General features: G+C 43.0%; 2 protein-coding genes across 2 annotated transcripts; both read left to right on the forward strand.

The window, feature by feature from the left end:
- The first annotated feature begins 25,972 nt into the window (after nt 1–25,972).
- LOC146208710 (uncharacterized) lies at nt 25,973–48,322 on the forward strand. The gene is made up of 5 exons (XM_084595932.1): nt 25,973–26,129; nt 39,063–39,164; nt 39,406–39,503; nt 40,171–40,248; nt 47,735–48,322. Exons 1-5 carry the CDS (start codon nt 26,065–26,067, stop codon nt 47,875–47,877), a joined length of 486 nt encoding a protein of 161 aa, XP_084452058.1. The 5' UTR covers nt 25,973–26,064; the 3' UTR covers nt 47,878–48,322.
- Nucleotides 48,323–60,305: 11,983 nt separating this feature from the next.
- On the forward strand, nt 60,306–63,223 carry LOC146208711 (uncharacterized). Its single transcript, XM_084595931.1, has 2 exons — nt 60,306–61,804; nt 62,627–63,223. The coding sequence occupies exons 1-2, from the start codon at nt 60,425–60,427 to the stop codon at nt 62,975–62,977; spliced, it is 1,731 nt and encodes a 576-aa protein (XP_084452057.1). The 5' UTR covers nt 60,306–60,424; the 3' UTR covers nt 62,978–63,223.
- Nucleotides 63,224–72,089: the final 8,866 nt, after the last annotated feature.

The raw sequence follows: 72,089 nt of genomic DNA on the forward strand, positions 1-72,089 counted from the left end.
TTTTCTGTGAAATTCTGTCCATGATAGTAAGTAGTCTGCTGTGTTTGGGCGTCAATAATCTGGCCGAAAGGAGATGGTAGTCATAAAAAACAATCCATCAGATATTACACGTTCATATTACATCCATTGCAATGCTGATAAGAGTAAAAAGCGCGGTATGGATCTTGCAGAGAACTGTGTATGGCCATGCTTTCATAGGTGACGTATTAACTGGTGCTGGCTTAAGAACGCTAGTCCTATCCTTCATTTAGTTAAAGGCTGATGAATACAGCAATAAACTGTATTTCATGATGGCAAGCGTGAAGCCAAAAAGAAAGCATAGAAATGTGACGTTTCTAGAGGTGGCCATAAGGGCACGAGCAGACCAGAAAAACCTCAGTGTGATTCCGACCTGTTGTTCAGATTACTGTGGAATGAAATGAAGCTCGTTGCTATTTTTTCTTTTGTGAAAAAGGTTTATTCATTTCAATAGCAGATGTCGTTGCTCTGTGATAAGTTGCTCTGTGCTCTGTGATTACTTTGAGAACCTACGGACTGTTCAAGAAAAAAAGACTAAACATCTAACGAAGCGAATTGAAGGACTGGAATCCACTAATGTAGACGTGATGTAGCTGAACTAAGTCAGGACGTAGATGATGAGTCGCCATCTAAGCCTACAGTTTCATGAATAAGCTGGAACCAAGGATGAAGACTAGCTAACCAAAGTAAATGAGATCACAGAAAGTCTGCAAGTGATGGCTGTTACAAAGGATGTCGACATTTCCATTGTGTAGAGATTGCCTGCCAAGCGAGGAATGTTATGTCCAGTGATCATACGCTTTTCGCAGCTGTCTGTCCGTGACACGTGGCTATTAAAGAGGAAGGTACTGAATGAAAATAAACCAAACCAGTTCATGTGCGAGAACATAAGCTTGCGTGCAGCCTGATAACAGTAGTGAAAATCTGAGCCCAGAAATCGCACTATGAATACTTGTGGCAGGCCAATGGAAACGTGTTTGTTCGCAAACAACAGCCGGTCCGGCTATTGCCATCCAACGTGTACACTCTTAATTTGGTTGCACATAGGTTCCAGTTACATGAGGGACTTTTAAAGCGTTTCGCTTATATATGAAAATATTTGTACTTTCTATTATCACAGGAACTTAAGTGGAACCAGATTAACAGTATAGATAACCTCCTTTAACTAAATTAAGCGATTGGGCATATATCTACTCTCTAAACCAGAATGACTCCAGATATTTTTTTAATAACCTGGCCAAAACCAGCAGTTCTCTGTATTTCATCTCTATTCAAAAAGTCTACCAAATACCTTAGATTTGTTTCTATCTGACCTGAAGGATGATTTTGTTTATCCCTTTTAGTTAGACATGGCTCACATCACATTAGGAATGTTACATTTTCGCGAATATGAGAGTTTGCCTGTTTTTCGAACACGGAAATGGGCCGGCGGCATCCTTATGTAGCTACGTTCCACACATGCGTATAAGCTTATGTATTTATGTTCCACACGTCAGTATAAAACTATATCTGAATACAGTGTTGTAACTGAAAACATTTACTGTTTAACTTTGTAATCCTATCACACATTGTTTGCTGTCCTGTAACCCCGTTCTGAATTGATGCCTTTTTTTTTTCATTTCAAAAAAAAAATATTCTTGAACATAGTGTTCTTAAAATAGAAATCGTTCCCATTAAAAGATATAAATATAAATGAATCTCCAGAAAATGTGAAATGCCTGCTGTTCCAAAAAACAGGCAGTTTTAGGCATACGGAAACTCTATATATTCACCCACGAGAAAAACTGATGAAACTGAAACTACTATCCACCTTTCCGTAACAAATTTTGTTCCAGAAGAAATTCAGCCCAGTACAATAATGTGTGCTATAAGAGGTCCCCTCTCAATGTTTTGCATGCTCTCCTGAAAAAGATCACATACTCCGCGTCATATTTCCAATAAATGTAGATATTCAAAAGATAATGTCCGCGACTTCTTTGAACAGCTTTCTTGTTATGACTGTCAAATCGTGACAAAAAGCTGGACCAAATTGTCGCGCACAATTTTTTTCTCTCCGTTTTTGTAACGGCATATAACAACAGCTGTTCAATTCTGTTCGAAAACAAAATTAGTAACAAGAAAGCCACGGAGAATGGATTTATAAAAAAGGATAAAGAAAAACAAATTCTTTCAGGTATTTCTAACCACTGAGAATGGAAATATTTTAGAATTTTTCAGAAATGCGAAGTAAATTAAATAGAGATATCATAGAAGTTAGACACGGTTACCATGAAAAACTTTTCACCTATAGTAGAAAATACGCACTTGATGTCAGAGCTTTTGGATCATATCAGTTGCGAAACTACGCTTCAAAAAGTGACTGAATTTTGTACGCATTTTTCGGGTGTCTCTGAATTGTCGCGCCATTTGGAAGCGCTCAATTCAAGCTCTTTGCAATTGCCGCCATTGCCTTCTGGAAATTAATTTTTCTCTCCTCTTTTTCAGCTTAACGAATTCTATGGCTGTCATCGTAATACTTTTCGCTGCTGCGAGTATTCAACTAATTTTATTTTCAATTATGGTTGTGCATGTATCAACAATCAGACAGTTTGGAATTTAGACTCAGTTTCCTTTAATGGCCGTGGGTGCCGCCACCTTTTGTAAACACCCACTTTGTGACCAATTAAAGCCGCCGTTTTTTGAAACTGGGCACTATGGGAAGTTTCGCAACTGGTAGTATTGAGGAGCTCTGGTTAATGCATAGAATGTACAAAAGAAATAATCACAAACGCCCAACTTGAAGAAAAACCCTGTTTTCTAAGCAGGGCTCAACTGGCGGAAACATTGCAAACGTTCTACACGCACATTCTACAAATTGGTACCTTAAATGATATTTATAGTAGCATCGTGCGAACCATATATGACGTTCCAATCTCATCCAAATATATTTTTGATTCCAACACCTGCTGACAAATTACTCAATATAATCATAATCATGAAGAACAACGGTACCTGGCTTCGCTGATGTTAAAGGTTCTCCTGTTAAAGCTTTACGAAACTGATAACTCTAGTCCATAGGCACATATGCAATTGAATACTTCAAACAGCGATATTTTGAAACGAAATCAAACTTGGGTATATTTCAGCTATTAATAAAGGTGGCTCTTTTCATGATTTTAATAACTATAAACCAGTTTCGGTGCTTTAAGTATTTCTAAAAGACTGAAAAATACGAAGCAAAATAAATGTCCGCGGTAGCGAACGTATGCGCATGGAATTCTTCTTTGTTAACATTGTCCGGTATCTGATAGAGGGGCTCCACTGCTTGGGGATTATTATTCAAATGCTATGCAGGATATATCTAGTATTTCCTGGCATTCGATGTTACAAGAAAACAAGTCTGATTAAGTTTTTCCCGGTATGGGGAGGGGGAGGGGGGTAGCATATTTATATTGTCGTTATGAAAATTACGTTATTAATGCCAATTTGTTTTAACCATTTCTGATTCTTAAGAGAGGAAAAGGACCCCTTTTTAAGTACCGTTTCTCAATTTCGATTGGTAACACCTTTGTAAGCGTTCTTTTCATAAGCTGCTCGTCACATCATCATAGAAACGTGTGGTTATTTTTCTGAAACAGTCCGACCAACACGGGTTTTATGCACCCGAGTCTCAAAGAAGTATTTAACCATTGCCCCCGGAAAAAAGGGTCGGCCACACCCTTATTTGAAAAAACAATAAAATGGGTCTTATTACATACGAAAACGCGAAAATGCGAAAATGTTGATAGTTCAGTTCCTATAGTTCCGCTATGAGGTTTTCTTTTTTTCCAGAGTGCACAATTTATCTAGAGTATACGCCTCTTTCGGCCGTCTAAACTTACTCAGCCTCATGATATTCAAGTTCATAATATCGGTTTTCTCTAACATCACTGCAAAATTAGCCTTACCAGGTGGGGGTCTAGCAATAAAAGTTGCCAGGGTGGGTTTCTAATGGCGAACTGTCCGGCGCCTGAATTTCTTAGAACTCTCCGTTGCGTCACAGGTCTGACCGCCGCCGTGGTCAGTTTATGCAGTCGCTGGGGGGCTGGGGGCCAGTTGTGCATTTGAGTATTCATACTAGGTTTCACAAACACTGCACCAGGTGGCCAAATTTTGTTCTGCCGAGGGAGTTCATTTCCGGAGGTGTTCACCAGCATCATTCACATCGCAAGCCCATTTATGCAATTCTGTCGACACGGAGAAATTTTGTTATTATATTTAATCCGGTCGAGAATTTCGCAGCACCAGTATTCCAGCCATGGTCCTCTTGCAAGCTTGGCGGATGTTCTACTTTTACGACCTCACTGCGTTAAAGCATATACTTTACTCGTCGTTAACACGCTGTATCATCCACGCATATAGGTTTAGTGTGTGTATCGCTACACATGTGTTCCTGCTCGAGCGCTACAGCAATTTTAAGCCAGCACTGTTCCCCTATTAAAGGGACAGAAAACTGGCCAAAATATGTCATGAGATTATGGTGGAGATGAAAACATCTTGCCTCGTATAGTACAGATCGAGCACTACAGTATCAAAGAAAAGAGGCTTTACAATTTTAATTGGCCATTGAAAATTGCATAAAAACAACCGAGACTCTATCTAGCGAAGAAACCCTAGTACTTTAAGTGTAGCCCCCCACGTGACTACATGCTAGCAAAATATCATTGATCTTCGCAGCTGCACATTGTTCTTTTTTATTCAAGGAGTGATTGCCATAATTTATTATATTTTGCGCTCTCTCCAGTGCGTCCTTAAATAAAAACCAACCCTGCTTTCGTACCGCAAAATGTATGCTTTGAGGTTTTGCCATTAGATGGCGCCACTGTGTTTACAATTTCGTGAATGAAGCAATGACAGTGTCCACTAAAACTTTCATCGACGAGGGCGTGCGTCATTGTGTCGTTACAGCATTGAGTGTGAAACTGAAAAGGACGTTACTCTACGCAAAAAATGTCGAATTAATGCTTGGAGAGTGAAATTTATATTTGTTTTCGGTACGTCTTTTTTGTCGACCACCAGTCGTCATCGCGGTCGCTGCTCATGGTTTCCAGCATCGGACTACATAAAAACGAGTGCACGCATTGATCGAATATTTCCGGGTGAAATTTTTCTACACCGTTTCTAACAAAACCTTCATGGAATCGAATATTTTAGAGATCAATCTTTTCACTGCGGAGAAAAAAAATCGAGACCTAAATTCCAGTGTTCTGTCCCTTTAACACGGTATCTGAGGGTAGTCTGCCATGTTGGGTAGGAACTTAATATCGCCCTTTATACACAGAAATGTGTTGGTGTTTTTGTTCCTGTGGCTCCCTTTTACGTGTGATTAACTGTCATATGTTTATATTTTAGGGTTTGATTTATGAATGAGAATGTAGGTTTTTGATCTTACTCCATGGTGTAAGAAGTAGGCGGATCGACAAGCATCGTTATGAGGTATCTTTAGGAAAAAACGCTTATTTTCAGTCACCACTGGTAATTATTTCTCGTTATTTTAATATTCGGCCTTTTGGAAAATCCAGCGCCCCAGTGTCATATTTGATTATATGGGCCCAGTATGACGCTGGATACTGGGCGCGAGGGGACATGGTCTACTGACACGCTTCGCATGGTAGCACTAGTCGCTCGGAGAAAAAAAGACCCGGAAAAAAAGTAAAAGCTAAAAAGTAACTAAGCACCTCATGTACTATAAAAAAAGCTATAAACGTGAAAAAAGCAATCTGGGAGAAACAAAAGGCAGAACTAGCGCGCTTTGATCTCAATACTTCTTACTCCGTAGCTATCTGCCCTAACCACTTGGTCACGCCAAGAACTTGGAACCTTCGAAACATTTTGCTTGCTATGTCATGACCGCCTTTATAAGGTTGGGACAATGCGTCCTGAATAAAATGCTTGCAGTGTCATGGTTTTTTCTGTCCGCCGGAAAGCGCGCTTCCGCCGTGTGGCGGCGCTGTGAGATGGCCCTGTAGCAGACGACACGCTAGTGGCGACAAGCTGGTGACTGTCGTTGCAGCGAAAAGTAAGCCTTGCGGTACGCTGTTTCTGGTATTGTTTGTGTGGTATGTTTAGCATATACATTTAACTATTTGCGGACTGAATTACTGTACTTACTCGAACGAATGCCAAGCGAATAAAAAGCGTGACTGTTGCGCTTCGTTTAGGATGTCCGGCGGTGCTTCGTTTTATGAAGTTCCTGCCAGCTTAGACCTCCGGAAAAGGTTGCTGAAGGTAGTCCGAAGAAACTGGCAGTCAAACAGTGCATCAGTTTTTCCTATAGTTTGCAGCTTCCATTCCTGTTGAAATGACTGGTAAGGCCGATGTCTAAAAGGATCATGTGCTAATAATTTTTAATCAGTGCCCGTCATACCGAAGGCCGACACCACCAAAATCTTTTTGCGGCAGCCAGCACAAGAAAGTGAAAACGTGAAGATGATTCACTGGTGGGCACCGTCTATATATTTCTCAACCTGGGCCATCGAGAGCGAACTAGAGGCCCTGGACCTTTGTGTGGGTAGCTCTCATCAAGAGGCAGCCGATCATCTAAATCATGTTTCTGTCCATCAAACTACCCCTGCCTTACTCTCGTATGGCAGATAAAATTAAGATCGTCAGTAGCTTGCCTTGGAAAAAAATGTGGTATACGATGAGGTATTACGCGCTTTTAATTCAGGCACATTAATCAAGACTGAAGCGCATCTACGCGTACAAAAAAAAAAAGCACAGAATACAGGGATAGAGTTGAAACCTACACATCCAATTCTGAGCCACTCCGAGGAAAATCCGAGGAACGTCTTCACAAGTTCACAACTTGTCCTATTTGTTTCTTATGGGAGCGCTTGCTTGATTGCAAGCTTAAAATTAAGATAAATGCCTGGTGTGTCCTAGCGTCGTTGTACTACTGTGCCTCTCGAACGGACCTAGATTGTGAGCTGATGTGTATCACTAAAATTATAGATAACAGACAAATGGCTTTATTTTAATTATTTAAACGTTCTACTTATTGAGGAGGTTCTGTCCGGCGAAATGTCGCCAGAAAAAGAACCTCTAATGTACGCCACAGGCTAGCTTCTCTCCAAGATCTATTTTCCCCGATAGAAACTCTCTCACAACGCTCTGCCATGCGGTTGTAATACACGTACACCAGTTTCACAAACTTCATGATGAAGAACATGATGTGCACCCTGAGGGCCCACCTAGCACTCTCAAAGCAGTCAGAATATTGTTCGCGGCGTCCCAGGTCTCCATCGATTGCGCGCTGTGCAGCCCTTCTTTTCCACGGGTCACCTAGCTGAACTTGAGAGCTCAGGAAATTACGGATTATATCATAGGTTTTTCGAATTTTATACTATGTCATGAAATATTTTCCTTCAATTCCTTGTCCATATTAACTGGCTTCAGGTAATAGGCAAAATTACAACATATCCATGCACCACTCGTGTAGTTTACATACCTATTTTGAGGCATTTCTAGCATTTTAAAGCACTTCCTACAGTATCAGATATTTCTAACGGGTCCCCTTCGTAAACTGCCCATACGGTTCTGTTCAGTTCGCAGGAAAAAGGTGCCCGCGACATGATTCAACCAGTCAAAGATCGCACACTACACGTTTGTAAACCCCGAAACCGAAACTGATGGCCATTTTAGCGCCGTGTGAAGGCACTTGTTGCACGCGGAGATATTCAAAACACGTTTGTCTTCATCAAAAACCTTGCATTTGCGCCACAAAAGCCTCAGCAACAAATAAAACTGTAGGACTGAGCGCCACGCACCATAGTCTTCTAGCCATTAAAACTGAAACTGCATGTATGGATGGAATATAGTAACGTCCCATTTGAAACGGGGTAGTAGCAGTTGTTATGATCGTTGTTTCCCTATATCTGAATTATTGTTTTAGAGCAGTTAATTATACCATCATTACATTTATTGAATTTCTGTTTTTACCTTACTAACATTATGTTTCTTTTCTGCTTTTAAGCCACCAATCTTCCAATCGTTTTTTGCTAGCTTCCGCCGCACGTTCATTCACCCGGCAACTGGTATATCTATACCCCAACGCCTCAGGAAAAGTGACTGTGCCTGCATCCACTTCCGGGTGGATACCATCACATTCGAGTATAAGATGATAAATTGTTTCTGTGGATTTACCACATACTGCACATGTGTCATCTTTATGGTTAAATTTCTTTTTGTAGCTGCGTGTTTTAAGACACCCCGATCTAGCTTCAAAAAGTAGGGCGCTGCCTCTTGAGTTATCAAAGAAAGCTTCCTTCCTTCAGCCTTTTCCACTTTCGGTACAGTTCCACACTCTTTTTCTTTTCTATGTAATTTATCCAATTTTTATTTTTACCTTTTGTGTTTTTCACTTGTTGCTTAACGCTCATTATTTCTTTGTCCTTGTGAACAGCACACTTACTGGTTAGTTTCCTAGTCCTTTTCGTCCATTGGGAGTCAATGCTTTTTAGGTAACGTATTAAAATACTTTAGATGCCCACCTGTTACTGTTCAATTTCCTCAGGCGTTCTGAGGGTCATCTTTTAGCGCCGTGTAGCGGACAACGCGTGCAACGTCGCAGCTATCGGTGAGCCTACAATATCGAGGGGACGCTTTATTCAGGTTCTTCAGGAGGCATGGGGTGGAACTTCATGGTTTGAGGTGTACAGGTCATACATGGTGCAATAGCAGTGACAACTTCTTGACGATTGGAGCTTGCTGCTTGGACTCACGATTTGCAACTAATGTTCCGGATGCCTATGTTCTCTATTTTGTGCTATGGAATGATTTTAGCATGTGGAGTTTGACATCGCTAACATTTTTACGAGCACCGGCTCTTAGGTGGTGCTCTGCTACCGTGGGCGTAATTTTCGCTCAACACGGAGGTGTAGCACAAACCTTCAAGAAAATAGGGAGACCAAGCTTCAATACCGGCAAGCGCAGCAGCGACGGCACTATTTTTCTGTTAACTAAACCTTATTTGTATGTAAACATTTCGAGAAGCGCTGCGATGACCGAGGGCTTGGCTAATTTTTTCGCAGAGCAAGGAGGAGCGCAAAAGCTTGAGAAAACGCAAAATATTATGCTGTTCTTCTTTTTTCTTATGGGCCCATTGCTCGATAAACTACTATCTTTTTCGTTTTATTTTTATTTCTGCTGATTACACTGGGCCTCGCTGCAGGCTACGCTCACTAATGCGGAGGCCTTGTTTCGAGCCTGCGATTGAGCCCCCAATGAAAATTTTGGCAGTAATCATTGTGTTAGAGTGCCCTCAAGATAAGCTCTGAAGTTTGTTATGCATGGTAGCTCACATTATTCAATTCCAGTTTTAGTTGCATGTTAATCGTCACTGTGTGATGAAATATCAGAGGCGCACCGATTGTGGTTTGACTCGAAACGCTCGAAACAACCAATCAAACCATGGAAACATTGGAAAAAGATACTGCCTTTGTTTTCATACAGGTGCGCAACAACTTCGTATCAGAAAGCCTTATTAGAACCTTATTGTTCATATACGCATTAATTTTCACTTCCAAGTTTCGAGACTTACAACTATTTCTAAAGCGATACTGAGACTGATGGGGCCCCAGTGCACATACAGCGCTTCCCCCAGTGCATCGCGGATGCCAGCGACACGCCCAGCATCAAAAAGCCAATCCCAGCGTTTTTCTCCCATCGCACCAGTGAAACCCGTGTCTTCCCATCCCTGCTCCAGTGAATATCGCAGACCTCCAGAGTCTCCACCAAACCTAGTGCGAAACCATTGCGAAAATCTTGCTGGTTTCGGACTGGGAGACGCTATGAGGCGCTGGTTTTTGCATAGGGCATTTACGAGAATATACGCGCAATCACCAGCAATCCAAGTTGTATTTCTGTATTTCAGACAAACGACCGTGTGGAACAGGCCTGAACATAGTATCCTTCTGGTGTCCACCTGAGACGTAACAAATAAACACGATTCAGCTACACGTTATACTGCTAGCTTAAATGGGTACGCAGCGCTTTTAAATACACTGTAGAGCGCCGTGAGCTAACAACACCGGGAATAGTCAAATGCTGACTTAACCAAAGGTTTTATTTTTCTGCCTCCCAGTACCAAGGCCGAAGCATGAGCATTCGAGTCACACTGCACATGTTCCTTTTCCTTTTTTCGCCAATATCATTGTCCAGAGAGAGCGCTACTACGAACACCAAAGCTTTGAAATAAAATATTCTTGTCTTCTGGCTGGTGCAATCGCAAGAGCTAGATACACAACTTTAATATTTTACTTAACACTAATAGCGAAACGTTGCTATGCCCCAAGGCTGTGGCTCGGTGGTTAGGGCGCTCGACTTCTGAACCCGGAGACGCGAGTTCAATCATGTGAGCGAAGGCCGCGCTTCAATGAAGGCAAAGCAGAAGACGCCCCAAACAGTGTGCGACGTGTGCGCAAGCGAATTAGCACAGCTGGTCTAAACATCCGGAGCACTCCACTACGGTGTACTTTACAGCCGAAACTGCATTTTGGAAGCAAACTTCATATATTATACCAAAACGTACTTCTTATGCTGCATCTAGTATTCAGGTGTTGCTGTTTCTTTCTTTTAAATGTATGACAATGTATATCAAGGCTTCAAAAAGATATATTATGCTCGACGTGCAGACGCAACAAATTGATAGGGGCTTCAAAGAATACAAAAGAAACGACCATAATGCGGCGGTATCGATAAATAAGGCGCAAAAGCATTTGCCGGCTGTTATCTTCGCAATTAGGATTTTCACACAGCGATGAGATGTTGATGTGACTGGCGCACCACCACGCAGGCGACAACATAACCTAATTGGTGATGTTCGCTCTGGCAGGCGCGGAGGATGAAGAGCGAAAAGGAAGTGAAATTATATGCGAGTCGAACACAAGAGTTACGTCCTGAAAAACGTTTTTTTGCCTGTATGGTACCGAGACAGCATCGAGACTGCGTGCTGAACACCAACACTATTACCGTGAATTGAAATGTAAATTCCGTAAACAACCAGTCGATTTTACCTCTTCAACACAAATCAACTTTCTCCAAAACAATTGTGGGGTGAAATGTATGTTTGGAAATATTCTACAGCGCCCATAAGCTCACTAATCGTGGCCACGAGAGATACCGCAGCCCCGCAATCTGCAAGAAAACGGCCCCGCGGCGGCTCTCCGGTGGGCAGAAAATGGCCGCGCCCGAGAACGGCTAAAAATGCGTGCTCGGCAGGATAGTCCTATTTCGTGTTCGGCGTCGACATGCGCGGTAAGTACGTCTCTGATAGTCTTCTACTGCCGCTCTTTTAGTCCGTTTGTCTTCTGATGGTATGCAGTTGTCTTAGAATGGTCGGTCTACCAGCAGTAAAAAAGGATGAATTGCATAACCGCCGCTGTAAAAGCGGTACTTCTTCCCACCATGAGAACATCAAAAGCGGCGTGTCGCAGAAGAGTGCATTCGACGAAAACCTCTGGCGTTCGCTGCCGTACTATTGGGGAGGGCTTTTGCTTTGGCGTAATGGGTCATGTATTCTGATGACACAAAGGCCCACTTATTACCGTTGTTGAAACTGGGAAAGACTTGAAGAGGTCCATTCCTTGAAGAGGTCCTGTTCCTTGAAAGCGCTTATTCAGGGATAGTATGGGGCACTCCTGAAGAGCCTAGACGGACGTATGTGGGCCGTTTTACGCCGATGCCATTCAAGGGAGGCTTTTACTTAAGAGTGACGTCAGCAGCTAACCATGGACCATAATACTTCTCTTGGATTAAGTGCAAAGTGCGCGCGACACCGAGACGCCTTGCTGTTGACTTATCGTTGAAAGCCTGAACAATTTTCTTTCGAAGTATGTGTAGGCACAACAAGGAGGTATACGGTCCTTTTGGGTGCGAAGTTTTTCAAGAGGACGAGGACTGACAAAATGCATGCATGATGCACGTGACCAATTCAGTCGACCCATGTTCGACGTCGACCAACTCTATCCACGTGCTAGCCGCTGCTGAAAGTAACAACAAAAAGCTTTCCATACGTCGCGGCAATATACCTGCAGGAGTCGAACATAATATTTCGTTCAGAGCACGCCATACTGACACAAAGGTGATAGCAACTGCAAATTGAGATTTGACGCTGCCCCAGTGTCTACAAAATGACGGAAGTTATATTCCTCTTCTTGGAGACAATATATTTGTTTATGAAAATATTTAGTATAAAGGTCATTATTCATTATAAATTAAACCATTTAAGACCGCGCGAAAAAAATGACGTATGCAAGCAACTTCATATTCATTAATCTTTACATAGACGGGCTGGTTACTATATTCCAATTCAAGGATTTATTATTCATGGCTCCAAACGTGTTGCTGAAATAATTAGAACCCTACCTCGTCCAATTGTAGATTGAAATGCACAGCTGTTCTCGATGTCACCTTCAGGCCTAGTTCCACCGTTCCAAGAGAACTTGGCTAAAATTTTATGTCACAGCAGTTTGAATTTCTTATATTTGGAAAAATTACCATCTAAAAGTCGGGGAGTAATCGAAAGAGGTTTTCGAGATGGACACTGCTAGCCTTTATGGCGTTATTTTGATGATGCATTTCAGGTTTCACACTAATGTTGGATATATTTCAAAGTAATAGATATCTTACTACGCCAGAGAATATCAGAAGCAGTACGTGCAGTATACCCCACGAAACTAAAACTCCACATAAAGTTTCGTAATTCACAACCTACATTATTGAATACTTTCACTCAAGAACAGAAGGCAAGTTACCTCCCATGAGAAAGATATATACATGTGCGCTTGGTCGATATAGCGCACCTATAGGTTAGTCGTATAATCAATTCAAACCTTCGAATGAAATGGGAGAAGTGTCGTGAAAGAAACTAAAACCGATAATGCAGATTACCCAAATTCAAAAGATTAGCACAAACCTCAATGTGCGCCGAAAACAATGGGCAAGGAAATTAGACACACACAAGCTTCGTATGCAAGGTATGCTCCTCCCATCAACTCGGCAGCAGTGACAGCTTTTCGTGCAGTGGCTAACCAATTCTGTGCTTTGCAGTCCTACCACCGCTGTATCAGTGCTCCCGGACCGAGAGCGCGGTCATTCTATCGCCCCGTGCATTATTCGCATGGTCGTCATGCTGACGTCAGAAGACAGCGGCAATAGCACACATTGTCTTCAAAACACGTGACCTTCTCGTGGCTATATAAAAGTAAGCACGGACCACATACTCGGTGCTTGGCAGCAGTGACAGCTTTTCGCGCTGTGGCTAACCTATTCTTTTGCAGCTTGCAGGTTAGTGCAATTCCTTGCCAGTAGCTAAGACTCATTCGCTCTTTGTTGTCACTGCTGCCCTAGAGTGTGTTTCAGGGACAGCGAATTGTGTGTGAAATATCGAAGGAACTTAAACAGTCTATCAAAGAGCTGAAGGAGGAACTAAAATCAGAAATCAAGTCATTTAAGGAAGCATTAGAACGAAACCTTCGAATAGAAGAGTGCGAGTTTCGTACAGAACTGGATGACCTGAAACAAGGCGTAAGAAAGGAAAGGCTTAGATGAGGCAAATAAGCTCCTTGAAGGCATGCTCAATCAGAAAGAAGTCACTGCAAAAAGAAATCGAAGGACTGCGACAGCAGGCTCACGCGCTCGAAAAAGATCTGGTAGATGCCAAAACGTGTTCGTCAATTCTGAGCAATACACTAAGAACAGAAATCTAGAAACCAACGCTATCAGTGAAGAAGCAAATAAAAACCATTTGTTGTATTGACGCTAACCGGTACACGGTTCACTGATGAATGTGATTACTTAGTATTTAATGGATATAGTCATCACTTCTTAAATCGAAAGCAAACTAGAAGCAAAAGCCTGTCTATTAAAACTATATTATCTGGTTCGAAGTTGTATATTATTTCAGTACCAGTACCACCGACTTCGAAACCCTGTGTACTAAAAAGGGCATAAGCATTCTCTCTGCTACCTGTAGACCCCGAATGGAAATATTGCTGCGTTCCTGATTTTCTTTAGCTTTTTACTCTTCTATGCAAACTGTAGTGGATTCTCTACTTACAGCAGGAGGGGATCTCGCAATTGATATTTAAAAAAACATGGATCCTATCACAGTCTTCTTAATTCTTTTAGAGTCCAATGGCTTTCAGAATGTTATTACTACCGCAATACGTGTAACACGTGTAGCATTGTCATCATAAGACTTGATCATTACAAATTCATGCGGTGACAATTTCAAATCAAGTGTCATATGTTTGGATATCAGTGACCAGATGGCCATTTTCTGATGATGGTACGATGAAACGACATAGTGAGTTAAAACACACCGTGAAAAATGTTAGGCACCATCAAATACCCTCGCACACCTTAAAATATTTCCGACAGAAAATTATTCATACGAACTGGAGCGAAAGTTTTACAATTTCATTATCCAATACATCGTAAAACAAGTTTTTGGAGATATTTAAGGAACGTTATTTTGAATGTTTTCCACTAAAAACACATAACAGATCTAGGCGGTTGCGTAAACCACAGAACCCTCACACCACACCTAGATTTATAAAAAAAAAACACAATATCTGTATCAATCCTGCGTAGATTCTCTGACTTCGAAAGAGTAAACCATTTCAAGGCATTTAGAAAAAAAAATAACAAAGCTATCCAAAAAATTGAAACGTGAGTATTTGTGCACGTATTTGATAGTCACTGCCTTAACAATCCAGACTTGGTTTGGAAAAATCTAAATAAGTTATTAAATAGTTATACACAGGGAAGCGTAATTCAGAGCCTGGTTATCGACGACGCAGAAATATGTTGAACATAGCTCACCGACCATTTTAACAATTTTTGTAGACATACGAAAACCTACTTGTCATCTAGAGTAGCATGTTTAGTGCAATCGTTACCGTACAACTTTGTGGAGGTAAACCAAAGACACTCGTCATCGGGTCTCCACAAATATATTTTGGCAGGACCCCCTGTGCCAGGCGGCAACGGGACAGCGAACCGCCGGCATTCAGCCCTGTAGCCACGTAGAACAAACTGCGCGTGTTAGGCAGGCGAACTGAGGCTGTCGTCTTCTTCTTCGCCACGACGCCGATGGCATGCCACAGCCTCTGTTTTACTCTCACAAATGTGTCAGATGTTATGCTCATCTTTCAAGCGCTAAAAAGCAGTCGTGGTCATGATCCAAATGGCATTGAAATAAGGCCCATAGAATACGTCCTCGATATTATTGCGCCTGCATAACGCATATGTTTAACTTGGCCCTATCAACTGCCGTTTTCTCGACTAATAAAAAAGTTACTCGAGTCACAGTTATACACAAAGGAATGGGAAAAGAGCAACTTAAGCAATTAATGACTACATCCAATCCCTCGCTTTTCCTCGAGAGGGCTCGAAAAGATTATCATCACTCGTATTGAAAGCTTCTCATGAAAGCACAATCTGATAACAAATCACAAGTTTGGTTTCCGCAAGTACCGTTCGACAAAAAATGTGCTTTTAGCACAAAGGGAGAGAATATTAAACAATTTTGAGAACAACTTTATAACTTTTGGAATATACAGATATCATCAAGGCATTTTACCGTGTTAATCATTTATTATTGTTAGAAAAACTGGAGTACTGCTGTTTTCGCGGTGTTACACACCAACGTATTTGGTCCTTTCTAGGGGGTCGGAATAAGTATATTGAGATACACCAAAACAAGTTATTTTCAAAGAACACATAAATCCCGGTTTTCACGGGGGGGGGGGGGGGGGGCATTTTAGGCCCCATTTGTTTCCGTTTTCATCAGTGACATTAAACAAAATTACCAAGGTGGTCCATTTTCAAATAATGTCGATGACTGTAGTCTAATTAGCAACGAAAATGTTGGAAGAAATAAAAGCAGATATAGGTTTATTTTGTCAGCGTCGGAATGATTGGTGTCGGAAAAACACTCTGACACTAAACGTATGCAAAACTAAATGTATTCTTTTTCGTGCTCCTGGAATCTTGCCTTTGATACCACCTAACACAACTTTCGGCCAGTAGATATTTGAACAGATATTTGAACTAGAAAAAGACGTGAAAATGTTCGGTGCTTTTGTTCTCTGAGTACATGTCCTGGAAATACCATGTTAATTTTTTGTCGGGAAAAGTAAACAAGATCGTAGGCATGCTGAATAGAAGCCGTCACAACCTTCCAGGAATGATGATGAAACTTTTATATGATGCCCTTTTCAACTACCAGCTAAGGTACTGCCTATTAGTGTGGAGCGACTACAACTGAGTGGAACATAAACAGACAACTATGATCCAAAGAGGGCTATCCACATTGTGAAAAATACTTCCTTTCTCGAACATGCAGGGCCCTGTTCAATAAACATAAGATACTAAATATAGAGAAACATGTACAATTATATCCCTTTAAGGACTTCCATGAGTGCAGTAGAAGAAAAATCACATTTGTAAACTGGTCAGATATCAAGAAAGATAGGAATAGATGTCCGGAAACATGGCTTATTCCCTTCTCCCGTACCATGTATGGAAATAAAAAAATAAAGCGAGTGCTACCATACAAACTCAATTCTTTAAATATAAATGAAATAGACATCTTGACGACGCCATACAAGAGTGTTTTAGAGATGTTCTTTTGATACTGCGTATGCCACGTAAGATAGCGATACAAAACTCTATTTTATTTGTTCACGCTGAAATAGCATTGTATAGTGAAAAAAATATTTCGAACACTGTTCACCTCTTATCATGCAACTGTCTACGCTATTCAAGTGTATGCTGTATTGGTGGTTGTAGCTTCGTCAAGCTCCAAAGAATGCAGATTTTTCTCCCGCCTCCTTTTGTGTTATTACAAAATAAACCTGATTGATTGATGTGTGGCTTTGCTGGATCACTTTTTCACACTTTGTCCTTAAGAGCAGGCACGAACTTTCAGAGTGATTTGTACAACGTAATGAAATATGCTTGAGCCGTTTCTTTTCTTATGCAGAAAATGTGCACCTTGATATCACATTTACGCCATTTAATACACGGATCACCGGTGAATAGATGTGAGCATTGGTTTTAAGGTGCGCATGCGCGTTGCACTCTGACCCCAGATGCAGCTTGGCAGATAAACTGCTCATGAAATCAGATGGCAGCGCATATGGGAGAGTCTGCTCTCGACATCCCATTGATTGCACGAGCAAAAAATAACATCCCTATGCACTGTGGAGAGAGAGAGAGAGAAACAACTTTATTGTCGGTGGTAATCTTACTGGGTCTTAGTGGAAGAGCCAAGTGGCCGTTAGCTGGTGGTTTGCGGCGACTTCTTCAGCACGGTTTACGGCGCCCGAACTTCTCTCACTTGGGATACAGTGTGGAAATACTCCGCTTGCTGCGGACGGCCACATTGCTCCGGTAGCACGATAAAAGAGATGTCAACTCGGTACTTTTTTGTATATCTTAATTGCGTGATAATTTGGTGCATTTAGATGTGCAGAATTTGCAAAGTGATAAAAAAAAAACAAAATTAAAGAACCATGCGCTTTATTAGCGGGAACGGTAAACAGGGTACTAAAGTGGTATACAAGATATAAAGCCAAAGCAGCAAAATAGTTATTTTGGCAAAAAAGTATTTGCATTTCCAAAAGTTCAACTTTCTTCCGAAGAATTTAAGAACACATTCACGAATCAAATTATTAGCGTAGTCAGTCTGATAAAAGTTTCCTTTTTTCCAGAAGGCAGTGGTTTATTTCATGCCATGATGAAAGTGGACAAATTAGAGTAGATGACTTGCAATTGTTTTTGTTTGTCGTTATATATTACCGAAGCGCATTTTCCTTTTCTGTTTCAGAGTAATTAGGCATTTCAAAACTATTGGGTACATATAGCGTCCAAGCACGCCTAATAAGTATATGCGGCCATATTATGTGAATATCAAGCTTAAGTGTGAGTATAGAGTAAAAAACAGTGAGCTTCCTTCACGGCACTTGCTTGCTCTTGGCGTGACCACAGTGGAAGTAAGGTAGGCTTTCAATTGAAGTAAAATAAGGAAGTTTGCCTTTTTGAGATACCCCATTTGGTAGCATAAAAAAGGCTGAATACAAGCTTACTGATATCGCATATCAGGTGGTTTTTGCCTAATATAACTCTTAATTGTACATTTTGAGACCAAATACACGCCTTTTTCTTGTTACCACCTCATTCTATGGGTAGCTATTCCATCCCTTTTTATCAGAAATATTGGCGAAAGCTTAATGGAAAAATATGGGTGGGACCATAGCAGGAAGTTGAGATTACAATAAAGGAATCAAGCTCATTTTATTTTCGCCTTGTGTTATCTTTCTTGCGAAATATTGTTACCATGCATCTGGCTTTTCCCGACAAGCCTCGACATAGCTGTCGGCCACATGTGCAGCCACAAGAGCTTCAAATGTCACATCAAATATTTTTTCTTCTGTATGAATGCGTGTTAAACATATAGAGAACTGGATACCATCTGCACGCACTGAAATTTTTATAATCTAAGCTACAGAAATGCCGCGCGGTTGATAAATACCCGCTCACCGCAGTCATGGATATTTCGTATTTTTGGAAGCCGATTATCGATTCTGTTGTCTTCATCGTTCCCAGAGATAGCATTAAAGTTTAAATGTGAGTAGCTATGAAAGGATTGCTTGTCTGCGATACTAACTGCCAGTATACCTAAGTTCTCTTGATTAGAAAGTTGGGGGCGCAGTCGATTTTACCTACTGGCAGCAAAATAGCAGACAGATACCGCGCCGACGGGCTGCCAGAGTAGGATCAGTTCGACTGTGAGCAGTTAGACTACGTATTTTGTACTAGTGACAGAGACATGCGTCTTGCTAATGTTTTTAGAACTAGCAGTGTACTTCGTGTTTGAATTGAAAACAAAAATGCTTGTATAAAATTCGAATTCTCCGTAAGCATAACAACCGTGACCGTTTTCCCACTCTTATATAAGCCGTAGCCCTTTGTTTATTCTAATTCTTTCCTTCAAGAATACGTTGTCCCCGGCTCTAACGCCCTATCGCAAAAATGAACAAAAATATCCATTGGGTATTGAGTAAAAAAAAAAGCTATCTTTAACACGCCTACTCTATAGCAACAGAACCCAACCCCGTGGTAAATGACGGCTTTTTTGCGAGTATTTTTTACATGCTCACATTAGAGCTGTCAATAAGCACATTTTTATTCAGTCGTTTCCTACCACGACTTTTAGGCCATAAATTGTTTACTAGCAAAAAAATAGCTTGGACTGACTGTAGCCGTGCAGCTGAAAAAAACCAAAGACTGATTTTATTGACTTTTATATGTGAGCAGCTTCTAAGATTGGGCCAGCCAGTCAGGATTCACTAAATGACATAGCCATCGGCGAAAAAAAGCGAACTTGTATGTATAAGTAGTTTAGTGTTATTGGAAGCAGTTCTGACCCGTCCGCTCTATTTGCAAAAGAATGCGGAAAAGAATGTCCTTCTGCATGGTGATTTAAAAGACAATTTAAGAAACTTTGAAAGGAAAGTGAAAGCGGGCAGAAACGGTCTCCATTTATGGCATTGCACATTGGTGTACTCATGAAATATATAATGAGCCATACACCTACACGAATATTTTAGCAGCTGCCTAACATGGATAATAAATCGCTTTGCGAAAATGTCATGGTCCTCGCATAGTGTAGCCGCAGCCCTTAAACTTGCATCTCAATTAATGACGTCAGCTGTGCTAAGGCAACAAGATATGTCTTCAGATTTAAGTGAACTTGCGCTTTCGAAGCGGTGTCTTATTTGAATAGGCGGTTATTTCTTTCTGCCCCGGAGCTGCAGAAGACATTTTTCCATATTCTAGCAGACACTCCTGAGGCATCATCTGTAGCGCTTGCTAGGTAAAGGAATTTTGTGCGTGAAAATCAGTCATGCCGCTCCTGAAAACCTTTTGTTGGCTACTGGTGTTGCGTAGTACCATCACAAAGTGTTCCGAAGATGGGCGTGATAAGAACGCGACAAGGGTATGCCATCTTTTTTTTAACCGAGTGTTGAATAATTTTGGAACGCACAGACAGAACAGATGAAATGTTGACATTTATTGTCCAGGCATCTGACTGTAACCCAGGCTAAAATCTGCTCAAATTGCTTGATGATGTACAAAGAAACCATTCATCGTGCAGCACGCTTCATAACTTCCAAGTATTCTGCTCGACACAGCGTTACTGACTTGAAATCATCTCTCGGCCTCCAGCCTTAGCGCTTCGTCGGAAACTTGCGATCATTTGTCTTCTACATAAATTATATTTCAAACTTCCTGCACTCCGAGAAAACTTATTACGCCCTCCTTTCCACTCATCTCGCCGCTTATTTAATTCCCGTAGCATACAACGTTTGCAGGGTTCCACAAACGCCTTCAACCAATCCTTCCTCCCCATCGCTATAGCGGAATGGAACATACTTCCCGAAAGCATTGTTACCGAGTCTAATCCCTCCAAATTTCGGCAGTTATTACTGATCATTTCGACCGGCCATAGACAGTTTTTCTTGCGGTTCATTATTAGCAATCCGATTTGCGTGCACTGTTGTGTCAACGTCTAATTTTCTGTAATTCATCTTTTCGCCCCTTTTGTTTACTATAGTTGATTTTATTACATATCGTTATTTTGGTATGCCTTGCTACATGGTTATCTGTATTTTGTGTACACTGTATCGGTTGCCTTACTTTTCTTCTTCCCTTAACGTTTTTTTTTGTTAGTTTTTTCTTTTGTTTTTTTTTTATTTGTCAATGTTGTTCATTTTTGTATTCTTTTTCATTGCTTTTGTGCCAATGTATGACACTTTCTCACCGTTGTTCCCCCCCCCCCTTATGTAATGTCCCTGAAGGGATCTTTAAGGAAATAACAAACGATGATAATGATGATAAATGGATGACTCCATGCAACTAATAATGGAATCGGTAAAAATGACTACATCGAAAAACAAATTTTGAATATACATGGCCCTGTAGATGAAAATAGAGGATGAAAAGAAATAGTTTGTCAATATAAAATCAATACAGCGATAAGGAAAGAAATATATATTTAGCTTAGAAACAGGATTTAGTTTAATGGTTTATTAAGCGCAATGTTTACTGCGAAACAAAATCAGCGAAGCAATAATGGCAGTGGAATCTATGTATTTTACTAATTCATGAAGCGAATTCTCAGCTGTTATAGACCAAACATCGCAATTATTTTTGAAAACGTAATTTTAAGCATGAATTTCTGCCATTTTAAACCTTCTTAACAGCTTATTGACCAAATATCAACGACCATGCGTGCGTGTGTTATTATAATGAAATTACAAGAGATAAGCTTAACTCCCGCCAGCGGAAGAAAGCCACTTAATTTCAAAACAACCGAATTGTAGCTGCATCCTTTGTTCACCATATCATGCCTTGCATCGCATTTCTACACACTTCACGATACCAAACTAAATTCACACTGCGAATTCCAATTCATTACTAAAGCTCATGTTACTAGCACAACTCGACGCCGAATCGGTCTGCCATCGTTGTGTCTTCGTAATGTTTCCATCTATGTCACACTGCGCCGAAGGGGAAAATTGTATTGCTCACAAGACGACAGTCGGACGTCCTCCAATTCGTGTGTCACACTAACGAGACAACCTACGAAACCTCCTGCCGACTTGGTCATCCTATTTTCACTTCCTTGCTTACTATTCCATTTGGTGTTAACTTCATTTATTTCACCATGCTAAATGCTTATGTGGTTTCAACTTTTCTTTATGTGTTTTTCTGGTTTAACCACATTATTTTTAGTAGCATGAGTAGGGTCATTTTATTTTTAAATATGTATATTAAATCCGACGTACCAAAACAATCGCCTCGCCAGTTGCGGTTATGGGCCGAGACTGCACACCGGCCAGTATATCACAGTAGCGATTTCTAGATCAGAAAAGCAGGACTCGAAGAATAAGGAGCGATGCGAGCGAGGAGCCAAATAAGGAGCGATGCGACAATTAAATGTAGAAAAACCTAAACCACAATATATCCTTTTTATAGGGACTGGAAGCCCGATTATATGATCTGTACCGTTTCGTGGTCTATTACAGTAACCACTGCACCACAAATGCTTACCCTGCTTCTCAGTGCGACATTCGCGAAGGCAGTGAGAGGAATAGTTCGCTGTTAACAGTATAAGCTTTCTTATCTAGCTGGCTGATGTTTTAAATCTTGATGTGCAGTGCAGTAGCTGTTAAAACGTTCGGAATATTTCACAGCACAGACCGCGAGACCGCGTGGATTCAGTTGGTTCTGTAAGTTCCGCTTCCTTCGCGCGAAGAATCCTTGATGCACCTTAAATTAATCCGCAAATATTTTATGCGTAGTCCGTAACATAGCGCTGAATTTGACTAGCGAAGTAGCGATGCACGTCATTCCGCAGAGAATAGATACTCTGAAGCGTGGTGTGCTCTTAGGTGCAGCAGAATTGATATCTCTTGTCTGGCTGCAGAAAAATGTACGCTTCGTCCTTTTTTACAACCTACTTTGTTCATTTTGCTCATTTCTTGGCACGGCTTCTATCGGCAGAGCATGTCTGCTCTATTATTTCCCCCGGCTGAAAGGTGCTAGTATTGACATTTCGCACGCATATATTTTGCTGCTCTGGTTCACATTAACTGCTCTGGTTATGCAGGAATTACGCTTTTGACACGTACATTAGTGCTTGAAACTGCTCGCTGTCGACATTGTGGACAGAATCGGCTTCGAGTTTCAAGAATCTTTTGCTCGAAGGCCGATCTCACGAATACACAGCAACTGACAGTTGGCGGGCGTTTTTGTCCACATCTCCGACCTCAAAAACCATGTCACGCAAGAGAGAGATATCTCGATTTCGGTAGTGTTGGTGTCATTCTCAGCCCAGTCTGACAACTAACACTGTACTTCTGGAGGCACAATCCGCCACCGGCTTGGCTGACCGCCAGTGTCGTCATCGGCGTGTGCGTCTGCATCGTGCCGTGGTAATTTGAACGGCCCTTTACACATTAAACAATCCGATTGTGTATCTCCGATTGAGCCTTTTTTTATATACCAACACAACCGTCAGCAGTATGTAAACTATATGCGATAATTGTAATTGTACTGAAATAAAGGCCAGAACAATATTGCAATGATTGGAGCAGCAATGCTTTATCGAATTGGCAGTATTAGTCGTAGGGCAGTGAAAAAGTACACAATTTGAAACATCTACTATTATTTTACATGCACGTCTACCTGGAGGACGACAAATTTCCGAGAGCACTGTAGAAATCCGAAACCCTTAGAAGTGTCATCATAAATAAAAAGACTAGCGCAAATAACATAGACACAGACATAGGAGTAGACAGGATTAGCGCTCGTCCTGTCCACTCCTATGTCTGTGTCTATGTTAGTTGCGCTAGTCTTTTTATTTATGATGACACACCAACTAGCCCAGCTTTCTGCTTTGACCTCAGAAGTGCTGCTGCACACAGCGCATCACACGTCGCTATAATCACGATAAGCTTCTAACAGTCCTGGGTATGAGGCAGTTGGTTAAAGCAATCGGTTGGTAGCCGAGGAATGAAGGCTCGATTCGCGATGCAGAGAGGATCGTAACGTTCCTGATGATTGACAAGGGATACTTACAATTACTGTCAACAGCTGTGAGCTAATAAATGCTTTGGGAATAATATTTCTTGTTACTCCATATAGGGAAAAGCTCAATTCTGTGGCATAATATCGGCATCTTAGCGCAAGGGCCACCGAAACAAACAGTTCAGTTCAGGCGTTCAGTCGTGTCCCACTCTCCGTGACCCTATGGTCCATGTCACGCCACGCTTATGGTATTGTGACTGACCATAGGGTTTTCTTGGCAGGAAATACTGGAGTGGGTTGCCATTACCTTCTCCAGTGAATCACATTTTGTCAGAACTCTCTGCCGTGACCTGTCTATCTTGGGTGGCCCTACACAGCAGAGCTCACGACTTCATCGAGTTTCGCAAACCCCTCCGCCACGACAAGGCAGTGATCCATGAAGGGGACTGAAACAATACGGAAAGGTAAAACAAAACGACATTTCGGCCAGGAGAAGACGAAAGTCGAGAGAGCTGCGCGTACCCCGAACAGTTGTAGAGAGTAGGTGTAAGAATTATGTGGGGTTATTACCGTTCTGGCACATTTGGCAGTGCTAGCCCGCATCTTTCGCCGCGTTTTCTTGTCGCGCCATCGAGCGGTGAAAGAGAGAACAGCTTAGAGTTCATTACTGTTCATTTTTATATGTGGCGCCACGGAGGAGCTGGTGCCTAGTTTTGCTTGGCTTTCTGTTGCCCAGGAATGCTCGTGCGGCCCTGTCTAATGGACAGAGCGCGCATTACTCACCCAGTAAACAGGGGGACACGTGTTGACGCTTACTGTGCACAAGCTGTAAAATCAACAAATATGTAGCGGAGGGCCACCCACGAAACAACGCTTATATTCGCCCTCTTAGTCCTCTTGCAATTCACCTTCATGTACTCCATCCTGGTGCCAAGATCCCCTTCGCTAGAATGACAACAGAAGGTAAAATGATTTCGATTGGTAAGAGCATTATATTTAGTCTGCACTTTCATTTGAGCAAAGCAACGTTCGTTTATTTTTGGTAAAATGGCATGTCGGCTGTCACAACTAGGATAAAAGCAGGCTTCAATAATACAACTCGAGTTTCCATGATGTACTTCTCTGCCCAAAAACATTGATGTATAGGTGCAGACGCCTATACATTTCTACTGATGAAAGTGCATAGGCATTGCTCTTGGGGCCACTAGGGGATTCCGCCCACGGCGGCGTCAAAACGAGCAGGAGAAAGGCGCACTTGTTCAGACATGAATGGAACCTTTCTTGGAACTAGCCTCCTCAAACTGTATTTCAACAAGCATTGCGAACTCGCTTATTGAGGTCCCCTTTTTTTTCAGTCCACGCATCCTACTTTGCTCAGTAAAGCCCTTGAAGAGAATGGATGGCGGTTCAAACGACATGCTTTCGTGTGGGCCAGCTTGTGAGCATAGTCGCTACGATGATACATAAATCTTGTGCATCACATCATATTACTGAATTAGCGACTCCAGGCTTTGCCTGATTTAAATGCATCTCCCATATAGTATTCTTCTCCCTACCTGAATCGCCTATCCAGATATTCACCCACTGAGATGTGCTCACCAACTACGACCAAACGACTTGACTTCTCCTTTAAGAAGACTGCTGCACAGTCTCTGAGGCTCACTCGACGGAGGATCGAAAAGCTGACTCCGAAATCAATATCGGAGCAGACGCAATTGGAAAGCGTTAAATGTAAAAGCGAAGTACAAAACTAAACCTATAAGCGCAGACTTTTGTAATAAGTTTTATATTCGATTGATCATAATAGGCTGGGTTTCTCCGAGAGGCTCACCCTTACTGTCACTATTCTCTACAAGTGTCCAGTGCTGCGTCGCCTGACTTTACTGTCCCTGAACAGCACAACCACTCCACTTTTGCAACCCACCGTTATCTCTACAGTTTTTGGGATGTCATTCATATAAATGGACAGATGTACTCGTCTTAAGTATCTACAAATTTTGTACAAACGATGGAAATTCACTAGAGTAGAAAGTTTGTTAGAATCGGCAGTCCAGCCTAAAGAAATATACCTGAAGTTGTAATCTCTTCATTACTTTTTAGTAAATAAATATAAGACTAAAGTAAAAATACAAATGAAATAAGATCCACTATTTGGTATCATTTTTAAACTGGTATTTTAACCCCAGTAATGCGCTTCTTACACTTCTAAGCAGGAGCATATCGATGACTGCATTTTGTCTTTCCCTGTAATATTTTTCACCTTGCTCATGCATTCGCTGGTCCTTGAACGGCTTCATTTAAATTAAATTCGCTACTTTTTCCTTTCAGCTGCTGACTGTCCAGCCACTGGTAAAATATGGCATAGAAAATAATATTTTCGAGCCATTTTTGAATTTAGACTTAGAAATCTGGCGGTGCGTAACGATGGAAATGTTTGGCGAGAGGCCTCCTTTCCAGGCAGTCGTTGACTATGCAAACAATAGTAACTGGTGAGTACCGCAGAACCTATTGACAAAGTGTAAAAAGAATCCTATTTCTTTGCGTTGTAATGAGATTCCTGGCCAAAACTAACGTTTACCCAATTACCTAAAAATCAAGAGCCACAAACGATTTCTAATATTCTTTACCTAAACGGAAACAAGATTTCATTTAGACACCCTTCTTTCTTTTTCTGTGCTGTTGTCTAGGGTTTGACAGAGTGCTGTAACTCGTCAGAAACTGGCATAGTAAAACGACTTGTTGGCCACTAATTATTTGATAAAAACTAATATTAGTTGATGTTTCGGAACACCGGCGGTTTCCTAGTTGAGTGCTAACCAATAACTAGTAGGGGTTCGAAAATGTAAAAGTCTGAAGAGTCAGCTGAAGCCTTTTTACGATTGGCAAATAGCAAAAGGCTAGTTCCGCATTTTACTGTGCTTCCTAAACAGTAACAACCATAGTCCTCAGGACCCATGCAAACATCAGATAGCTTTGGCCGGCTCGGTTCTATTTCCCTTGAGGCAATATATGAGATGAGTCACTTTTAATGACGAACTGAGAAGACATTCTATAATGAATTAGATTAAGTAAGGGCCATCCACCAACTACTTTCTTATAGCCCAACGACAGCGAATTTCACGTAGATTTATTTCCTTGTAACCAAATTAAAGTACAGGTGCACTGCCCTGGATTGCCATGCTGGACTTCTATGGTATTATTTCCGGTAAGTGCAATTGAGGACTGAGCTTGGATACCGCCTACCTTGCTGCACTCAATACGATTTCATAGAGTGCCGAGTTATCAATTTCTTTTTTTAACAAAGAAGCTCGCTCCCCTAAAACTGTATCGTGTATAAGCAGGAATGATTAAAAAAAGAAAGTTTTCACCACACATGGGAGCATTCGCACGAAATCTGCTGTGACAAGACGGCCTGTAAATTTCTTATTCCATAGAATAAGCTATATCGCTACTTCATTGAAAACAGTCATTGTGAAGTATGTTTTGTCCTTGCGCGATAACATTACATCAAATCAACAACTATATAAGCACTCTTTTATACCCCTTTCTTCTAACTAACAGACACAAAAATAAACACTCTCAAAGGAGGCATAGGGTTGATTTACGAAAATCAGTTAATGAACAGAGTTGTCCTTGGTGTAGTTTTAAAACCAGGCGATTATTTTTATGGGGCTTATTGGAATATCACTCTTGAACAGTAATAATCCCTCTCTGCGTGCCTTCTGCTCAGAGTCACCGGTTTTAGCAATTTAGAATGATGTTTCTTGTCATTAGCGAACGTATTGCCAAGTACTCTGTCTCCCACTTTCTTGTAGCTGCAATAGTCATGTCTGCTACGATACAACGCGTCGTAAACGGCTACGTAGAACACAGCAAAGGTACTCGATGGGCGACTAAATATGACACGTCATCATATAGCTAAACTTATCAATCAACAAATCAATCTTATATTCGAGATTCATTTTCGAAGAGAACAACCAATTAGAAAAAGGACAGGTGGCGCGAACTTACGAATATACATTCACAGAGCATTATAGCGCCAGCCGACTGCGAACAAGAGGCATGCGGACATTGCTAACTAGACATGCGTATTTTGTGCGCAAATACTAGAACTCATAGCCGTTCTGTTGAATAAAGGATTCATGAAGAAAGAATTAGGATTTTGATGCCATTCAAAATATTCCTGCTATTATATTTTGTAATAATAAATATTTCTTATTTCTTTTAAATGGGCATTTATTTCGGGTACATCTTTATAATCGTGGCCTACTCTAGCGCACTTAAAATACATTTACCCAAATAAGGGATCAAATTCTACCTGTTCAGGAAACGATGCTGAAATTTGCGTCCTCAGGAAACGTACGGAATGAAGGTTTCTTAGCTTTCCTCTGATCTGAAGCTGACGAGAAAACGTTTTATGATAAAACCAGTGCGTAAAAATGCCACGAATGCTGTGCGATAAAATAAATCTATAAATTTTCTTTTCTTTACTGCAGTTGTGCACACGAGGGTCTCCTTAAAGAGAGTGGCTGCTCTGACGAGCTATCTTGAGGACAATTCCCGGCCATAGAGGAAAAATATGGTAGATCTAGCTAATGACTAGACCTCGTTGTTTTATTCAGATGGCATGTTTTATTGGTTTCTTATTTTGTAGCAGTTTCCGGGGTTTTCCAATATTTGCTTTCGTGCACACGTGGCCGCGATTTCATTTAGGCAAAACTTAAGGTATTTCACAAGAATGCTAAATTGAGCGAGTTGGTGCATTCGTATTTTAGGAAAACGTAGCGCAAAGAAGACAAGGACAAAAAAACACTCAAGCGCTCGTGTGTGTTTCCTTCTTTTTTTGTCCTTGTCTTCTTTGCGCTACGTTTTCCTAAAATTAAGGTATTTAATTCTGGTCAAATTGGCGTAGTATCCGAGGTGCTTCAACCTACCTGCTAGACGGAAAGGATGCATCAAAGCTACATGATATCTGCAGTCACCGCTAGCGACTATGCGCTATTAGTTTCCCTGATAAAATATAGATGACAACGATATGCTGGTGTTATAGTGGACGCTGTGCGATCGCAAAAACAACGACTGCCGATGTGCAAAAACAAGAAGCGAAGTGAAGCGCGCACAGAATTACATGCAAGCACATGAAAACTTACAAAGGGGCTCGTGGCTGTCACATTTGCCAATAAGTTAAGTCAAAAAATGCAAATGCCCGCAAAATAGAAAGAATGCAAGAATGAAAGAATCAGTTCTGGTTCAGGCAAGAGATTGATGATAAAGAGGGTGAAGCTATCATTTTTACAAGTGCAGCGAAATAATACTGAAGCGGTTAGGAGCCAGTAAATCTCACATCTGATTGCTTCGGTATTCCACTTGTGGTGAGTCAGTTTTTAACTGAGTGATTGTGTGCTAGCATGCAAATTATTTCTAACGCGATGGTTTTAAAGGTCACTTTGTGAGCGAAAAAAAAAACAACGCTGCTGAATCAAATATTGAGCGAAAGCATTAGCTTCGGGTAAGCGCGAGCGTTCTTAGCCTTCTTTTTTTCTTCTTTATCAGCCCACATATAAAGCCCCGCTTTAACCAAACCGTATGAACGTGCCTTAGTGACCTATAGGGGTAACTTGAATGCCAGGGTCCTAGCAGGCTGATTCTGACATAACCGTCCCATGTGAAACGAGAGACCTAGGTTGGCAGCTCCTTCCGACCGCTTGAATTGGTAGCCCAGCGCTCACCCTACTGTCACTTGGGGTGTGACGTCACAGCGTCACGTGGGTAAGATGTGGCAAACGGCCACGCTACGCTTGAGGCTCGAAACCTAAAATAGTATTGCTTTCGCAATAAAATCACGAGTAAGGTTCTGACAGGCGGTCGCTGGGATTTGCCGTGGGCGCGCACTGACTGGCCGTAAAGGTTCCTTTATGTTACCGTTGTCAGGAGCTACCGACTCAGGCCTCTCCATTCATAAGGAGGAAGATATCAGGATCAGCCTGCCAGGATATGTCATTTCACGTTACACCTGGGTCCTGCAGGCAAGTTCATATGGCTTGGTTGAAGCGGGTCTTTATATGTGAGGTAGTAGCCTACTCTAATTGTCATATCCTTAAAGGTGCAGCTTACGTGCACCTCATAGTATCTGAACGCACAAAAGGAGAAAGCAAAATTTCGTGAATAGCTGCCACGGATGTAAAGCGAAGGGAGCGGGAATGAAGTAGCTCCCCGATCTTTCTTGCGACAAGCATGTTTTGGAGGAATCGTAAGGAGACGTGATTGTGGAGTGGTTGTCCGGTGTTACAAAGCGAAGGAGTTCAAACTGTATGAAAAGACGCATATTTCGTCTAGAAATAGAGCGCTCGCTTTTTTTCTAATCGGGAACTGTCGATTATTTGGCATATTGTAAGTTTTCAGACAGGTTAGGCTAAAACACGTCGAACTTTAGTACCATCTGGCAAGCCCCATACTCCCAATTTTGACAATCCTTAACTTCAGCCCATTGTGATGTTCTCCCACCTCGGTTCTCCCACCTCGATATGGTAGAAGACCATTTGTGCCTCTTAAACGAGCTAAATACCTAGATTACTCACTGCTCTAAACTTAACTTCCTCACCTCCTGAGGTCCTCACTATTTTCTCACTAATAGATGACAGTTTGGTTTTTATAGCGACAACTAACTAAATAAGCGACCGCACGGTTTATTGCCGAACCATTGGTTGAAGGGAGATTCCTTCTTATCTTCGTACTGATTGTTATGCATGTACCGCCTGGGTGGCAAGTTTAATGAGTTAGTTTTCGTCGTCCCACCCAACTAGACAGGTTCATTTTGTCAATTCCTAAAAAAAGCTGGATTTGTCAAAGCTCAGACTTTTGGTACACTCTAGAGCAGATGATGCGCGCGGCACTGTGGTATATAGTCTGGTGTCTCCCGCACTGGAAAGCAAAAAAAAACTAACTTTTAGCTGCTGCACGCAACAGACAGCTGATTGGAAGAAAGCCATTTTCGCGAATGGTGGTGCAGCACGTTGCTGCAGACCTGCAGCATGATATGTTTGTGCTTATCGTCTTGGCTAACTTCGCCAGTGTGTAAAAGTGTAGTTGCAATTTCTATTAGAACAGTATTTACAATACAGTATATACATGGTAAATAGTATGCACACTGCAAGTCTCTTTAGAAATTATTTGTTGCCTTCTGGGAGAATTAATTAGACGAGATACGTGTACCTTCTACAGTTCTTCAAAAATTTTACGGAAAGGTGTATGGTCATAAACTTCTTTGTATAACCAGGCCGTTATCGGATCAACTCTCCGTGGCCTAAAGGGCTCATTTGTGCATGGGCAAACTAAGTGGTGGACGTTTAACCTTCGCATTTAAGAGTTCAACGCGCTAACGTTTAAACCTCAGTGCTTTGAAGAATATGGATGGATGTATAAGCCTTTGAATCAGGTGGTTCTCGCACCATCCTTGCGGCAGCGCCGTATGGTCGAAGGAATTTTCCAGTGAACGCCGAATCGCAGGTAAAAGAAGCTGAAATGTTCTTTTCTACTCGCTAAATTATTACTAAATTACGCGATGATTACATGGCATCCTCGAGGCAATGCAGATGAAGTTATGTGATGTTAGGAAGATAGTGAGAGACCGGAAAGCGTGGTGTGATATGGTCCATATGTTCACGAAGAGTCGGACACGACTGAACGACTGAACTGAACTGAAATTATTACTTTTATAATCAATTTATTTCTAGTGAAGTAGCTAAACAATAGCTGACGATCAAAACGCAATGCAGACATTAGGTTCACTTTATTCGGAGAGAAACAATGCTGTTCTGTGGAACGGTTGCGTGTTCGCTTTGCTCTGCGTAGGAAACGTAATCGACTCCGCGTGTCTCCGCGAAACTGTTATTGGTTTCTTACTTCTGAATTTCGCGTTACAAACACAACGCCATTACCGACTATTCTGTGATGGAGGGCTTGATCGCTATCGCGCCAAGAAGACTTGTTTTAAGGCAATCGCCTTTAATGTCTCAGACTGTCGGCCATCATTCTGTCACACACTTCCGCCATGGTATAGCTAACATTCATCCTGACTTAGCCACGCCGGGCACGTGAGAAACTTATCTTAATTCTCCTTATCTGGTGCTATGCGAACGTGGTTGCCATGGAGACCGCTGCCACCACTTACCTCTAAAGCTGTAAGTGAATAACTTTAGTTAATGGTTGATAGTGACCGGTGATAATAATTTGTAGTAGTTATTGATAGTCGCAGTGATAATGGTAATGAGAGATGACTCTCTATAGCCTCATCAGATAGCGACGTCATCTGCCTTGACTTGACGTCATGGCCAGATGGGACGCCAGCATCAAGTCACATTTGGTCATGACGTCATGTCTGGTCATGGACAATTCGGGTATATACGAAACTGACCCCGCCTGGCGTCAGATCCAGGGATCTTTGCTGCGTATGTTTTTTTTAGTCGATATTTATTTCCTCGGGGCATCAGTAGGATATGAGATGAAGGATGAATGAATGAAAAATAAGCCTATAGATTATCCCATTCAACTCCGGTTTAACGATACCCTGATTGAATCTACAACCTCCTGTAAATTCCTGGGCGTATTTTTCCGCAGTGACCTAGGCTGGGGAGACCATGTAAATTATGTTCGCCTGCAGGTAGCTCGATCAATTGGTGTGATCAATCGCATCAGACACCTGTTGCCCTTGCAGATAAAAAAACAGTTGTACTTTGCCCTAATTCATTCTCAACTGGTGTACTGTAATCTAATCTGGGGGACTTGCAACAAAACTTGTTCTGACAGACTATTTTCTTTGCAAAAAAGAGCTTTACGCGCTTGTTCCACAAACCCTTCAAACGGCGACCACTTATTTCACGCCCTACATATTCTTCCATTCCCTGTGCGCCATAAGTATTCTGTTGCTGTACATATCTTTCATAAAATTAAGCAAGACATCACATCATTTAGAAATACATATCTGAACAGAAATACCGGCTACAGTCTGCGTGTTACCTCTCTTGTTTCCACTCGCGCCCGGACTAACTACGGCACCCAACATACAGATACCCAAATTAGTATAGTATGCAATGCCTATCCTTCAATAATTGATGATGCTATAAACAGTAAAACTATTTTTCAATTTAAAAAGAAAATGAAGTTGCTTTTTTCCACTTCTTAGGAATGCACCAAATCTATGTGACTTGTAGTGCTTGTCGTGTATTATTTTGTTCACATTTTGTGTCGCGAATTGTAGCGTTACTGATGTACTTACCTTGTTTACGATGCCATGGTTCTTATATAATTTCTTATAATGCCAAATATTATCTATGAGATTTTTGTTTTCATTGGTTATGTTTTGTTTCGTTTTGTTTTTCTTGGTGAAACTTACCTTGACCTTGTCCATCCTTCTGCCATTGATGTGTGACCCGGGGTGAGGCCTCGTCAGGAAGAATGCCATCAGCTTCTTTCTTTTGCCTCTTCCCGTGGGCATGTTCTGTGTACATGTTTCATGTCCGAATAAAAAAGTTATTATTATTAAACTTATTATTATTATTAAATGAATGGCTCTTATCGACATGCGGCATTCGCTAGTAGAAATCGTTCCTAAAAGGCGTGAGAGAGGAAGCACGTCCGTACTAAACGTGTACAGCCTGCTAAAGAAAAGGAAAATTAAATTCTTCGAACTCCTCCACGGAGCGCAGAAGCCGCGGGCAAAAAAATACACTCATCATCGTAGGAGATTTCAATGCAGTCGCCAGGAGTTGAGAATGCCAGGAACAAGATATCAAGAGAAGAAGATTAGCTAACAGGCCGAATATATCGGCTACAATGTTATCACAGATTCCGCAGCCCTCACAAGAATCGGAAATAATGTGAGCATGGACACTTTCCCGGACCTCACATTCGTAAGGAAGACCAGGGAGTCAAGTGGGAAAACACGATAGAAAGCCTAGGCAGCGATCGCGTTATGCTTCGCGTGCGAATAGCACAGGACAGGATAACGCGCCAGACTGGACATGTAAAACTCACGAACTGGAACCCGGTTCGCGGGGCTTGTAAAAATTGTGTTCCCAACTACTGGAATAATGGAGCAAAATGCTGAGAGAAAGGCGAGACAATTGCAGAAAAAGTGTCAGGCGAACAACAACGCCCAATGTAGGGCACATTTTCCCACTATCAGAAGCCCCAGACGCAGTCTCACAAAATAATGACGGAAGAAAAAAACACAACAGTAAGCTAAAACTAAAGAGAGCAGAAGGTACGTAAAAAGCTGTGGAATACGCGATAGAACTCGCGAATCAAGATAGGGAAAAACCCATCGACTCGCTTAAGACGCACGGTCAGAGTCTCATAAAAGCACTAATCGATACGACCAAAATCAAATCAGAAAACAGTAAAGCCATCCACAGATTCATCCACTACTTCGAGAAATTGGGCACCGACCTCATAGAGAAATTATGAGTGAAAGTTTTCTGGGATCACAACCCCTCTCGATACCAAGGAACGTATCGTGGAGCCGAGAACGAGAGTTACGGCCCCTCTATAATTTTGGAAGAAGTATACGTGGCCATAAGAAACGTGTCCAGAAGTGGTGCAGCAGGAGCGGGCAGTATCGACAACTCCCTGACCCAGAATCTCAATGACTACCTCATACAAGACTTTGCAAGCTTATTTAACAAATGATTGGACGCGGAGATGGTTCCCGTAAGTTAAAAACACGCCAAATTTAAATGCTAAATATTGCAAAAAGCTCGAAATTGAAAATATCAGGAGTATGTCGCTCACGTTTTGTCTTTGCAAGTCTTACGAGTGGGTGGCGAAGCTAAGACTGCAACATAACATGGAAATAACGACCATGTACCCCATATTAAAACGGAAGCTTGGGCATGTTGGGTACAGTTCACTTGACACATAACGCTAAACAGACGCGTAGACAACCAGACAAACAGGACGGCCTCCGTCCTGTTTGTCTCGCCCGTGCTGTTTGTCTCGCTGGGTCTGTGTCTATTTAGTGCCATGTGGCTAGTGTACCCTACACCTTGTTCGGCTTCAGAGCAAAACGCTCGTCGCAGGGCGTACTCCTCCCAATAAAAGGTGTCCTCCGCAGCCTACCCGGAGCGAGGGAAGGTGTAATAATGGCCTTGGACGTCAAGGGGGCATTCAATAACGGCAGCCATGAAGCGATCCTTACAGGGCTAGACAGCGACTGCGGACGCAGAATCCACGAATACGTCAAAGCCTTCTTGTCTGAAAGAACCGCCACCAGCTGCATCGGAGACCATCGACTGAACGAAATCCACGCGCCCGAAAAATGGAACACCCCAATTGTCAGTCATCTCACCATCCTCTTCAATATAGTTATGATAGTCCTAGCTCAAAAACTAGGGAAGGTCGAACGCAATCAGGCACGTCGTGTACACCGACTACATAACAGTCTGGACGAACAGTGGTCCTTTCGTGGAGAAGGAAGAAAAACGGCAGGAAGCGGTCTCCTGTTTATAGCCATACCTCCGAGAAAAAGAGCTTGCATGCTGTACCGAGAAATCGGAACTGGTTCGAGTCTGGAGAGCAAACAAAACAGGACCGTCCCAATCGATGAGGAGCTGAAACTCACCGTCTACCTGAAACGAATATCTATACCGGAAAAGAGGATAATAATAAAATTGAGCATGTGGGTTCAGTCCAACTAACGTTGTACTAAAACTTTCATCCTGCTCAAAGCAACAGCTCTACAAGTCGCAAGCATGATCACTTCATCACCAACCATTATGGACGGGTTTGCAAGCAATCGTATGAACATTATTGCATGCAAAACTCAAATTATATGCTTCTCTAACTCGTTCAGAAAACGGACTCTTCACCGTTTATACATATTGCATAAACCTGACGGCATTTCCTGCTTGTGTACCGCGGGTTTATGCATCTCGTGTAAAATATCTTGGTTTGTTTTATTGAAGGTTATCTATCTGGGCATTCTCACCTGAACCATTTCTGTCAGATATGGTGCGCTGCATCCCAATTACTGTTTAACATTCGATTTTTTTGTCATTATTCGTGCGAAACACAATCATGCATGATTTGTGTAGCAATGTTTTAAGATATGTCTCAACAGTTAACCAGCACTCAGTAGTTACTCACTCAGGAGTTACCGAGAGCACGACATTAAATATTAACATCATTCGCAATCCCAAAACATTGGTAGTTGTTCAACCTGATCTGACCACTGGTGTTCCGTATTTTCTCATTTTTGTTGGTGCCACGTACATAAAACAGCTGGTGTTCATTTATAATACTGCTGTCGATGATATGAAGATAACGCTGCGTATATCTGCACGTTCGAAGCAGGGGCCTTTCAAGTGTGTGGTGCCAGCCCCTGTGCTGGCTGCTGTGGTTTATCTAAATTAGTTCTAGATTTCTTTCCTTTGATGCGTGTACTGACAATCCTCAAGGATTCTTTTCCGACAATGTCGCCAGCTTGATCCTGTACGACTCTGTCATGCTTAGGAGGATATCGACAAATAAAAATGAGAACATGATACGCATAATACTTAGGCAAACCTTGTCCTTGCCGTACAATAGGTAAGCCACTGTGGGCTTACCTATTGTAACAAAAGCAAAAGGACAAAAGGCTCCGTTTGAAATTTGCAATATAGATCAAGAGGAACTCACCATTTAGGCCAGAGTCGTGAACAAAACGACATGTGACCGATTGAGACTTTCGGTACCTAAGGCGTGAATTTGGCGTGGTTTTTAGAGCTTTGGGTGAATCTGTATTACGGTATGGTGTCACAGTGTGTGGCTCTTGTTCGAATTTAAGAATTTTTCAGGTCAATAAACGGCTCTACCAAATCGCAAACAACACTATTTATGGGGCTGTCTCAGAGAACTTAGATGAGAGTTCTAAACTAATTATGCAGAAATCTCTCTATCACATCTTTGTTCTTTAGTACTTATCACAGGAAACATTTTTTTTTAATAAATTCAAACTCCCTCAGGATATACCTAGAGTGTCGCACAGAAATGAACGTTTTACACAACCAAGGGTGTACACTAATTATGGAAAAAGGAGTCGTGCCTATTCCGTTTCTTATTCATTCAATTGATTACCAAATAAAATTGTACAGTTAACTTCTCTAGCTCAAGTTAAGCGAGAAGCACAAAAATGGTTGTTTGGTCATTCTACACAGCATGCTACGTGAAAATGTTTTTGCCATGTAGATGTACCTTTAGTTTATTATTGCTTATTTTGGAGTGGAGCACGCGCCCGTTGACTGCCGTGGCCCGCCTACAAGCGCTCCTGCGCTTCTGCGGGCACGAGAATGTACTCTGTATTGATGAATGGTAATAAAATTATGTATGTATGTACCCGGTATTGATTAATAGTAATAAAATTATGTGTGTGTGTGTGTGTGTGTGTGTGTGTGTGTGTGTGTGTGTGTGTGTGTGTGTGTGTGTGTGTGTGTGTGTGTGTGTGTGTGTGTGTGTGTGTGTGTGTGTGTGTGTGTGTGTGTGTGTGTGTGTGTGTGTGTGTGTGTGTGTGTGTGTGTGTGTGTGTGTGTGTGTGTGTGTGTGTGTGTGTGTGTGTGTGTGTGTGTGTGTGTGTGTGTGTGTGTGTGTGTGTGTGTGTGTGTGTGTGTGTGTAAGACTTTCTGTCAGGTTGCTTTTATATACGTCACTTCCTGTTGCGCGATTGCAGAATTGCTGAGACGTTAGGTTTTTACATGTTTCATTGCGAAAGCAATACTACTCTAGGTTTCGAGCCTTCAGCGTAGCGCAGTCAGTAGCCATGTCTTACCCACGTGACACTGTGACGTCACACCCCACGTGACACAGAGTGTGGGCTGGCAGGAGCTGCCAACTTGGGTCTCTCATTTCACCTGGGACGGTTATTTCAGAATCAGCCTGCTAGGACTCTGGCATTCAAGCTACCCCTATATGCCACTAGTGCACGTTCATACGGCTTGGTTAAAGCAGTGCTTTATGTGTGGGCTTGGGAAGAAGAAAAAGAGAAGATGAAGAACTCTCTCTTACCCGCAGCTAATGCTGTCATTCAATATTTGGTTCCGTGTGCTGTGCAATGTCAGCGCACGTTAAAGAACCCCAGGTGGTCGAAATTTCCGGAGTCCTCCACTACGGCGTCTCTCATAGCCTGAGTTGCTTTGGGACGTTAAACCCCACAAATCCAACCAACCAATATTTGGTTCAGCAGCGTTGAACCCTTCTAATTTTTTCAGACAACGTAAGAGTGCGCCTTAGCGTTTTGCTTCTTTTGTCATATTGAAAATGTTTATTTGAAAACAAAAATATGACTGTTGCATTATGTTTATGCTCGTATGCTAATTTCATGTGAATATCAAGATTTTATGTAATCTATACATAACAATCTCATAAGCAAAGCTACTCCAAAGGCGTTGAAAGCTCTTATGTAGCAATGACGTTGAATACAGCTCCGCGCATATTACTACGCCATCATCAAAGAATGCCGCCGTTTTGAAGACGCCAAAAGTCGCAACATAGCCCATTCATTTGCCCCGCCTTCCAAATACTGCTCCAACTTCTTCGTGTCAAAATTTGCCATTCCAACACCATCTAACTTCGACCCAAAATGTAACCCGTATCGTCCGCCGCAAACTCAAGGCCATCGCTCCCGCTACCTTGCCACCACATTTCACCGACGGTCACCACCCGGTCGTTCCCCTAATTCAGGCCGTTGTCCGCCAAGAGCTCGCCACCTTGGGTCTCAACTCCGTTGCTACTGTCAGCCCGCCTCCTGTCGCCGACATTCGCGCAGTTTATCCTGGTCGACATCCTTAAGACACCGACGTTCGCACAGCTTATCCTGGCCGGTTTGCTTATAACCCCGACGTTCGCAACCTTTACTCTGGCCGACCTGCCTATGCTGCCCCGCGTCGACGTAATCCAGACGAATGACGCGCATCCGATAACCGACCTATTTGTTTTACTTGCTCCTGCGTCGGCCATATCGCCCGTCATTGCCGAATTCGTTCGTTCCAGCCACAGAGGTCCCACCTTCCGCTCTCATCTATCTACGATGACCACTCTCGTTCCTTCTCACCTCGTCACGACTCTTCAAGCGCAAGCCACTGAAGCGCGCCAAGTTGCCCGTAGTCGGCTCCTCGCCTCTCAGACTTCTCAGAAGTCTGCCTACGATAGGCGACATCACTACGTAACCTATGACTCTGGGTCCTTGGTTCTTTTGTGGTCTCCTGCATGCCGCATTGATCTCTCAGAGAAACTTCAGTCCCCCTGCAGTGGTCCTTATCGGGTGGTGCGCCAAGTCACTGATGTGACGTATGAACGTACCCTTCTTGTGCCCGCGTCCTCCTCCTATCGCCCCACTACTGAAATTGTCCATGTTTCGCGCCTGAAGCCATACAAATTTACGCCTTCTTTACCAGTTTAGCGCCGGGACGACGCTTACACCGCCGGGGGACATGCTACGCGATGACGACGACGAAGTGTGCCCTCTTGCCGCGCGGAAGGGACAAGGTGAAGAAGAAGTGAGACAGGTTTCATATTCTTGCTGCTCACTGCTGTGCCAGTTCTAACTTTACTGTAAATACTTCGAGTTTCCACGTAACAATATAACGCGCTCGAAGTTACTATCCTAAAGTTGAAAGAACGAATTAGGCATGTAATACGTCCGCCTCTTTTCTATCTGCTACTGCGTGTGACCGATATTTCCAGAAGATGTGATGCGATTTTTATTTAATGTTTCGATCTATTTCTCTACTACAACAGGCATGGTCCCAGCTTTTACTATCTAACGACATCACGAACTAACAACTCAGGGGTAGATAATGTAATAGTATTTCAGGAAGAAGACAGTGGCTCTTCAGGTGAGATTCACTTCTTGTACAATCTATATTGCTAGTGTGACTAAATCTTTCTATCGCTGACTTCATATTTTCAGAATGCCAGGTATGCTCGAGAAAAACCACTGTAATTCTGGGAAATTCAATATGAGTTAAAACAATTCAATAACTTTGTCTTACCACTAAGGCTCCTCCACAATTCTAGTGTGTCTTGCCAAGCTATGAAGTCTGTTCAAAAATTAAGGTTACAAACAAATACCACGAGGAGCCCAGAAGCAGGAGCAGTGCCAAATTGGGGCAATTAGCCTTAGACGATCCATGTTCATAGTTTTTCAGCATTGTTTGAAGTGAACCGTTGCATCGACATCCAAATTTTGTACATTTTATAAACGGATATGAGCAGTATTCGCCTTGTAGGTTCCGTTCGTGTCAAAAAAGTGCAGCACATTTTTGCCTCTGAGGGTTAGTTCAGACTCTCTTTAAAACAGGCTCGGCGCAAGCAATAGTATAGCTAGAGTACGTCTACCATTACCTCAGATAATGTTCCTGAATTTTCTAAACTGGACTATTTATATGCATAGAGCGATACTGTGACGTATTCTTTAACTTACAATACTTACCTGTTAAACTAAGCTTTGCAAACGTGATCTTTGCTGTGACAAAAAATATTTCTTTTCCATGGTGACCTAAGAGAAGATTTCCTACGAGCTGTTCTTTGCTAATTACAAGTCCTGCTTTATTCTGGTATCCAGAACTGTGAATGGAAACGGTAAGTTTGCAAAAAAAGGCGCTATTTAATTTTCAAATATGACACAAATTATATGCAATATTGGCCAGAATGACAGTATCCAACTTCTTTACTATAACAGCGATGCACCACGGACGCTCTCAGAGCCCAATTCTTGTACAATCTTTCGTGGAACTACCCACCACAAACATCAGTTTACCTTTAGGTATGTTTCCGTAAGTTACGGAGGGAAGATTTGTCTGTTCGAATTAAAAGAGGTCAGGTACATTTAGAGTATATTGTCACGTCGGGGTGACAAGGCCGACGACACAAATGAAGAGTCGATGATTGCACTGAAGAAACTCTTTATTGGGCTGACTTGCGCCCGCAAAAGAACTAAGTAACTCGGCGGCGGCGATAGCAACAAACGTGCTTGTCGGTCGTCAGACAAAGAATGCTTGTCACACTCGTCAACGCTCAATTTAAAGGCTGCGCAGAACAACCTAGATAACGTCGCAAACAGCTACCAGCACGGGCTGGAACATTGTGGAAAGACACCCGAGTGGCCGGAACCTTCGAGACAGATCTCGGTGCATCTTGCGCTACAACAAAACTACGAAACAGATAAAGGTGTGACTCGAGACATCGAGCATTAACAAACAAAGATTAAGGAACTGATACGCGGTCCAGGATCAGAGTGATAAGCCTGTATACCGGCGGCTATTAAAAACAACAAATACTGCTTTTAGGTTTCGCGGCATTACTCCCCCCTTAAAAAAAACATCGCCTTGATGTTCCAAAACAAAGAAACTTAAACACTGCAAAGTTTAACCACCACAGATTCTTTAACACACGTAATATGGCTTCAGTCGTACAATATGTACAATTTCTGGGCGTGCGCTTCGCCGTTGTGATGCTGACGTTCCGTCGGGAATGACTTTATAGTCCAGTGGTCCGACGCGGCGAAGGAATTTGTACGGCCCAAAGTATCGACGCAACAACTTTTCACTTAATCCATGACGGCGAATTGGTGTCCAAACCCACACTTAGTATCCTGGATTGTACTCTGCGTGGCGTCGTCGTAAATTGTATCGTCGGCTGCCGGTGCGCTGTTGGTCTATAATACGCAGCCGTGCGAGTCGTCGGGCTTCCTAGGCACGCTGCAGGTAGGCGGCGACGTCAAGGTTGTCTTCGCTGGTTACGTGCGGCAGCATTGCGTCGAGCGTCGTCGTGGGCTCCCTGCCGTACACAAGCTTAAACGGGGTCGCTCTGGTCGTCTCCTGGACTGCTGTGTTATACGCGAAGATCACGTACGGCAAGATGGCGTCCCATGTCTTGCGTTCAGCGTCGACGTACATAGCGATCATGTCCGCGATCGTTTTGTTCAGGCGCTCCCTAAGGCCATTGGTCTGGGGATGGTACGCAGTTGTTCGTCGATAGCTTGTGTGACTATTCCAGGATGGCTTGCGTCAACTCTGCCATAAACGCCGTTCCCCTGTCCTTGATGAGCACTTCTTGGGCGCCGTGTAGTAAGAGAATTTGTTCGACAAAAAATTTGGCGACTTCTGCCGCGGTATTATTTGGTAGTGCTCTTGCTTCGGCGTAAACGGTGAGGTAGTGAGTGGCCTCGATGATCCACTTGTTATCTATAGACGAAGATGGAAAGGGGCCGAGGAGATCAATCCCAATTTGTTGAAAGGGCAGGATTGGGAGCGGAATCGGGTTTAGTAGTCCTGCTGAAGCGGTCGCTCGTAGTGGCGCATCCGGGTAGCCAAAGTCTTTTCGATAGTAGACGCCTGCGTTTAAAATTCCGCCACAGTTCTTGACGGATTTCGCTCAAGACCCGTAAAGAGCGACTCTTTAACTCCTCACAATAAAAGTTTCACTCGCTCACCTTCGGTCATATTAAGGTCGGCGCGGCGATAGAGGCGCTTCATCTCCTCAACGTACGCCAGGACAGGCTCGTTAGGAAGTTGAAGTCTTAACTGAAGGAGGGCCTGAGCTCTTTCCTTTCGGGCGACGCTTGAAAAGGCAGTCAGAAACGCTTCCTTGAAAGTCTCCCAAACCTTCATAGTTGCCTCATGACTTTCGAACCAAACTCGGGCATGTCCTTGAAGAACAAGGTAGACTTGCCTAAGTTTCGCGGCGTCGTTCCAGCCGTTGAATTCTGCCACACGATCGAAACGGTCTATCCAGTCTCCCCCATCTTCATCCGGTCGTCCATGGAAGCAGGGGGGCTCACGGGGCTGGACAAAAGCAAACGGTGCTGTAGGCTGGGCCCTTGTCAGCGTCGATGCCTTCCGAGATCGAATGGGGTCAGGCAGCAGACCGTGTTCGGGTTGTAGGCCTTGGAGTCGGCGGCTGGCTCGGTGACCTGTAGGTTGCCCTTCACTTCCAGGGTGACAGGAATAAGGCTGAGGTCTTCGCTTGAAGGATCTAGGGCAGCACCTCCACCAGATGTCACGTAGGGGTGACGAGGGCGACGACACAAATGAAAGGTCGATGATTGCACTAAAGAAACTCTTTATTTGGGCTGACTTGCGCCCGCAAAAGAACTAAGCAACTCGGCGGCGGCGATAGCAACAAACGTGCTTGTCGGTCGTCAGACAAAGAATGCTTGTCACACTCGTCAACGCTCAATTTAAAGGCTGCGCAGAACAACCTAGATAACGTCGCAAACAGCTACCAGCACGGGCTGGAACATTGTGGAAAGACACCCGAGTGGCCGGAACCTTCGAGACAGATCTCGGTGCATCTTGCGCTACAACAAAACTACAAAACAGATAAACGTGTGACTCGCGACATCTAGCATTAACAAACAAAGATTACGGAACTGATACGCGGTCCAGAATCAGAGTGATAAGCCTGTATGCCGGCGGCTGTCAAAAAACAACAAATACAGTTTTGAAGGTTTCGCGGCAATATTCAGGACAGCAAGGCTGAGGGATCGCAATCTTCCCGTTCATCAAGAGCTGGCGACGAAGGCAAAGCAAAAGAATTTGTGACTGCTGGCAGTACAGGTATATTAGAGCATATCAAAATGGCTCCTTATTACAGCTGTTTTGTCATATAGGATGCGAAGCCGAAACACAGGGAAAACCTATATATTAACCAGGCTACGTAATTCTTACATGCGCGCACATTTTCGTGATCGCGCAAGATAAAAATTACATTTTCTGAATTTACACGGAGTTTGAGCAACACTTCACGGAATATCTAATGACTGTTTCGATTAGGCAAGTTGACCTGTAAACTATTACCTATTCTCTGCGAGCTCTGTACGCCTGTTTGTCAACTAGAAACAAGAGTACACCTGCAGGTCATTTGTTTAAAGTCGATGATATCTGTTGCCTGAAGTTAGAGTCGACAGAAAGCAAATAATTTCAGCCTTTATAAATTTCGATTTGGTTCGCCTTAATGTTTGGGTTGGAAGGCCTCGCCTTGCGCAGAACGGGTCCGCGAGTCATGATCTCTCCAGACGTGTGATGCACCCTCAGTTATTCGACCAGACACCAGTTTACTCTTGACCACCAGATTACCAACACGAACTTAAGGAACGGAGCACGACATGCGGTGAAAGCTCTCGAAAGAGTCATACTATAGTTGTGGCTGAACGCCCTTTAGCGTATGAACATGGGTAAAAAGAAACACACTAGGGTGCTAATGTGACAAGGTTCTTTACACACGTAATGGCTGCAACGACTGCAGAAACCACGGCATTCATACAGCAGCCGCTCGATCGAAGCACTTATATACTCAGTGATACAATATTGTGCATTCAGTTGGTACATATTTCCTGTTCTGATATATTTAGTACATCGAAACGAGCCACGCCGGCGGCGGGCAGATACTGCGAGATGGCACCCAAGTAGCACTACGCTTACGATTATTATCCCTTGCGAACATTTCGGTCGCCCTTACCTGTAGATGGCCAACATTCAATGACAACAGGGCCGCCGTGCTTGAACGCCATGAATGCAGACGTTGTGTATAACTTGTAGCATGCGTGGTCGGGCTGCTTTCAGAAACGCAGTTGGGCAAGATGCAAGACAGTAGCGACCGTTTTTTACAGTTTTAATATTATCAAGGGAATCACATAGTGCTTTCGTATACTGGTATTGCCTCAAGGCTACCGCCTGCTTGAATGCAGCTATGTTTAAAGCGTCGGAAGAAGTGGGCGACAAGGCCGTCACCGCGAAGCGTCTTTCGCAAAGAATTAAATATCTCTCCGGCATTGAACATTATATGCTGTTTCATTTCCGCTTCCTCAGGCACTGTCTTCGGCGTTGCAGTATCAACCGGAGGTTTTCTCCGATTAACATATGGGATGAAAACAGTCAAAGAGAGCACGAAGCATTAATTTCAAAGTTAGCTTCTCTTCTTGTCGGCTCTTTTAAAGAAGCCAACAGTGAATTCCTTCCTAGTTTAGCTCTCGTGTTGCACAACTGGATTCTCTGAAATTTATATCTTCATACTGGAAATTTGCGCTTTGTTCTGGCATCTCGGGAAAATTCTCCAAGACAAGAAGAATCTGTGACCGCAATGGAAGACAGCAGCTTGCCTGTTGGGATTGTAATCACTACCTGGGAGCGATTATCTCTTTAATGCCAAGCAGTCGTCTAGAAACCCGTGACGAAAGGATGTGCGTGAGTAAGCGTTCGCCGTTAAAGCGATAATGAGAGAGCTATTTGAAGACGGTTCGCATGTTGCACACTGGACCATTGCCTGCTGCTACTCTGTCGCACCTATTTTCATTGTTCTGCATTTCCTTTTTTTGTACGACATTGCATGTCCCTAACTCCACGTATACTCGCCACTACATTTCCATTACTCTGAAGAAATTCCTTAGAGGACCTGTTTAGGAACTTGAAATGGAAGCACCTAGAAATAAAGATTCATAGAGAATGCCTCAGTAATTTACGATTCGTTGATGACATTGTCTTTTAGGCAGCTACGAGGATGAATCGGAAATTATTATTGTAAATCTAGTCAGGAAAAGCGATAGGCCTAAAAATCGACAAGCTAAGGATAAATGAATGTCGAACAGCCTTGGGAAGGGACACATGTTTACAATATGTAACGTTGTACTACATGTGGTAGCCGAATATGTCTACTTATGACAAGTGGTAACCGTATATCCGGGCCACGGAAGCGAAGTAACCAGGATAATTATTGTGGGATGGAATAGCCTTCTAAATGCACTCGCGGTGGCTAGGAAGGCGAGAGCATCAACGCATCCTATTGTTGACACTACAAAAGCGCCCCACTATACTAAAAAATTAACGAAAATGCCATTGTTGTCCACGTAGAAAATGTAAATCTGAAAATGTAAATAGCAGGCAACGCAATATTTTGACAAGGAAAACACGAACGACAGGTTTTGGCTTGCGAGGGCTGCGTCGTCCGCGAACGAGCGCAGCCTGGGACGTCGGGTCACTTCGTGCTCCTCTGCTCGCGGGCTCCAGCGATACAATCCGTCGTGTTAATCAGCCTTTATGGCCCAGGTTGAATGGAAGTGTGCCGTGGTTACTTTAGAGGAATAACGGACGGGCGGCACCGAGGGACTCTTCGGCGGCCTTAGCAGGAGTAAACGACGATAATAGATAATCGTACACTAGATTTCTTTCCCGGTGATAACCGTAATTGTCGGCATCTGGGTCTATTGTGACGACTGCAGTAGCAGTCGCAGCTCATCATAAAGAACCTGGAAGATATGACTTCGCCTCTCCTCTCGCTCACTAGCTGTGTCCTCGTGATTATTTGAACAGAAGACTTCGAGCTGTCGATCTTATAGATCTGGGAAGCCAAGGACTTTTAAATGGTAGCTGCTTCTTTGATAGACACCACCATGGTTTGAATCAGCCCGCCTAGAGGACCCGTAAAGATATACTCATTGATGCCTCGGATTACGAAGTTCACCGGAGTCTCTGATCTCACGTCATAACCGACATGCGAAACAGCCATTTTGATATATTTCACAGAACGAGAGCAGGGTCGTTAAGGGGTTCGAACTTTGGCTTGATGAGATACAAAAGCTCTCTCTTTTATTGTTGGCGCGCGTGAAAGCATTCATAAAAGTCTTGACGCCATCCCAGTCTGTCGCGAAAGCTTAGTTTATTTTATGCGACGTCCATGCAAATACCTGGAGTACAATATAAACATGCTCGCCATTAAAATATTTGTCTTGCCGGACGCTAAAAAAGGTGAAACAAGGCTCTATCATTGCTGTGGGGCCATTCTCTGTAAGTTGGGAGTCAGAATGCTGTGAGAAAGGCCCCAGGAGTGTGTGTCTGGCAGACTCCGTTGTCGGGAAAGGTCCTGTCGTCGGCTTGCAGCATGCCCACCAGATGTCTCTTTAGCGGCAAAAATGCTGTAGGAAAAATATACATCCTTTCGTAGTACTGAAATGAACGGTCTTTTAAAATTTTGCTAAGAAAGAGCTGAACAATAAGGCGGCAGCGAAAGCAGAAGCCTTCCTCGTAGGTCATAGAACGTAAAAAGGGCCGCTGCTTACGGCAGTGCTGAATTGTGTGGTAGCATAGAATTAACAAAAAAAAACATGAAATGCAAATTGGCAATATGGAAGCACGCTCATGTGCTTGAGAGCGTTCCAGATCAAAGTAGGCGGGTTGCAAAACGTCTGATGAAGTCGCTCAGGCGACAACGACCGTGAACAATGAAGTCTCCGCGGAATTACCTATGAATTTCAATGCATTGCAAGAAAAGTGTTTGGACCACTTAGCGGTATCTGTTCGCTATAAAAATAAACATAGACCAGATCGCGGCAATATAAGGCTTCTTTCGTCACACCATTGTTGAACTATACCACGAAGCATTGAGTTCTGATTCATTCTAAAACCTGCCTAGCGCAAATTTTGGAGCAGTTCTTCGTTTCATTTGTGTGTGTGAAGGGGGGGGGGGGGGGGAGGGAGCAGGAGAAGAAGCAGATAATTTTTGTTCCGTACTTATGAGCCTGATATGTTGCTGCTGTTTTAGCAGCTCACCTAAACCTCGTTGTGTCGAGCGAATCAAGGCACCTTTAAACTTCAACCAGTAGAAGAGTCAGGCAGGTTAGTGTAAACGCGCTCTACTCGTTGTGATACCCATACTTTCAACGATCTGGTAGAAAAATGCTTGAGATATGTAATCGAGCGAAACTGAGTGTATTGACTACGAGAAAGCACTTGGTTCAATCGAAACCGCGCCAATCAGGAAGGAATTGCGAAATCAGTTTGCATAAGGACCATATATGATAGTGCAAGGACATATATGCTGCGCTTCTGCTGGAATCATCGTTAATGAAACAATAAAATTCCAAACACGAAGAGTGCTAGGCAAGTAGATACGATCCATTGTTTACTGTTAGCTAAAAGTAACAGATTGGCTGGAAAAAAAGCATGCACGTAAAGAGCGCAGAACCTGATGGGTCATAATGGCCTGCCTGGAGGGCTCCAAAACATTCAGTAAATCATTTTTAATATTATATTCTAGTATCACATATTACCTAATATATATGAAATTATTTCAGATTGTTATCTCTTGACGAAGACTATCCAAACCTTTTCAACGGAATGTCCAATCCAGTTCGATGAAAGAGACGACGCCGACTGCTTCGAGCCGCTGAGAGAGTGTGCGACGTCTGAGGATAACGACGGCTCAGACTTCTCATAAATGCGATGGGAGAGCATGAACAAACTGCACACTGGTCTAAGCCTGCTCAGATAATGGTTATGTGGCCTCTGCCTTAGGGGGGTTTAAATTCATTGCAGTGCCACATTGTCACTCTTATAGCATTCAAATTTTATGTGCGGAACTCGTTGGACTGTAAATAAAGTGCTATAAATCGTTGATGGCCTGAACAACACGATACGTAAAAACCAGAAATAGACGTTCAAATTAGGACCGTTTTTGAATTATATTAGGCTTGTTCTACTAGGAACCAGGTTTAAAGGCCATTCATTAAATTGTCTTGATTAACTCGGAAGGAGAATGCCTCGCCTTCCACGACAAGGAATGGACTAATGGAGAGATTAGAAGACTCTTGGAAAACATTAAAATGGTTTGAAGAAAATCTTTACTGCAACAATGCTCCCTCTTTATTTGAAAGCACAGGATATTAACTAATAAAAGTGTGCCGACAACAGTTATTAGCGCTTTTTGCTCCCTCTTTATTTGAAAGCACAGGATATTTACTAATAATAGTGTGCCGACAACAGTTATTAGCGCTTGAGCGGATAGACAGTTCTCCGCGAGAAAATGAATTCAAAAAACAATGCCACCAAAAATTACAAAATGAATAAACAATTACGACTTGCTCTATATGTGCGTGGATAGCGAACTAGGCGGGCGAGGATTAAGCAAGTGTAAGTAGTTGCATTTTCTGCATTCTTTGCGACCTTAAGTAATGCAGTAAGAGTATAAGTGACACTTCGAGAAGCGCTGATAATGGCAAACAGTAAATTCTCCGTCGCCGCTTCGGCTTATTAGCGAAAAGCTACGAGAAACAATGTATCCTATTTGTATTAAACTGGCCGCTATCTAGGCTGCACTAACTGCAGACTCCTTTATGTGCGAAAAGAAAAACAAAGAAAGACAGCTTACGGTTGAGGATTGCCGGCCATACGAATACAAGGTACGGTCGTCAGTAGTAAAGAGCCCAGGGGACTGCTTCTGAGCCACTTCGCACGGCTTGCAATGCATTTCCCGCTCTTCAAATCTCTTAGTATAAACTTTTTTTCACGTGCCCTCTTCAATGGGTCAGAAGCATGGGTCAAAAGCAGTCCCCCTTTTGGAGCTGGCCTTTTTTGACACACCTTTGATGAAGGCTGTACATCTCCATTTTGGTTGAAAGTCTGTGTAGGCCTATCCTTACGCTACGAGGCCTGCTTTTATCTTGCTTCAAAACATTCGGCTGCAGATTACCTCCCTTTGCTTGATACAGCCCAGCTTTGTGAAAAACCGAGACCGCGGTTAACCAAAATGATTTCTGCCTTTCGATTAAAAGGCTCTTCTTTACATCTTGCGTGATAGTAATATACCTATATGCTTGTGTGTGCATGTGCTGGTTTTCAGGAAGTTGCACCCCTTCCATGTTAGATTTTTTTTTTCCTTTTTTTTCTTTATTGCCTAGTCTTCACACATTGCATTTACAAAAACAAAATAAAGTAATATCACAAAACGCTATTTACATGCGCTGTTTACATATGACACACTAAAATTCACGCTTACACCAGCGCCATTTTATACGCATACGCGCCACCACCATTTAGGTTGTAGTCAGCTGCCCAGCGCGCACATATGCAATGTCACTAGTGCAAACTGCGTTCGCTGCATAAAAGCTTGCGCACATTTCTCATACTTCAACTTCGGGAAAAATCGTATTGCTATTATTTTATAAAATTACACTCACTGGTCTACGCTTCGGTCGAAAATATGACGGCGCCGTCATCACGCCCATGTCGCCAATAATTGGGGTCTGCATAAATATTATGTCGTGGTAATTTGTGTTTCTATGATCATTCATTTATTGGTGAGTGATAAGCGATGACGAGTTAAAGAAATCATTCTTGTTTATTTAGTAGGTAATGAAAAAAGAAATACAAAAAGAAGATGTTGTTATAAAGGGTGTTGATTGTATCAAAATGCTCAGAGAGAAAACGCAATGCTTATTGATGTTAATTAAGAAAATTTAGACTGTATAATTGATCAATATATATTTGAAGTACGTGATAAAAAATATTTGGGAAAAGGTTCAGAAGTGTGAAATACTTGGAATAAAAAGACAATTCTCGGTCATGCTAATTAGGAAAATCTAGAGTGTAGTGGCCGATATACTTATTAAAATAACTGAATAAAATAAAAATGAGCTAAAATATGTAAAACTGCTCAAAATTCAAAGCCAATTTTTCATAATACTAAGTGCCGCTGCACAAAACGAAGATTAAAAAATAAAAACATAAAAATTAAGAACAAATTAAAGAAAAAATATTATATTTTTCTTTCATTTGTTCTATTTCAATTTTTATTTAAGGTGAGAAATATTATAGGTGTGTGTTTGAAACCCCATCGCGTCATATCCTCAATCGGGGAGGTTTCCCCTAATTTCATTTTCAATGTTATCATTTGCTAACACACTAAGTATGGTGCTATTATAGCCGTGTATAAATAAACTTTGATACTAAAGAAATGCTTTGACGAGATGCTTTGCGATGGGTGTAACATTTCAGCGACGGACATCATATGGATACAAAGGATGTTGGCGCCAGTTCCGAGTCGTTCTAGTCTAACTGTATTTTACCGGATTTCGCATAGAAGGAATTATTCATAACACCTTTTCGTAACAGTGATACCTACTCATCACAAATTACAGTAGGTGACATTATTCCTTTGTGTTCACGGAACGACATGGAAGGATATGTTACCGAGGAACCGTCAACACTGATGTTGACTCGAGTAGGTTTAGTTGATCTTGGGCAATAAAGTCCCGTCTAAGCTGTTGTAGAGTGGTGTGAAGCACGTTACGTCAATAAAAAGTAGTGATGCATCGATGTAACATCGCGATGAAATAGTGCAAAAAGGGCGTAGTCTACCAAGCTGGGAAGTGTGTGTAATAAAATCTTTGTAAGAGGAGCATGGACAGCATTTGTGTCCGCTGGAGTCCCGGACTAAACCTCTTACCCACATACTTTCCTGTGTTATGTCCAATTAAGATTTTATGTCAGTCACACAGTTCTCAGTTTCAGAGGCTATGAAATAGACAGGAATATTTCTATAAAAGTAATAACTAACCGTCTTTAAGATATTGTTCTCTAGAGATCAAAATTTGTGTGATGACTTTAGATAAAAGGCAAGGAAGAAGCCTGAAACTAGGTTTTAGAAAGATTTAAAAAAGATCTATACGTACTAAGGTAGCAGTTAGTCTGTTGCTGCAAGAAATAGTTGAGAAGCAAAGGAATATATACAGGTGAAACGAAAAAGACTTCGTGTTATATTCCTCAATAGCACTGTAGCTGAAAAGTTGATATAAACATTCATACAGGCTATAAGCCTTGCAATGAAGGCCTTGCGAAATTTTCGTAGCATTAATATTTCTTCCTGTGCAATAAATGCGCCATCTTGTGGCGCAGTATAAAAATGCCGAGTTTTACACTCAGTGCCCCTTTGATTTGGTAACGCCAAGGTTCATAACAAGAGGGATTTCTTTTTCTTTATTCAGTATAACAAGGTTCAGTAAGCTACCGTTACTACTTTTAGCTGCAAATGTTCTTACATTTTGTCCATCTCGCTTGTTTAAATAAGCAAATGTGCATGGCCATTTTCTGCACTTTGGTCGGAAACGAGCACTCTGACCAGCTCTCAGAGCGCTCTTTATGACCAATTGATTCACTTGGTCGTACTTTAGAGGTTTCGCTAAAAGATTGGCGCACAGAAAGTGATATGTAAAAGAACTACAGAACAAAACCGACCCGTTTCTCCGAGGCTACCTATGTGGAGAGTTCCGGTGGGTAAACAATAAATAAGGACCACTTAAGACCGCCTGTGTGTATGGAGGCGAATACTCGCTCGCGTGATGCGCTGCCCCAAAGACCAAATCCCACGCTTGTGCCGCGCGCCACCACCCGACCCTGCGCGGTGCCGTTGCACTCTTCCTGCTTCTCTGACAGCGCCCCGTGCAAAAGTCATCCGCCTCGGACGGCGTTCTCTCAACTCCTCCACTGAGAACATCTGCTGCGCTTGTCACGTGGAGCAGTAAACTGGTTATGGCATGCAATTCGAGGTACAGGGCCGTCCACTCTAAGCTAAAATGTCGATTCACGCTGCCGGCTCTCCTTGGAGCGCCTCTGGCGGGCTCCTTAGAGACAATTCCGCAGGAATAACGACAGCGGCTTTGGGCTTCGTCGGCTACAGTGCGCTCTGCATTGCGGCGAAATGGGCATCAACTTCAGAGCTTTAGGATGAGCGCTAAATAAGCACTTGTTTTCTCCGGTGTACCGTGACATCGCAGCGTTCGCATTGCAAATTTCGACGGTGAAGTTCACCTATCGATTTAAACAGTCAGGTCGCCCCGGTGTGTGCCACCGAGGCGACAGTTTTTACTAGTGATTCGGCGACTAAGACGTTGCTTATCACAACATCGACCCAATATGCGATTCCTGCCTGTCTTGAGCGAGAGCACGGGTGCATCTGGTCATTTCAACGTTTTCTGATCGTGTGCTACACTGAATCGATAGGTTGAGAGTGTGGAAGGGCGGGCGACTTGCAGGTTTACGTGTCAGATAATGCTCACAGGTTACTACTGCAGTTACGACTGCTCTGTAGCGACACTTGGACCATGAAGGGTTCTCCGGAGCGAAAGGAAAAAATTTGCACGAGGTGGCATAATGCATTGTGGATTTATAAGAAGCAGCGGCATGGAAGGCTCACAGGAGAAATCGGAATTTATCTGAGTACAATCAAGAAGATCTCAATCTAAACGAATAATGCTAATATTGAACGAACAACCAATAAAGAAAACGAGCAAACTCCGGGTCCTAGGAATATGCCTCCGAAACTACGGGAAAAGAGACCACACGATCAAACATTAACAAAACAATGAATGAAATATTTATTTATTTATTTATTTATTTATTTATTTATTTATTTATTTATTTATTTATTTATTTATTTATTTATTTATTTATTTATTTATTTATTTATTTATTTATTTATTTATTTATTTAGTTATTTATTTATACAAATACCTCACAGGTTCCAAACATGGAACATTGTGTGAGGCGGAAGGGTTTCAGTGTATCAAAAGAAACAATGGTACATAGTTTAAAATACAAAAGTTAACAGTAATACAGGACTGGAACTGCGAATAAGTATTAGAGCATGCATGGGAAGTAATAAACCGAGGAATATGACATTAGACAATAGTTAGCGGCATTGGACGAAATCAACCTGCACACAGTGAACGCAGTATAAAAACGTTATTCTGACTGCAAAAAGGTACTCAATTCGTTTTTGAATTTTAGTGGGTCAGATATGTTAGCGATGCGTTCGTGAAGATCATTCCAACCCATTATAGCCCGTGGCAAGGCAGAGAAGTTAAATGCATGTGTTCGGCCGAATAGACGTTGAAAACTTAGTTATTCAGGCGGTGGGAGGGTGCGAGTCGGTCTAGTAAGTGGCACTGTTGATGCATGGTGACTGTAGATTAGTTTATGTAGCAAGCAGATAAGCGCGATATCTCGACTTGATTGTAAACTTGTGAGTGATAAGGACAACTTGATGTTAGTCACGCTGGTGTGGCGGCTGTAATCATGGGAAATAAAACGTGCTGCACGGTTTTGAATAGCTTCTAGGGATTTGATTAGATACTCTTGATGTGGTGACCAGATGGCTGATGCATATTCTAGTTGAGGACGAACGAAAGTTAGAAATGCGAGCTTACGAGTAGAAATAGGTGCGCTATATAGATTTCGCTTTAGATAGCCGAGCGTGCGCGATGCTTTGCCGGTTATATTTTCAAGATGCGTCGCCCATGGAAGATTTTTAGTAAGATGAACGCCGAGATATTTATAAGAAGATGTGCGGGTTAGTGAAATCCTGTTGAGTGAATATTCGTAAGTTGAGAGGGAATGCTTCCGACTGACTGTCATTATTTTGCATTTTTCCGTGTTGTCATTTGCCGTGATCTGCACCAGTTAGTTACGTTAACTAATTGGTGCAGATCATGGCAAATGATCTAGTTATTTAACGTAGTTACGTTAACTACGTTAAATATGCAGAATGATCCACAGGATAACGAATAAAAGAAACCGGCTAAAGGAGGCCGACACAATCAGGATAGCCACTGCCTTGGTGATACCACGATTGATGTACAGGTTGCTGTACCACAAACTGAATCAACACGAAATCAATAAAATTGACGCCGAAATTAGGAAAGCATATAGGATTGAGCTAGGAATCCCCTCCGCCTAAAAGGCATCGACGAAAAAGCTCACAGAACTAGGAGTATTCAACACCTATAACGAACGCAGCGAAGCGGACATTCTTTCAGAGTTAGGCTAGCACATTCCAAGGTAGGAAGGTACCTACTAACGAGACTTGGCCATCGAGACGCAATAAGAGAGATGGAAAATACAACTGACATACCACAAAAAAAAAAAAGGAATCGTTGTGGTCATCCCTATACCAAAAACTATGAGCCTCCTGAACAACACAGGGAGGAGAGAGGCTTGGGTAAGAGCTTTAAGCCGAAGGCTGGCAAAGAAATTAAGCGTCCTCTACGTGAAGGCTTCCTCATACAGTAACAGAAAATCTGCGGTCGTAGCCGTCGGTAACAACCAGGGAAAATATCCAGAATATCATTTAGGACTGGGCATATAGACAAGGCAGAGGAGGTGGCAATAGCTTCAGCCATTACGAAAGCAGGCTGAAACAACAAGAGCTACACAAAAGTAGCAGACTTACAGGCCACATGTAGAAGCTTCCTAAGAGGAAGGATAAGCAAGTAGGCCGGAACTCTCCTCAGGAAGGCGACAATACTCAAAAAACAAGCAGAATATGGTATGGGCACCTGGACTTGGAGCAGGAGAGGGAAACATTAAAGTCGGCGCGATAGTTTGAAGTTACACAAACTGAGCGAGCGACGACAAGGGGGAAACCAACCAACAAGTGAGCGATTTTTCGTGCAGAACAAATGTGTTCAAAGCCTCATTTTTTCCTAAAACTATCCGTACTTGGAACGACCTACCTGCAAATGTGGTTGAGTGTTCGACGTCGTCTTCTTTTTGGAGTGCATTCCATGATAGATAGCGGTGTTCCACATTGTCATATCATGGTGTTTACACTTCACTTTTTTCGTGCCTTTTGCTCTGTACAAGTGATATGCCTTTTTTTTTCGTTGTCGTCATTCGCAAGACTGAATGTACTATGTATTCTCGTGAATTGTATTCTGTACCCCCCCCCCCTCCTGCCTAAAGCCTGACATTCAGGCTGGCAGTATGCAATAAATAAAAAAAAAATTAAAAAACCACTCCGAATAGCTACGGGGAGCTCACCATATTTTGGAAATTAGACGCCGTAAATACCCGTTTCCCCAAAAGACAATCACAACACATCAGGCAGCTACCCGGATACGGCTACAAACTCATACCCAAGTCGCTACATATACAGTAAGATTTGGCCTACGCAGTGCACTTCGGAATGTGTGTGGTGCGGAGAGATAGCCACCCCCTATAACTTCACATGGGGCTGCCTGGCGTGCCCGACAAAGCCCAAAATTACAAACCCATCAGTCGAGCAGTGGGAAGGGCTTCTGCCCAGCTCCAAACCGCAAGATCAGCTAGCGCTAGTTGAGCGGGCTAAGGTGCAGTAAAAACCAATGGGATCCTGTACCAAGACACACTACGTTCAGCTCAGGACCCTAACCCCGAAACCACTTCCCCTTTTGCGGAATAAATGAAAACATAGTACATCGCAATACGGAGCACACTGAAGCAGCCGACGCGCGAAGCTGCGCCTACGGCTCTCGGCTTCTGCGCAATAGATTCAACGGCACCCAGCAGAGGCGCTCCGCGGTGGGCCCGCATCATGGATCTACTTTCTAACTTAGAGTGGACAACCCCGTTTATATGGTGTCGGTCGAATCATTGTTTCAAATAGAACAAGTTTATACCTGCCAATTGCAAGCGAACTGGTATATGACATCACTCAGAATGCTGCAAATAAAAGGGATTCTATGAAAGATTTGATACAAAAGTGGGGGGAAATGTGGGGCCACATACACATCCTTTAGTTGATGCCGTACGTTCCATGGCGCGTCATGTGCAGCAGGAGGTGTGGATTAAGGGTCCTTTCAGACGGGTGTCTTTTGTGCATACCGTCGTCCCACTCGCTGCGTCGGTGGCGAGAGTAGGACAATGATACTGATAATTTCCTATGTAAAGAGGTTGATTATGTTTCTCTTGCCACGGTGTATCGTCGTCTTTTTCATTCACACCCTTGTCCGTATTTCCTGCTTATAGTACTTATTAGGTGAAAAAAATATTAGGGCAATGGCATTTGTGATACTAATAATATTGATACGTTTCAGAAGGCTAGTTCAGGAAAAACCCCCACAGCTGATGACAGACATAAATGTTCTTGCAATCACCAACCGTGGCTTCAGCTTCGTCGTCTCTCACTGTTTTTTCCATCGTCGTCCTCTTGCGTGGCATATAGGTAACAATATAAAGGGAGAATTATTTATTCTCCCTATCTACAAGTACCATCATAGGCCTTGAGGAAAGGTGGATTTCAAAAAAAAGATATATTTATAAATGCTTTTCAGCTTGCCCTCAAAGCTGCAAGCCCAACTAATAGCTTAAATGAAGTTTAGAACCATGCAACATAAGCATATTTCCTGTGCTTTACGCCACCAGAATCTTCTCTCATAGTTACCCCAGCTGCAGTTCTTGCCCCTGTTATGTAGTAACATGGTATTGCAGCACTTATTCCTTTTTATTTTTGGTGGCTAGTGTCAATGGGAATGGGGCGGCATACTAATTGCGGAAGACAACCGAAAGGTTTAAAAAGGTTCTATTGTTATCGAGACGATGCTCTCAGTTCTCATAATTCTAATTCTACGAGGGAGCAAGAATACTGATCAAATATGTACGCTCTCTCTGCTGTGAAATGAGGTGCTTTACTAGGAATCCTTATAAGCAAAGGTTTTCGATGGTTTTTATGGGTGTACTCGTTGGAAGATCGGCGCCTCTTGAAACGTGCGTCAAATTTTGGAGAGCCTTGCTGCCTTCTCTGGTTGAGCAAGTGACTGCAACTGCAAGCGGATTGCTGTCTCGTACTCGGTCTCCGTTACATACTGCCGCAAGCCTATAGCAAAACTAGGGTGGAGAAAATGAACGCAAAAAGGGCTCGTCATGAAATCAATACACTCGCAAGCAATCACACTATAAGAGAGACTGGCATGCAAAAATTATATAGTATGAACGATTTACAATGTTAGAACTGATGCTTGGGCGAGTTGGTATGCCATTTTCTGAAGAACAAGGCGACTTGGACAAGGACGGAAGGAAGACAACACGGACAGGCGCTGACTTGCAACTGATGTTTATTGCTCGGAACGTGGTGATATATATATCAGGCTCCAAACAACAAAATAAAACACAGAAGCGATGCACATTTGATTATACACTTGAAAACACGTGTGATGCCACCACGTCACTTCCCTGTAGCTAGGTATCTAAGTTCTATTGCTGACAACGCCAAGGACGGGCTGCTGACACTGGCGTCATTCGACAATGCGATTTGTGCGGCCTCAATAATTTCACGGGTTATATTGTCCCGATGTCTATTTAACACTTTTGTTTTTGGACATAAGGCTGGCAGTCGTTACTCTTACAATCTCTGCAATGGATGCCGAGATGCCCTTTAACGGAGTTAAAAACATTATTATTGTGTTCTCTTAGGCGCTCGTTAAGGCATCTGCCCATCTGGACGACGTACTGTTTGCCGCAAGATAGTGGGATGGAGTAGATAACACCATCTTTGCATGCAACAAATTGATTCTCATGTTTTATAGTGCACTTTTCTCGTATAGATTCAACGTTAACAAGTTTGCACAATTTCCCAAGCTTTTCGGGAGCCGAGAAAACAACTCTGACATTAGCTCGGTGGCCTATCTTCTTTAGCCTGTGGGAAAATTTGTGGATATAGGGAACGACTGTCGTCTTTTGCTTTTCTTTGGCGGATTCGGCCGTTTCCTTCTTTTTGGTTTTGCTTAAACACGCAAGCATCGATTCAGAAACGGACACGAGCAGTTGCTTGGGATATCCTGCCTTCACAAGGCGATCGGTTTGGCGGTTGAAACTTTATTTTACGGAATGAAGGCATGATTTGCTTACGGCATTTGTATGGCACGACTTAGCCACGGCGCGTTTTTCGAGCTTAGAGTGCGACGACGCAAACGGAAGCAATGGCTTGTTGCTACGTAGTTCATAAGACCAGCTGAGTCGGAAGCTGAGTCTGCCGGAAGCTGAGTCTGAGATCAAGAAATCTTATCTCATTATCTTGAGGTACTTCATGAGTCAACGTGAGCGGGTGAAGGCACTGAACAAAAATATCTTGAACCTGGTGCATGACGGAATCAAGCTCTTTGTCATCGGTATTTAACAAAACAAGAAAATCATCAACAAACCGAAAACACTGCCAACTCACGTTGTTCTTCAAGAAAATGATTTACGATGGTTAGGCCTCTTTTTCATTAGGCTACTTGATCGTAGGATTTCACTTCCGTTTCTGTACAGGCTGAGGTTTCAAGTTTACGCGGGCTTCACATAAAATAGCATAAATCGTTGATTGGGGATATTAGTCGCATACGTAATAACATTTTGGGACTACCTGCCAATCCATGTGAACAGCATGCAACCTTCAGGAGCGCTGGAACCATGGCGACGCTTTAAAGCTTAGCGATGGTAGGGCATGCAAATCACAAGGCGAGACACATACCGTTAAAACGTTTGGCTGCAATGATTGTGTAATAGTGTGATTAGGGGCGAGCAAAACGGATCTGTTCACATCGGTATCGCATCAAAACCAAATCTCAGCTAATTAAGTATTTCATTTATGATAATTACGGATGCTTTGGGTGGACAAATTTAGGTGAAAACTGATATTAGGGACCTTAATACTACCGTAATAAAAATATTCATTATAAGGCCTCGTTCTAGTCTGAGCAACTTTTAGAACTCTGAAAACAGCGCGTGCTACGAAGCCACATGACTTCATAGCCCATCTGCCTTGTAGCAAGAAACATATACCATCGAATGAAAGTGGCCGCTTGTGCTAGAACACAAAACAGAAACCATCCGGGCAGTTTTCGGAGAGCAAATGTGTGTAGATATTTGTTTTTATTTAATCACTCTGTAAAATTAAGGAACAAACATTTCTTGCCAGGAACTGCCAAACAATATATTCTATGCGGCATTGGAATAATAATTACATATAGCATAATTTGAATTTATTTGTAAGGTAACTGAATACTTTTCTTCAACAAGAGTAGGTAATAAATTTCTACGTCCGGCCAATATTTTAACATTACCGCCTCTATATCTACTGCTTCGTGCGGCGGAGTCGAGGAGAAACACAGCGGGAATTGAGAATGGGCACAAACATGGCAGCCAATCTTGGTGCTTGAGCGAGATTCGTCTGCTCAGCTCCTCTGTTTCATGCGAATTACCCCGAGAATTGGCAGACCCTTCTTTCTTGTTTTGAGGATCTCGAAACTGAGCTTCGATACAAATTGCGAGATGCTGAAGCGGATATATGACTTTGGCTGAGACTCAGTTCCTGCATGCAGGGATGTAGCAAGTGACTGGAAATAGAAAGCAGAGGACGTCCCGCCATACACCAGCCGAACGAGTAAAGAGCGCATAATCGCTGTGAGTACTGTGTATTATCTGCGGCCTCCGAGAATGTTCACCTTCCCTGAGAGTGAACCCTTCTAGTTGCTAACTCTGATGAGTGTGGTGAGGAATTTCTACAATTTACATCAGTCGTTCAGGTAAACTGAACTAGATAAAGCTGCTTATCCTGCTATCCTCACACATTGCAGATGATCATGCTTAAACAAGTTGTTTTCAGAAACAATGGGCAATGCGTAACGCATGCTTGCTCGACACATGCAACTATTTAGAGCTGCACGTTTGTAAGACACTACATAACGGTGACGCTTACCGGCACTGACGCTTGAAATATATTCTTTTGATTTTTATTGTAAGTGACTTTGATTTTTATTGACTGCGTGAGGAGAACCTCACGCAGTCTTTTTACTGATATTTTTTATGCGCAAATACGCTGTCAGAAATTGCGATGTGATAACGTATGTCTTTCGCAGGGCCACTGCATGAGCGGTTCCTTTTGATTTACCGCATAATTACGACTATGAATGACAATCAAAATTTGATCTCTCGAACTACCGTCGCTAGTACTTTATCACAGCCACTTATCTGCGGCGATGTTGTTGCGTGAAAGAAGAGCGAATTCCTGGCTACACCCAAGCGCCACTTGTGCATTTCGCCGCAGCGCTATCAGTAAGAGATATAATGCCTGAGGTAAAAAGCTCGAGCATTTCCTTCCGTCTTCATAAGCGGCCCAACCTCGTTCCAGAGAAGGTTCTCGGATACGTAAGTTGCGTACTGAGGGACAGCGTCAAGATTTCAGCAACTTCACTATGAGCGCGGAAGGAACCTTCTGGCTTCCAGCCAACGCCCCTGCTTCAGTGCTGGAGAGGCACCTAGACACCGAAGGCACGGCTCTCGTGACCCTCCATCTCACGAACTGCCTCGTCGCGGATCCAGATGAGCTGTCCCGCTTGGCCACCCGCTGCAGTCACCTGCGCACAATTGAGGCCGTCGCATCTCGTATGAAGGCACCCGATCTGCTTTCTCTAATGCTGGGGCCTGCGGAGCTGCTGTCCCACCTAGAGTTCTCGATTGTGAGCGGAGAGGATGAAGCAGGCGAGGAGTTAGAGGAGGTAAGGAAGCTCGGCAGTGGAGACTTGGGGGACGCCATGGCACGAAATCTTCGTCGCTTGTACGTAGAAGTCGCCGGTGAAGCGAACTTTGAAATTCTCGAAGCTTTTCTCGAGCGCTGCCCGAACGTGGCGAGCATTCACGTGCACCTTGTGGATGGTGACCTAGATATCGCTATCTCACGTTGCGAAGGGATACTGGCACGTAGGCCCCTCATCGAAACGTTCTCGTTCACTTCTGAGGTTCCGCCACCGGAGCCCCTCGAGCCATCAGGCAGCCTAAATTTTAGAAGCTGCGCTGCCGTGTGTGCCAACGTGCTGTACCGACGCCAGCCACAATCGTGGAACATCGCCCGGCTCAATGACCTGGCGGCGTTCGCGGAACCGGTTCATCTATTAGAGCCCCAACTCGTACTCGCCGTGTACGACCCGGTGCTCGACGACAAGATCCTCCAGGGCGCCATTCTTAACCAGTGGAGGGATGTTCGCAACCTCTGTTTAGTCCTGGTGCCGCCGGCCGATGAGGACCTTGTTTCAGAGGCGACTGCTTTCTCTGCCTGTACCGGTCCCTTGATGGAGTTGTTCTTGCGTTTCAGGAGCTTGACTGAGTTGAACTTAAACTCGTTCCACTTCGACCCAAATCTCGACCTGACGGAACTGCTGGAGCCTCTCAATGACCTTCATGCGCTCTCACTTCCCCCCTGCGGCCTTCGCAACCCAGAAGCACTGGCAACACTGGCGGAGACCTGTCCCAAAATTGAGGACCTTGACATTCGCTCCGGGCTCAATGGGCGGAGTGGGTATTGCAGCTTTTGCATGTTAGGACTCGACTTGAATGCTGATGGCATGTCCGCGTCTACCGTCAGCCGGTCGGACGGGCGCCTGACGATTAACGTAGCAAGGCTGCATTCTCTCACCTTTGCTGCTTGCTGTAACCTCGCTGAGCTGCGGATCTTCGATCACTCACCGACTCCACTCGAAGACTACAAGCGGCTGGGCGAAATGCTATCGCAAAACAAGAGACTTCGTGTCCTCGTCCTCATGTACAAGGGACTCAACTTCGCAACCCACGCCTTCAAGGTATTTTATGTTTTTATGCAGCAATGCAGATAATCGCAGTCAGATGGCTCTCCCTCTCGCATATGAATGTAAATGGCTTGTGCGTTATGTTATGTTGCGGGTGATGCTATGGTAGCCCAAACTGCTGCACTGTTTACAATCATGGCTAAAATTTTGCGAAATGCCGGAGAGTCGTTTTAAAACAGCGTTGGCGTCACTAGACGGCGATAATATACCATCAAAATTAAGCTGGGTGATTTTTTAGGTGAATGCGCTTCCTATACTTGCCCGCTTACCGGCCTGATATCTCGTTTCGAGTGAGTGGCTTTTTTGTTTGTTTTTTTCGGAGCTTGGACGCGGGCGGCAGCTTTTCGCCGCTTCGACTAGTCAGCCGCAATTTGCCAGCATTACACAGCGTAAGGCCCACCGCCTGTGATGACTGGTGCATTTGCGGCGCTCGCCGCGTTCTAGCCTGTTTTCAAAGGTGACAACAGATCCATTTCTTATTCCTTAAAATGCAGTATTAAAGTTAGATGTGCGCCCTACATGCTTACGTCATCGCAGTCCTCGGGCTATGCGCAGAGCACGGTGGCCATATGGCGGCTGAGGTTGAGCCTTGGCTTTTCATCAACATGCGCCTGATTTATGTGTAAGTAGCGAAAAGATGTAGCTTAGTAGTTCGGTCCGTCATGAGCACTGGTTTCCGAAAACCCCATAGCGTATAAACTTGTCTACTCGCTTTGTGTACAGACAGTGATCGCATCTACAAAGCGGTTTCCAAATCTCTCACGCACCTATTTTACGCAGTACTTTCATATGTACTCGTTTTTTTCCTTTCCCTAGGAGGACATCGAAAAGGCCGAGACGCTGCGCATCTTGTGCCTATTATCAGAGGCGATCCTCATTCACGTCGCCGAGCCCATCATCAGGTGGCTGGCCAGCAGCTTGCCACGACTTGAGGCCATTCACGCCCACTACAAGGACTTCCAGAACGTGCAGCAGCAGGTCACCTGGATGTGTCCCATAGAGGATCCCGAGGAGCTCCATGGCAACGTCCCCGCCGCCGAAGAGCAGCAGCCGCACCCTCATCATCGCGGCAACGCCGTGCACGGCAGGCCCTGCATCTTTTGCTCGACGCAGACGTTCATCGGACTCACCAAGCCGCACAATCGCGGGAGGAAGACCAACATATAAAGCCGTCGCTCCCCGCGATCGTCTCAAAATAGGCCTTTCCACTGTTTCTGTACCGGTCCAGGATGTGACTGTTTTTCTCGCGCCATTAGGCCGCCATGGCAGAAACATATGCTTTCCGGCGCTTTAACCGATCGAGTCCTTGTAGCTGTCGTTTTTTATCTTGGGAGTTTTGTTCCTTTTCGCTTGCTAGCTTCTCTTAATAAAATTGTTTATACATCCCATATGTGGCTCGTAGTTGCAATAACTGCCTCTTAAACCTTTGAAGCTAAAAAAAGAGTGAAGATCAATGATGGCTGATCCAGCGACAAAATCGTTACGGTGGTTTATGCTGCATGGTTATCTATTGGCCCGCTTCTTCGCAGGGGCTGTTTCAGCAATGGCTGAGTTGTACGGCGCTGCCCTATGCATCGCGTGTACGATCCTTAGAGACAGTTCCCGAAAGCAATTCGCAATGCGCACTGTAAATTGCATTAGACAAGATGGCAGTGAGGATCCCCTGATACTTAGTTTGACACTGCTGCCCTTGTTTCAAGTGGAGCAATTTCAGTAATTTAAAAGCAGGATATCTCGCCTGCTCCTAAGTTGTACTTTCATAGAAGATATAACCTTGGTTTCGCGGACAAAACTGCAATTTAATCTTTGATGGAATTATGGTTGGATAAGTATTCGTATACTTTTCTACTAATCATTTACTTCAAACAAATTATAAGTCTGCAATTCATTTCAGTTTACATACCGCTGGTCCTCTTGTTACTGTTTCGTGTTTTGCTCTTGCAGAGGCGAGCGCTGCAGTTCACTAATAAAATCGAACTGGAACAACCGTACTTTCCGAAAAATGTGAAGAGTTACAATAGATAATAAACACCGAACTCTTTTTGAAGAGACCTAGATATATATTTCAGGAAGCGATGTGTGAGTAACCGCTCCTTTAATATACATTCTACGCTTGTTATTCCCCTGAACATTAGACTGCTACTTTAGGAATGTGCGCTGAAAAGAATTCAAATTGAGAGAAACCCGCCATTCCTGAAAAAACCGTCAGTATAACTCTGTCATCAAGTGATTAGTCGGACCGAAAAAATTACAGGACTTGCTGCTAAGATTCAGGAGCCCTAGCAAAACAATTATCTGTTATCTCCGCTCTGTCATTGCGAGCATTGTCTGCTGTGACCTCTTTTGCTTAAGACAGTTTCGCGGGCGCCCTTGTGCACATCTTAAACTGACAAGTACAAGTAAGCTGTATTATCCGTCGTATTTTCGTGCTCAAGACTGATACGAAATCCAGTTGAATATCGCGATATTTCGTACTTCTACTCTTCAAGTTTTTATCAAGTATTGCATCGATAAAAGCAATCTGTAAAAAGCTTACCTCGACTGCACCGCTTTTTTGTCTAAATTAACCCAAGAAGTGGCACGTTGGGGTGTCTCTTTAATAAAACTTGCTTGTCTTATACAATCAAAGATAACAAAGAATGCGCATCGTGTTTGGCGACATAAGGAGAAACAATGAGAATAGGACGCAATGTTTCATGTAGCGCATTTGCCCCAAACTTCGTTGCCCCCAAAAATGAGGGTAAGTCAAACATTATCCGCAACGTTGACATATCCCTTCTTGAATTGTTAGTGCTGATCTCTTTCCTTATTTATAATCGACACGCTTTGATCATCAACGGCTACAAATGATGGCAACATTAGCGAGCATACGACATAATTGTATTAGACATAAGAATGACTATCCATAAATGACATATTGTTGGCAAATTAGGGAAGGTTCTGCCTACGCAGTCATTTAAAACAGTATTGCTTTTTTATAAATTCATTGTATGATGGCTCCCGAGACGCCACATATATGGCTCAGCGGATGCATGGTTCGCTGCTCAGTAAAAAAGCTTTTCTGAAAACTTCAGGAGGCTTGTGCAACGACTGTTCTAGTTCTTTAAAAAAACAACGGGACAATGTTGAAAAAGGAAGTTAGGTGTAGTTTTAATTATCACATATCAGAGCGCAAAACAAAAACACGCACAAATGACATAAATAGGCAAAGCTATCGTTTACACTGACTTATTTTGACACCAAGAAGAGTGCAACATGCACAGAAAACGAGACTAAAGACTTCACAGCGTGTCACACATCACATAAATATTACAAAATTAAAACTGAAACTAAGCGAAAAATGAAATAATTTAATAAAAAATATGAAAATACCAATTGCAAAAAAATCTACAAACACAGCGCAAAAACATTACGCATACACACTCAAAAATACACTCCGCGTGTCGCATGGCAACAGCACTAATGTGTCGACACCCATATTTCGCACAAAGAGCACGGCGCACTAGGTTCACATCAAAAACTTTGATATCAACCAACCGATCTAAATATCTTCTTTGAGTTTCCAGTATGTATTGAAGTAAAAGTTGAAATAGATTTCGGATAATTTTTGACTCACCTTCGTAAATATGCCCAGCAATTTCAATTATGGTTTGTAGGGTTTAACGTTCTATAGCGATTAATCCTATGAGAGATGTCATAGTGGGGTGTTCTGAAAATTTGGACCACTGGGTGTTCTTTAACATGACCCAACATCAAACAGCAAAAGTGCGCCTTGCATTTATCCTGCATCTAAAAGCAGCCTCCATGGCCGGGGTTGGAATCCGCATCCTTGGGCAAGAGTCGCGCGCCCTAACACAACACCACCACGGAATAGCTCTTGCAGCTTAGGGCGGTCGTTTACACATAGGAAGTGAAAAGAATGAGAACCATCGCTTCATGTTACTGCTTGATTCGGCTTTTCGTAACTAAGGGTGCTGATATTTAATAACACTGGATTAAGCCAATCGCGTAGTCTATCTAAACATACTATTGGGACAATTGGTTAGCATGCCGCGTGCTAAACTGATGCCCGAAAAACCAATCTGCAAAGCTACAAGAAGCATTTTACATATTGCAGTCGTCGAAGCAACAATTGCTATAAATAAAAAAATTACGAGGGACTTATGCGACTAAAGTAGTGTAAGGCGAAAGCGTCACTGCCGCATTCTACTAAGCAACTAGTACTAATTAGTAATTATTTTAAGTAGTCATTATACAGTAATATAGAAATACTTATTTATCATGACCAGTAATTATTTATTCTGTCATTATCTGTAACTGAATAATTATTAGTCATTAATTAGTAATCGCTCATTGATTGGCATACGGCCATATAACGCAAGCATTCGCGCATACTGTGATGGTGCTCTATGATTGGTCGAGACCTCTATGACGTCATCCCGCCTCGGCCAATCAAAGCCGCCGCAAAAGCGGGGCACATTTTGTCCATGACAGCATGAGCCATTGAAGGCTTTCGCCTTAAAAGATATGTCCGCCTGCATATTTAAGAACGTGCTTATGTGCGTTTTGTAACACGAGCGAGATTTCGAAAGTAGCCACGCTTGCTGCCCAAAAGGACTGTTTGCTGGAAGTGTATGTTTTTGGAGAGGTAGACACGTGGTCAAATGTTTTACAGACAGATAAAAAACTCAGTTCAGTGCCACTTTTGCTTACCTTTTTAGCGATAACTTAAACAGGTCGTTCTGCTGAAAAGGTGACGGCATCGTAGTAGCAGTATCAGTTGTCAGCACCGCAAGTCGTAAATAATCTGGATCTGCGTAAAAAATCTTATCGTGGTGATTTGCAGTTATAGTGACTGATAGCTGATTGGTGGGGGATTGGCAATGACGAGTTAATGTAATCATTGTTGTAAACGCCTAATTGATAAAATAAGAATTGAAAACATTGGAAAAAGATTGGTTCCATGATGTCATAATATTCAGAATTGAAATCAAATGCATGATGATGCTAATTGAGTGTGTGACTGATGAAATAAATAACTTTATTTTTTGAAAAATAAAAAACAAAATGAAAAAATGGGCTCAAGGGTGGCAAATGATCACAACAGAAAGCCAGTTCTTTGGTATGGTAGCTATGAAAATATAGAGTTTGTGATTAATGAATAAAGCAATCAAAATATTTTGAAAAATGAAAATGAAAAATGCTCAGAACGGAAAGCAAATGCTCGGCGATGCTAAGTAAGGAAGTGTAGAGTGATTAAGAGGCCAATAATAAAAATTAAAAGCAGAAAAGAAGACGTTCAAAAATGTCAGAATGCTCACAATAAAAAGGCAGCGCTTTGTTTGAAGTTGAAAGTTTTGTTCATTGTCGAAGCAAAAATGTTACAAAAGACAATAGAGAAGGAGATCCCAAGTTCAAGGACTGTTTGTGGGACCTCCTGCATGGACTATAAAAAAACCATATGTAAGGAGCATTTGCGAAAATTGTGCAATATTTGGCATGCAGTTGATGAAGAGAGAAATATGTGAAGTTATAAAACTCCCTTTGTTTGCATGAAAACGGTGCAAAACCAAATCACACACACAAATACAATAAATCTTTATTTTCCTTGATTATTTTGTTTGTTAATATTTATAGATATTATTATTTTTTGTTTATTATTTTCATTAGGAAAATGCAGTGTCAGTTAATCAATTACGTATAGAAATAAATTAAGGGAGAAAAAATGAAAAAGGAAATTCAAACATGTAAAATTCTTGAAAATGAAAACTCAGTGGTTTGTTATCCTAAATAACAAAAATAAAGTTTCTAAGTTATCAGTTAATTCATTGAAATAAATGAAAAAAGGTAAACATTATTCCAAAGGTGTTTGTCTGCTCAGAATGGAGAACCAGTGTTTCTTGATGCTACACAGTAAAGTATTTTGCACCCTTAAGGTCACATTTGCCATTATGCCACCCTTCAACACCCATTGCTTTTGTGAAATTGGTGTTCTTATTTGTTCGTACCCATTTTATCTCCTTGCATCCCGATGATCTACAAAAGTGTTAGCATGTTGTGATTTTTTCACAGATCAGGAATTAATCATCGCCGATTTTGTTTTCGGAATGGGGAAGCCTTATCAAATAAATTGTGAAAGCAGCTCAAATGCCCTCACGACGTCTAAGCATGTGCTCTTTACATGTGCATTCTAAGCATGTGCATTCAGGGGCTGTTATTTTTTTCTTGAAGTGTTGCAAGAATGAAAATAATATGGCATGTGGGATTCAGCGTCCATGATTAAGCTATATGCAACAGCAACAGCCAGCGAGAGCCGTAAGTAGTCGATCCATTGGACCTTAACTTGTAACTCACTACACATTTGTGTGGTAAACATTACACATGTTTTTAGCTGCTATTCTCGACAAACTTGCAAACATCATCTAGCTGGGCGCTACACCACTGCGGTCAGAGAACAGGCATTAGATAGAACCTGCCGCCAGCATTCTCATCCAGTTGGCTACCAGTGTGTCGCCGCACGATGTGCGGGCTCAGAGTGAGGGCGCCAAGCGGAGAGAGCTATGCGTAGCGGCATTAAAATTTGTCCAGCTCTTCGTTTACATCCTAACGATCGACGACAAAGTTATTTATGTATTGGTAATACCTCAAAGACCTCATTCAAGGGGTATTACATCAGGGAGTGGGTTTAGGAACACAAAGTTTCCATGGATAATTTGAACAATGATGTGTCGGCATGTAGTACGACTGTGTTGGGCAACTCATTCCAGTCATTTGCGATGCGAATAAAAAATCAAGACAGATGCGCAGAAGACCGGGCGGGCGGAGGATACACGGTCGTCTCGTGACTGATGCGACTGGATGTGCAATATGCGAGGGCTGATAACAATCTTGAGAAGGGGATATAATATATCTTGTGAAAAAGGCAGAGTCATGCGACGTTACGACGAATTGCTAAGTTCGTAAGGATAGAACTTCGTTTTAGTTCAGTAACACCTATATATAAGAGCAAGCCGAGTGGATGAATCTTGTCGCGTGATTTTGTATTGCTTCGAGAATATTTGTAAGGTTACTTTGATGAGGGTCCCAAACAGCAGTTAAAGTTGCACGATGCTGCAGACGCATTTTTTCCATGCGTCGCTCTTAAATATCGCTACAATGCGCTATTTTATTTAGCCGCAGATTTAGGTGCCAATACCCTCGCCCCTTTACCCGCCTTCCGGCTTTCCTTGCTCGCATAACACAACTACGAATGCCCAGATGTATGCTTCCGTCCAAATAATTCGCCTCTGTGGCAATCACCCGACACAGTGGAAGTAACGAAAAATTAAAAAGGGGCATTACATATTCATTTTGAATGGAAAAATGATCAATCAGTTAAGATCAATTTTTATGTATTAGATTTTTCGCTCCATGTAGCTAAGAGCTACATGTCAATGCCTCTCTTTAAATTAAGTTCCCTTTTACCTCGCTATGGGTGGGTATGAAATCACTTTTCATTGTAATTAGTGTTTGCATGTTTTGATGCGGGCTGGTTTTAGATTTTAATGCATGCCGCGAGGTCAACGCGCGCATGCGTCAGAGCAAGCAATGCATGCAACATGTAAAAATCAATCTGGCGGCTGCTGCGATAAAACCGAGAAGAAAGCGATAATGTATGCCTGCCGCCAGGCGGCCAGCGGGAGCGTCGTGGTGTCGTTCCATCAGGTTTTTTTTTATTATTATTATTCCGCGTGCGGAATGGCGGCTAATATGCGCTGGATTGATTCTTCACATCGACGGTATTTCAGGTTATAATTTGTATATATTGAAGTGAACCGCAGTGTTTTTGTGTGCGTATTTTACTGCTTATGTGCCTAGTTTCATTCAGTGTTGTCAACGCGCTGCCTGACACGCACTCGGAGCAGAAGTGGCCCTCAAAGATTCCCCATGGGCTTCGAGTTCTTTTTGTGTGCACGACGACGCTCGACCTCCTTCGAAAGGTAAGCAATCTTTCGTATTGACACATGGTGGGTGCGAATTTCAGAACGCGTGTTTTACAGAAAGTATCCCTGTCATACTGCTAAGTTTGACGTTCAGGTAATTAGAAGCGTTAGAAATTTATTGTTCGGCACTCGCTGCCGAGAGGGTGTACACAACTAACGTAAGGGGAGAGGGCGCTGAACATAAAGCGTGAAGGGAAAATTATTCGATTTATATGTGCTATTGTTATGACGAAACGAATGCTACAGATTACTAGCGAATACTGCTTAGAACATCTGTGTTCTGTCATTTAAAATCGGATAAGTATGAAGTGCAAGGCGTTTGGTCGACTTTAATCTCCTCCAGCGGTTTCTTTGCACATAGGAATTTTCGCTGCAATAGCGCAATACTTACGATAAATGTTGTATTTTATCTTGCCATTAGGCGGTGACCGCTTGTTTGTGCATATGGCCGCTTTCCGTTTCATTCACGCTATCTTACGTTTTAAGCGATATAGCTTATCAATAAGCTCGTTCAGTCGAAAAGTCCTCGGCGTAGTTTTAGTAGTAGCCTACACTTTGTTTTAAAAATAAGACAGCTAAAAAAAATCCATCATTGTAACTTGTGCTTCTAGTGGTAGGTAATAGAGACTGGTGTGCGATAGCTGGTGTTCAAGTGTTAAAAGTTGTCAAGCTGTGTAAAGCCAATGTTTTGTGATAATCATCGGTGTTTAAAAAAATAAATATAGTAAACAAAAAATTTAAAAATAAAAAAATATCGTCCGTGTGGGCGAAATGCTATCGTGTCATAACCTAAAGAACGGAGAATATTTTATTCTTTTCATACCCTATTTTTTCGGCCACATTGCTTATACTTATTTATGACGTTATATGAATGTCTGCTCGAGATACCACATGGGACGTTATTGTATGAATGTCTGCAGGAGATACCACATAGGAGCTCACAGCATCGACCTTGTACTAACTGTAAAATATTCGGGAGCTGTATGGAATCAAAGGGTTGTTATGGATGCAGTTATTTTTAGGTTGAATGCCGTCTTCTCCGCCCTGCCATATTTCAATGAAATATCTATAATAACTATGCGCTATGTATGTATGTATAACTTTACTAAGGAGCCGGCAAACGACGGGTTAAAGCGTCGTGACACTGGCCAAGCGTCGACCGGGGGTCATGCCCTACTCTGCACTACCTCATTTGGCCCGTTTGTAGTGGGTTGTGAGGCTTGTGCTTTTCCAGTCGCACCCCGGGCCTGCTGGACGGCCCATAGTTGAATGTCCTTGTCTGTATTTTCTATGGCGTCTGTCCTTTCTGTAGTTGAATGTCCTTGTTTGGCACAGAACTTTGAAGTTCCGGCGGGTATGTCCTGGATGTAGATTCGGTTGGGAACCTGGTACAGTCCAACATGATGTGCCATTGGTCCGCCGGACCCACTTGACATACACTGCACATATAACTCGTTTAGATGTCTGGGTGGAGGACGTGTAGCACTGCCGGGGCTAGGAGCGACCCAGTTTGCATTTGCCTTAGGATGACCGTCTCCTCCCGACTAAGTGCCGGGTGAGGCGGCGGCATTGTCCGTCGAGCTAGGCGATAAAATGTAGTCACTTCCTCGTAACTGGTCATTCGGTCTTTTGTTTCGGACCACCACTCGGAACGGTCTCCTTCGGGGGGGCGGAAGGTGAGCGCTCGCGCCGCCGAATGGGTCGTCTCGTTGTTATTCGTTGAGGATGCACAATCTCCCGCTTGCGCCGGGAACAACTTGATGCGGATAGTGTTGCCGCGGTCTTAGATCTGGAGCTTACTGATAATGGCAGCCGCCGGCGCGCACACTCGCCCCTTGGCAAAGTTGCGCACAGCGTTTATCGAGTCGCTGGGCCCGGTGCGACACTTGGCCTCTGAGACCGCCAGAGCGATGGCAACTTCCTCGGCGTCTGTGGCGTCCGTGCACCGCACGCTCGCTGCCGTTGTCTTGATGCCGGTAGCCGCCGCAACGGCCACTGCAACGAATTCTCGCTTGTATTCCGCTGCGTCCACGAACCGGGCGTGCGGGTCCTAGGCGTGTTGCTCGATGAGGACTTTGGCCCGCGCCTGCCGCCGTTCTTGTTTGTACTCGGGGTGCATGTTTTTCGGAATGGGGTCCACATGGATGTGGGCCCACGCCTCATCGCTTATCTCGCACGATTGCCCACTAGGAGCTCGGGGATTGTAACCCAGGGGCGTCAGTATACTGCGGCCTCTCTTGGTGGTAGAGAGGCGCTCCATTTGCGCAGTGAGCTATGCCTCGGCTATTTCTTCTAAG

This window comes from Amblyomma maculatum, chromosome 1 (genome assembly GCF_055883805.1).
Source record: "Amblyomma maculatum isolate TAMU_Amacu chromosome 1, ASM5588380v1, whole genome shotgun sequence".
Taxonomy (NCBI): Eukaryota; Metazoa; Arthropoda; class Arachnida; order Ixodida; family Ixodidae; genus Amblyomma; species Amblyomma maculatum.

What these genes read in the sequence shown, in the direction of transcription:
- LOC146208710 (XM_084595932.1), top strand. Translation starts at nt 26,065, where the DNA reads ATGGAAATGTTTGGCGAGAGGCCTCCTTTCCAGGCAGTCGTTGACTAT. An exon ending in AGGGACAAGGTGAAGAAGAA is followed by an intron (nt 39,165 to 39,405) that starts GTGAGACAGGTT and finishes CTACTACAACAG; the next exon opens with GCATGGTCCCAGCTTTTACT. An exon ending in AGAAGACAGTGGCTCTTCAG is followed by an intron (nt 39,504 to 40,170) that starts GTGAGATTCACT and finishes TGGTGACCTAAG; the next exon opens with AGAAGATTTCCTACGAGCTG.
- LOC146208711 (XM_084595931.1), top strand. Translation starts at nt 60,425, where the DNA reads ATGAGCGCGGAAGGAACCTTCTGGCTTCCAGCCAACGCCCCTGCTTCA. An exon ending in TCGCAACCCACGCCTTCAAG is followed by an intron (nt 61,805 to 62,626) that starts GTATTTTATGTT and finishes TCCTTTCCCTAG; the next exon opens with GAGGACATCGAAAAGGCCGA.